At 32.5% G+C, this 55,840-nt stretch overlaps 3 protein-coding genes across 3 annotated transcripts; 2 read left to right on the plus strand and 1 right to left on the minus strand.

Annotated features, from left to right (window-relative positions):
• Nucleotides 1-296: 296 nt before the first annotated feature.
• On the plus strand, nucleotides 297-3,837 carry LOC133331393 (protein late bloomer). Its single transcript, XM_061539788.1, has 5 exons — nucleotides 297-369; nucleotides 538-711; nucleotides 881-1,036; nucleotides 1,098-1,292; nucleotides 3,750-3,837. Exons 1-5 carry the CDS (start codon nucleotides 310-312, stop codon nucleotides 3,825-3,827), a joined length of 663 nt encoding a protein of 220 aa, XP_061395772.1. The 5' UTR covers nucleotides 297-309; the 3' UTR covers nucleotides 3,828-3,837.
• A 3,444-nt stretch (nucleotides 3,838-7,281) lies between these two features.
• Nucleotides 7,282-22,445, plus strand: LOC133331399 (protein late bloomer). Its single transcript, XM_061539792.1, has 7 exons — nucleotides 7,282-7,341; nucleotides 18,661-18,834; nucleotides 18,906-19,061; nucleotides 19,143-19,340; nucleotides 21,394-21,543; nucleotides 21,606-21,698; nucleotides 22,269-22,445. Exons 1-7 carry the CDS (start codon nucleotides 7,282-7,284, stop codon nucleotides 22,443-22,445), a joined length of 1,008 nt encoding a protein of 335 aa, XP_061395776.1.
• A 3,468-nt stretch (nucleotides 22,446-25,913) lies between these two features.
• LOC133331386 (polypeptide N-acetylgalactosaminyltransferase 3) lies at nucleotides 25,914-48,094 on the minus strand. The gene is made up of 7 exons (XM_061539781.1): nucleotides 47,661-48,094; nucleotides 42,591-42,691; nucleotides 40,089-40,269; nucleotides 28,113-28,282; nucleotides 27,601-28,052; nucleotides 26,736-27,527; nucleotides 25,914-26,075 (listed from the first exon to the last, which is right to left on the minus strand). The coding sequence occupies exons 1-7, from the start codon at nucleotides 47,792-47,794 to the stop codon at nucleotides 25,914-25,916; spliced, it is 1,992 nt and encodes a 663-aa protein (XP_061395765.1). The 5' UTR covers nucleotides 47,795-48,094.
• Nucleotides 48,095-55,840: the final 7,746 nt, after the last annotated feature.

A 55,840-nucleotide genomic window follows, 5' to 3' on the forward strand; every position in this document is an offset into this window, starting at 1 on the left:
CAACAGCAAAGCATGGCAATAAAAGGACTCACAACGCACAAAAGTGAAAATCCAATTCAAGATGAGTACACAGGCAAAGCGGTTAGTAGTTCATTGTCGGCTGTGTAAGCAAGTGGTGGTCAGTGCAAAGTAATAAAAACAACGCGAAGCGAAATAAACCGAACACCGCCAAGTGGGGAGAAGTAAATTGGAAATATTCTGAGCACAAAAGTGCACTGGATGTTCGATTCAATATTGTTTTGTGTATTTCGTGTAAATACAATTTAAATAAATATTTCCAAATCATTTCGAATACAAGCACGGAGGAAGATGAGTTGTCAGTTGTCATTTTACAAAGTGCTCTTGAGCATGGTCAACACCGTGCTATCGGTACGTATGAGCAATTTCAGGAAGATGACTACACACACCTCGCGGCGTATACGTATTAAACAAATGACAAATAATCATAATAATAATACGCCAATTGGTCTCAAATTACTCATTTTGAATGAAAATCTATGTATTTAATATGAATACACAATTTTTTCTTCTTAACAGTTACTTGGCATTGGTCTGATAGCATTGTCTGTGTATGAATTAAATTCCTCCACACCGGGCACCTTTGAGCATGTGGCGGTGGTGGTGCAGATATTCATTGGATCCTTTATTATACTCACCTCATTTACGGGCTGTATTGGAACTTGTCGTCATTCTTTGAGTCTGGTGTGGAGTGTGAGTATTTTCCTTACCATGAAATGAAAGAAAGGATGAGTTCATTTTTTAACATTATCCTTTTGCTTTTTGTTTCTCCTGTTTGTTTACTTTTCTGTTTAATGTGTGGCGATGATGCGTTTTGTTGTCGTTGTCACTTCGCCCTCTGCTCCACCGCTCAACACTGTAGTATGTCATGTGTGTGGGATTTCTGTTGGCATTCCAACTCTACATTATTGTGGCAGCCCATTCTACAGACTACGTTTCAAATGCCCGTAATGATTTCAATAATTTGTGGTCAAATTACACGCTAAATGAAGACCGGATTTCGAGTATAGAAACAAGTGTAAATATTATTCAAGCTGTGATAATATATAAATTTGTGACTAACTGCAATGTCATTTCAGAACCACTGTTGCGGCCGGAATAGTTCTGCGGACTATGAACCCATTGCTGGAGCAATACCGAAAAAATGTTACCTGAACCAGGAGCGAACACTGGAGAATCTTTTCAAAGATGGCTGTTTGGAAGTTCTCGAAGAGAATGCTTCCAAAAATAGTCAAATTGGTTTGACAGTGAAATGGACTATCTTCTTATTGGAAGTATGTATAACTTACGTGATAGCATTTATATAGAAAGTTGTCCTTGACATCATTTATGTTAGCGTACATAGTTGTCTATGTTAGGTATGAAAATACAGTTATGACAGTTCATAGTTATAGTGGTGATATAAATTTGACGAGAATTCAGTTGAATATGAGGCGTGTAAATTAGCTATTAACATTTCTGAACAACTAAGTTTCTTATTTAAACATTTTTAGTACCAATTTAGATGTCAAAAACAGATAAAACTGCATATATGAGTGAGAGTAAAAACATGTTGTATATCCTACACTACCATCAATTATATCTTTGTATGCAAAATGCAACGTTCAGTTTGCATTTATCATCAAATTGAGTAGATTCGGTTCAGATTTAAGTATAACTTCCATATACATATACTTTCATCCGATTTCATGTATATGGCGCACCAAAGACCCTAAGTATGTCCGATTGACAGAAACTTTGCATAACTAACTGCGTTGTGTCTCCAATAATGTGTGTTATTTTTAGGTAAAGCTCTCAGATATTACATGTTAATGATGCACGAATGACATTACTTCTATCCAAATAATAGACAATTTTACATGGACTTGAGGCTTGAAGCTAGAATAGTATTTGTTGACGATTAATTTGGAAAAATCGTTTCATATTTAGATATATCCCCCACATACAAAAATGTTCGTTCGATTGGTTAAAGTAAAAGATGCACTAAAGACCCAACGTTTGTTCGATTGAGAAATTACGACTGATTTTGTATAGCGTAATGAATTAAATCTCAAATAACGTGTGTCACGTTTACTTTAAATCCTAAACAGCCATCTTCAAATATTGGCCCGAAATGTTGAATGATACCTACTTCAGACTAGAATACTGATTATTGCGTTTTATCCGATTGACCGTTTTATCCGATAGTCCGAATTTGGTTCTTTCGCTTCCAGTTATACCCAGCATGAGAGGTCGGGTATATCCTCGACATATTCGTCGGAGATGTCAAATTGTTGATCACTGTAAAATTACAAATTTGTCGAGGTTTATGATAGAGCTCGTCGTATTGAAGGTAGAGTTTTCATGGTATGAGATATGTTAGTCGCATTTTCATTTCGAAGTGACTAAATTTTGCCATTTTGGGTTCTTAAAGCCTAAAATGTACCTTCACGAAACAATTTCACCATTGATCTACGCTTTAGCAGTAAATATGTATTTTGTCTGCAGTTCGTAGATGGGCTATTGCTTCCACAGGCATTGGCGTTTAGGCATAGTTCACATATAAAGGGTTCCCCCCAATTTTCGGTATTTTGGTACCAAATTTCTCTACTAAAAAAATATAAATATACGTCCACTTTTTCTGGTAGCCTCCCCACATAACGGCATACTCCAATTTTTAGTATTTTGGGGGTTTTGAGCGTGTTTTTCAATCGAATTCGGCTTAATTGAGTTTTTATGGGGTAGCATCTCTCATCTAAATTTTATTTATATAGATCCATGTACCCATCCCATCCGGATAGCTCCCACATAAGGGTACCCTTCAATTTTCGATATTTTTCGGTTCTTGTGCACGTTTTCAGCCAAATTTACTGTATTTTGGAGTTTTGTAGTCGTATATGGTAACTAATATTACTCCCATAAATTATTAAAATAGTTGACTGATTTGTTCCGCGTTTTGGGTTTGTCCCCATATAGTTGCATACCACCCGTACTCTAAGACGATTTCGCCGATTTAGCCATCTGTTGTAATCATTCTACTCTCGGAGGATATCGAGATAAAAAACTAGAACATCAGGTTCGAGAATGAACTAACGATTTTCGGTATTGCAAAAATGCTAGTTTCAAAATTGGTCTATATCGGTCATAGAATTTCATATAATGATAACTCCAAATGTTCGGTAATTCATACACGATATAATCAATATACCCATACAAATTTTCATATTGAACCAGCAGCTTCCAATCTCACCGAAATAAAATCCTGAGTATGTTGGTGATGGTCTCATATAACTTTGCAGTATTTTGGGTATTTTATACACACATTTTGATGTTTGGCATTTTAGAAAAATCTCAATTCAAAATTGCTGAAATTTGTATTTGCTGTTCCATATGGTTTACAACAATCGCTTGGTTTGTATAGGTATACTGTTTGGTATGTTCCCTATATTTTCATTTGAATTGACTATCATTACACCTGTGGTGGAAGGTATACCACGTTCGGCCCAGCCTTTTTCACTTGTTAATTTTATCATCTTCCAAATATTCCTACCAGAAGTAATCCATATTCAGTAAAGCCCCCATAATGTATAATTTATGGTACCCAATGAATTCTATTGTTCTATTGTTCTATTATTTCTGCTTCAATATATTACCTAATTGCAATAGTAAAAATCCAGTCATTGGAAATAAAAAAATTATTAACATTTTCCGCTATACATTTTTAACATATATTCATAATTTATCTATTTCAGTTATGTGCCTTAGGATTAGCATCATTGCTGGGAATAAATCTGCGTAACAAACGCCGAAGGGAACAATTTGAAAATTAGTCGAATGCTATAATTTTAAGTTAAACTAAAAAACGCAAGAACGATACCAACAAACGTACATATATTTTCGACTCGTTGTTTTTGTTACAATTTACTACATATTTTTTTAATTGTATCGAATGTATAACGTAAACGTAAATTATTGATACATATATACAAATACATACAACAAAAAGGGACGACCGATCACTAAACAAGTACCTACAAATAAACCAAAACTTATATTTATATTTATTGATGCATATATGGAATTTTTATGTTTTTATATATATTGCCATATATATGTGAATGTTATAAACCTACATACATACAAACAAACATTAAAAATCATATATTATGTATAACATGTTATTTACATATACGAAGTATATAATTCACAAAACCTACATACATATGACGATATGACAAACAAACAAACAAAAAAAAAACAAAATAAAATATATCACAGACTTATTTTATATATGAATAAAAATGTTTATATATATATATATATATATATATAATACAAAAGTATTTACAACTGTGTTTGATTTACGTTACAGCCAAAGACGATGTGAACATTTAAGGGAACGCGACAGGATCATTGATTGGTATATATGATAATCTCAATATACAAACATGATCATTGATTGGTAAAAATGAAAGAGATTTCAAAATTTTGCGCGGCCTGTGGGGTCTCTAGATTCAATATTCAGTGTTAATCATAGAACTTTGAAACGATTAAGACGTGGATAGTTTAGATTAATTTTTATTCAAAATGTTCTGAAATATGGCGAAATATCAGTTTACACAATGCATCGTTGTGTGCCAGGAAATATTATACCAAGTCCGAGAGGACAAATAATCGTAATTTCAGTGGTTGCAATCATATGACTATTTTAGGAACCAAGAATGTTCATCGTCATTAAAATTGCAATATACAACCGATAGATCAAATCGGGGATGGCAACAGAAGAAATGCAGCTATCGCAATCGTTATCCATTTGAGCTTGAGCTTAAACATTGTGACCCTTAGTTGGGGACGAACTGAGGAGAGTAACATGTGTTGTTTGGCGTACAGAGCGCAATTTCTGTTCAACTTTGCCTCTCGTATGACCTTTTTCAGCAGGATGTTTAAAAGATCATACGATCGATATTAAAGGGCTCCGAGAGGTTCTTTCTTTATCCTGCATAGCCTATTAGTTTTGCAGGAATGCTGAACACAGACATGTCTTTAATCACCTCTGAACGGATAGGTCTGTTATAGTCAACGAATTGGTGAAATGTGTCGATGTGTTTTTCGTGGGAATTTTCCAGGATTTAGCGCAGAGTGAAAATCTCGTCAATGTTGCATTTGCCAGACCTGAAGCCGCATTGGTATGGTCCAATAATGACATTGATTCCTTCGTTCACACAGCACGCTGGATAGCACTTTATATGCGTTGGGAAGGAGACTAATCCCTCTAAAGTTGGCACATATCGTCTTGTCTCCTTTTTTTGCACGGGGCACAGGATGGTGAGTTTTCAATCATTGGGCAAAATTGTACTAATCAGCTGGTGCATGCACCTGACCAGCATCTGAACACCGGTCTTTAATAGTTCGGATGGTAATCCATTGGCATCTGCTGCTTTATTATTCTTCAGCCGATTAATTGCTATTCTGAGCTCTTCACCGCCACTATTTGATACCAGAAGCTTTGCCAAATGCTTCTTCGAGATCCTCAACGTATCTGTCACCAGTTTTCCATCTTCATCTCTACAGGAGGATGTGCCTTCAGCAAAGCCTTCGGTTTGGTGTTTTACTCGTTGATCAAATTACCGGACTTCATTCTGACACCTGTACATCTCGATTTGCTCACACTTACTTACGTTTTTCTTGTTCTTTCATCTTTTTTACGAAATTACCTTTCTCCCCCTCTCCTTTTCTCCCGATAATTCTTAGAACACTAGATGAATGCTGAACTACCATGATTATTGCTGGAGCGAAGTCAATAAACCTCATGCCGTTGTCGGATGTTTCGTCATGGAGGCAGAATTTTCCGATGGTGGATTCAAAAATATTTTCCCTCCTATCTCCTAGCAGAATTTTAATGTCATGGCCAGGTCAGAGGTCATATGTTGTTTCTATGTATTTGATCTGCTCATCTTTGTCTTCCGTCCGGGAATGGGCGTAAATAAGAGTGATGTAGAAGAACTTCGCTTTTATACGGATTATAGCAATTCGCTCATCTACTGGAGTGAATCTGGAGACGAGGTGTTTTATTCTTTTGTTAACCATAAACCCGTAGCCAAATTCATATCTCGTTTCATTTCCCTTTCCATCGCTTTTCCTGTAAGGCAATGATGTCGGCTTTGTACTCGTGAGTACATCCACCAAAGCAAAAACAGCACCCGTTCTGTACAACGTGCGTAAATTCCAAGTGCAAATTCGCAGATCGTCGTCCTTTATACGTTTGCAGGTGTCGCCAACATTAGGAGGTTTTGCTTTTCTTTTTTTTCTTTTCCGAGTGTGAGCAACTAAGCCGACGCCTCAACCCATTTTTTTATAGTTCTTATGGGTGATCTCGCCTCACATATCAGCTCAAGCACATCGCAGCGTGTGGAGGTCAGTGCCCACAATTGAAATGAAATAGGGACCAAGATAAGTTCGGGCTTTGTCAAGTTGAAGCCAATCAGAGCCGTTGCATGGTATCTATCATTCCCTACGTCACCCTATTCTATTATGAAAATTCATTTTGTTTAAGTTTTGTGAGTCACTGTACAAACGAAACATTCGCATATACCACATAAGGCAACCAATTTTCTATGTCCCAATGGTATTTCCTCTCTATCTCTGTTTATATGAACCATTCTAGTTCACAGACAACACCACGAATTGCGAATCATTCATGTGCATGTCTGAAGGAAAACAAAACAAAAAATACTACAGACAGTTGGTTCATTCGCCCGACGGCCAGTGTCGTCACTCATCATCGTTCACTTGACCAGTCACTTGCTTAGACGTTAATGTGTGGCTACAGAATACAAATTGAAACCAATACAAATGTAATTGGTGTGAGTGTAGTGTTAATTATGGTTAATGTGAGTGTAGTATTTTTGGAAAATCTTGGCATATTTCAGAAAAGCCAAAAACACGTTCCCCCTCCCCCACTCACACACACACACTGTGAAAGAGAGCAACGTAGCGAAAAACAGCGGAAAAGGCCAATTCACATTTTGGTGTTTTCGCATTTTCTCCGCCTGAGTTGTTTCATTTAAATATTCGCTCGTTTGCCGTTAAGACGTCCGTTGGTTGGCGCGTAGAACCGTTTGCTTTTTTCGTCTATTTAAGAAATATACAATCACTCGCATCCGTACATACATATATAACAAAAAAGAATTTTGTGAAACAAATTAAACACAATTCATTGAAACATCTCTGTGCGTCCTTCCCTTCCGCCCGTTTGCCGATCCGATAACAGATTAATTGATCAAAATGCATTTGAGTCGCACCTGTCTGCAGTGGACGGTAATCGTGTTCAATACGATGAGTGTTGTAAGTGTCACCCCTCCGCCGAAACGAAACACAAATCAAATGAACCAATTTTGAAAACGGCATTCAAATATCAAATAATAAAGGTTGAGAAATTAGAATGCAACTGACGTGATCGAGTGTGTGTGTGTGTGTGCATATTTGTGTGGAAAACTATTCTCTAATTTTAGACAAAATATAAATTAAAATTTATGTCACAATTATATGAAAATCTAAATAGATTTACGCCGATACATACATATGTGTGTATGAATGTAATGATGATTATGCCATACTTTTGAAAACAAACATTTTCACCGCCCATGTATTGGTGAGATAATGCGGGAAAGCATTGAGAGCAACAAAATAATAATATAAACAAATGACCTGTTGTTTATTGCCTTATTTCAAATATTATTTTTTCCAAACAACTACTTTTCCATCAAAAACAAATTTCGTTTTCATTGCTAATTGATGGAATTTTTGCAAATTCATGGGTGGGGAGAAGTGCTGATTGGTGTGTTTGTGATTTTTCTTTTATTTTTGTGTGGCAAAATGCGGCACGTGGTAAAATTCTGACCAAGAAATACCTTGAAAACCAAAACAATGTGAATATAGATCGGTTCCTATTTGTGGTAGCCATGTGTTTTATATTCTGCATGAACTACTGGAGCTCTAATTGTAAAATGATCATAAATATTTACACTTCATATGGATAACTTCCAGAAAAGATATAAATAATATTTTTCTGAATGTGTTAGTAAAATGTTTAAATGGAAAATAAACAATAATGTTCAATTTACATGAAACTTATTCCAACATAATAAATAATAATTTATAATAAATATAATTTAAATATTTTATGTTAGAGCACGTTTAGACTACTAAATCCACTCGATCTCAAACGTCAATTCCATAGCTTATACGTCACGCTAATCATTTTCTCAAATACAGTGCATTATATTTGACGTATACGCTATGTAATTGAAATTTGAGATCGAGTAGATTTCGTAAGTCTAAACGTACTCTTAGTTTCAGTACACGAAATCTCACAAAACTTTTGAAATTCGAAAAAGAACAAGTGAAAAAGCGTTAAGCTCGGCCGGGCCGAACTTTGGATACCCTCCACCATAGTTATACTGACAGATACATGTAATGAAAATATAGGGAACATACCAAAAAGTGGGTATATACCGATAATTCTAAATACAAATACAAACTTCAGCCATTTTAATGGGGATTTTTCCTAAAATCTGCAAGATCCAAAAAGTGGACTGATACTGATAACGCATGGTAGTGTATAAAATCCTCAAACTACTGTAATTTAGATTACAAAGTTATATGAGGCTATGCCTAAAGGGGTACTAATATTGATTACATAGTGTAGGGAAATGGTAAATATTTGGGGATATCATTATATGAGGGCTATGCCTAATTAATGACCGGTATATGCCAATATTGAACCCAATATTTTAATTGTTTATCTCAATTCTTTCCTTCAGGAGGTATCACTATATTGAGGAGATTCCTAAATGTCTGCCGATATATTTCATTATCGTCATGTTTGAGGTTTCTTTTATAAGAATACCTTTAGAAGGCGGAATGCTTGCAACAGATGGCTAAATAGTCTTTGTAGGGTAAAAATTGACTATTCTCCGTAACGACTACCCAACCGCAACACACGGAACAAATCATATAACTATTTTAATAAAAAAAACGGGGTTATATGGGGACTACCCCTAAAAAGGGGTGAATATTAATAATTTTTGGTGGGGAGATTTGTTACCATATATGGCTACAAAATACCAAATTTCAGCGAATTCGGTTAAAAAGCGCGCTCAAGAACCTCAAATTATCGAAAATTGCTGGTACCATTATATGGGGACTAATTTTCTGTGGATAGATTTGCTACCCAATAATAACTGAAATTACTAAATTACAGAAAATTCGGTGAAAAAATCCGGTCAAAACCCCACAAAAACTGGAAATTGGGAGGCACCCTTACATGGGGGCTACCTGAAAAAGTGGACCTATAATTATATTTTTTAGTGGGGAAATTTGGTACCCAATAAGAACCCAATGTACCAAATTTCAGCGAATTCGGTTGAAAACCGCGCACAAGAACTCCAAACATACCAAAAATTGGGGGGTACCCTTATATGGGGGCTACCCGAAAAATTGACATATATTTTTAATTTTTAGTATAGAGATTTGCTACCCAATAAGAACTCAAAGTACCGAATTTCAGCGAATTCGGATGAAAACCGCGCTCAAGAACCCTAAAATACCGCAAAATTGGGGGTACCCTTATATGGGGGCTATCCGAAAATATGCACCCATATTTATAATTTTTATTGGGGAAATTTGGTACCCAATGAGAACCCAATGTACCGAATTTCAGTGAATTCGGTTGAATAACGCGAGCTAAGCCTAAACGTGGACCAATAAAGGCCATCTTCGAACTTGACCTGCCTGCAGACAAAGGACGACTCTATGCAAAATTTTGGTGATCTATCTCAATTCGTTTAGAAAGACGAACATGGCTATATCGTCATAGAATTTTACGCTGATCAAGAATATATATACTTTATAGGGTCGGAAATGATTATTTCGATGTGTTACAAACGGAAAAACAAAATTAATATATCCTCCATACTATGGTGGAGGGTATAAAAATCCAAATCAAAAATTATATAAAATAAAATTATATTCTTGTCAAATTAAAAAGTAGATATGGAGTTTATGAAAATAAATGAAACAATTTGTTTTACAGCTATTTGTAGAGAAGGCGGAATTTGTAGAGAAGGAAGAAATTTAGAAAGTCATCATTGGATTTTATTATTCTAAACGTACAGTGAGTGTAAGAAGTATTTTGCCTCAATAAAAATTTGAAAAAATTCCAATATATACGCCTGAAGCCAGCAAACTAAAGATATAAAATGACTTATGTATGATGGAGTACATTTGTGGACATATTTAGATCGTATTTCTGCAAGGATCACAGCGAAAGACCTATTGGTCTCGAAGATATCGGCCAAAATATATAATAACACACAAATGTTTATCACAAAAAAGTATTTTGCTTTTTATTATTATTTTAGAAAAATTTGTTACATTGAACACGTTTGGTCTTTTTATAGTTACGATTGCGGTTAACCACTTACTATAAGCGATTTGACCACGATTCCATTACAGCACGACATTTTTTCGTGGGTATTTTCTCACATTTACATTCAATACATTCTCCATCAGTATTTCATTTAATATTTGGTATTTTCTCGTCCTAATCTTAAGATGAGAGTATTCATAGTCATTGCGGCTTCAAAACATCCCAAATATGTTTAGAATAATAAAGAAGAGGTTTTGCAAAATATAACGCGAGGACAGAATCTAAAAACTATAAAAACCAAAATCCGACAAACAAATTATTTAAAAAAAATTCGCGAAACCCAATTTTTCTGACTTCGAAATGTGTATGGTCCAGTAATATTGATCTAGGAACCAATATATGCCATGAAAATAGCAATAAGAAGGTCAGATTCTAAGATATGAACGGTTTTGTGGCAATAGTAATAAAAACCAATACTTGAAGTTGGGAGAAAACATCATTATTCGTTAAATCCTATTGTCTTTTGAAAAACTGTGGTTGCTGGTGGCGAATACGCATTCTATATTTTATCTCCGATTAACACCATCAGTTGCAAATAAAATGCAGTAGGGAATAAATGGGTCGATGTATTTATTTTCGAAATAAGATGTATTTCTATTGCCAGAAAACCGTCCATATATTTGAATCTGACCACCTTATTGCTATTTTCATCGTATATTTTGGTTCCTAGATCAGTAAAAATGAACCATAAAGTTTTCGAAGTTAGAAAAATGGGGTTTCGCGATATTTTTTTAAATAATTTGTTTGTCGGATTTTGGTTTTAATAGTTTTTAAGGTCCTGTCCTCGCGATATATTTTGTAAAACCTCCTTTTTATTATTCTTAACATATTTGGGATGTTTTGAAGCCGCGACGACTATATTTAATACTCTGATTTTGAGATTAGGACGAGAAATTACCAAATATTGAATGAAATATTGCTGGAGAATGTATTGAACGTAAATCTGAGAAAATACTCGCGAAAAGATGCCGTGGTTTATTGGAATCGTTGCCAAATCACTTATAGTATGTCGTTACCCGCAATGGTAACTATAAAAAGACCAAACGTGTTCTATGTAACAATTTTTTATAAATAAAAGCAAAATACTTTTTTGTGATAAACATTTTTGGATTGTTATATATTTCGGCCGATATATTCGAGACCAATAGGTCTTTCGCTGTGATTCTTGCAGAAATACGATCTAAATATGTCCACAAACGTAATCCATTATACATAATTCATTTTACATCTTTAGTTTGCTGGCTTTAGGCGTATAAATTGGAATTTTTTCAAATTTGTATTGAGGCAAAATACTTATTACACTCACTGTATAAGAATTCTGTTTTGTTAGTGAAGTCCTTCAGTTTTTTCTATTCACATTAGGTCTTTTATTTCCCGAAAGGTATTTATTTCCAAGGAATTGAGTTCGGAAGCTTGAAAAACTGGACTGTACCCAGTGGGAGAAAATGCAGATCTAGGGCGCAGAAAATAAAAGTATATGTTTTACTGTACGTTTATCGATATTTTGGATATGAATAGATTTAGATGGACAATTTTAATTATTTTATGAAAAAATTTGGCATGTTTTTTTATTAACCGACTAAGCGCCGATTTTTTTTTTTAGAAAAGACTTAAATTTTTTGGTGAAAATTACTATTTTGAAGCTTTTTAAACATTTTTTAATAAGCAACATTTTTCGTTATAACTAATATAAATACTAAAATGGGAGCTTATTTTAAAAATTCCGAAACATTTGGAGGGTAAAAGTGGGTTAAGGGCAAACACTATTGTTATTATATATATCTTTATTATTGTTAATAGTATATATCTAAAACATTAAACTATATATTTTATAAAATTTAGGCATTACTTATTAAATACAAATAACATTCACAATCCGTGTTTTGATCTGAATTAGTTGGTTGCATTGGATCCTCCAGTAGTTTAAGGACTTCTTCAGATAGTGGCTACTATATCGATGGTTAAGAGGTGTACTACGAGACAAACTTGATATTTTTAGATCAGAAGAAAATATCAACCTATTGAAAATATCCCTCATTGTTTCCTAACGACTCATTTTTCTGCTGTACAGAAAGTCCTCTAGTTCCGAAAGTCCTTATTTCTGGATTCCATGGCTTCTTCAGACAAATCGCGTACATAGCGTGGTAACTGTTCGACAAATCCCTTTAGCGTTTGCATAATCGGTAGCATTGACTTCAAGTCTATCTAATATATATTAATTTACATCAGAACATTTTTTAGATTTTAGCCAAACTTCAAAGAGCTCTCTGTACAAAATTGGTATTTTTCCACTTCACTTGTTTAAGAACTAAAATAACTCGTTATTCACTTTTTTATAACTTGTATAACCCCGTTTTTTGACACTTATTGAATGAGAAAAATCTATGAATGAACATTTGTTAAATGTGGATTTTCATAGGTAGAAAACATACCCTCATTTTCATACTCACACCTTAGGACGGACATTTTGAACTTGTTTTTTCTTATCTGCTATGCTGTGATCTATTCCTATTCTTAAAAAATCTTAAAAAGCTTCCTATACCAAATTGACATTTTTTCAAAAAAATGCCATAAATCCGAGAGTCGCAGGAAGTCGCAAGAAAAAATTTAGTATTTAGTATGATGTTCTAGACAGACAAACAAAAAAAATATATATAAAAAAATCAACGCTGAACTCGACTGCACTCCATACGAAACCCCTATTTTAATTAAAGGAATTTAAAAAACCGGACCTTACATATATTTAGCCCGAAACACTTAAATTAAAATAATTTATGGGTTATATAACTATTCCATTTAATTAAATACCAATACTTTATATCAAAAAAGGACAAAATTCTATTATAATATATTCACAGAATGCACACGACCATCGCAATTATACAGCTAAAAAAATACATTTTTTAACATTGGAAAATATGTATTTTAAATGTACCGATATTCCGTTCTAACTTATTAATTCGGATTATTTTATACGGACTTAAGTACACTCAACACTCTACTTTAAAACTGCATTAATGTTTTAAAGTTTCCTTCAATTTCATTTTCTTATTTTCTGCGCGCTAGATCGGTATTTTTTCCCACTGTGCAGTGGCACAGGAAATGTGAAAGTGAGCCGGCAGGCTGTTATGTCCTGTGAGAATACCGGTCAGTCAGCTGATTTTTCTTTTCGTTTAGTGTTAAGATTTGCTTTATATCCTCGTTAGGATCTCCCCATAACATTTTTGTATTCATCCCAGTCCCCTCGCTATTTTTATACCCTTCACCGCACTGTGGTTTATGGTATTATGTCTTTGTGCATATGTTTGTAACAGGCAAAAGGAAACGAGATAGATACATGGTTCCTTTTGAGAATATGCATAAAATCACTTTCTCAGTTTATGCTTGTTTATGATTTATGCATGTCCGTCCGTCTGTAGGTGTTAAATTATAAACAAAGTACAGGTCGCATTTCTAATCCGATTTGGATGAAATTTGGCACAAGTCACTTATTTCTCCCAGGTACGAACCCTATTGAAATTAGGAAAAATCGGTTCAGATTTAGATATAGCTCCCGTATATACTTTCGTCCGATTTAAGGTAAAAAGGACACCATAGTCCCTTTATATATTTCGATTTGCACTAAATTTGGCATAGAGCACTGAATTAGGTCCCGAATGCTGAGTGCCAAGTTTCGTGAAAACTGGTTCAGATTTAGATATAGCTCCCGTATATAGTTTCGTCCGGTTTAAGGTAAAAGGTGCACCAAAGTCCCTATATATCTTTCGATTTGCACGAAATGTTGCATAGTGCACTGAATTGAGTCTAGAATGATGTGTGCAATGTTTCATGAAAATCGGTTCATATTTAGATATAGCTTCTATATATATTTTCGTCCGATTTATTGTAAATTGGGCACCAAATTCCCTATACAACTTTCGATTTGCACGAAATTTGGCATAGGGTACTGAATTAGGTCCAGAATGATGTGTGCCAAGTTTCGAGAAAATCGGTTCAGATTTAGATGTAGTTACCATACATAGTTTTGTCCGATTAAAGGTAAAAGGGGCACCAAAGTCCCTATATATCTTTCGACGCGTAATTTTGCATATTGTTATGAATTAAGTCTAGAATGACATGTGTCAAGTTTCGAGAAAATCGGGTCATATTTGTATATAACTCCCATATAAATTTTCGTCCGATTTAAGGTAAATGGGACGCCAAAGTCCCTATATATCTTTCGATTGGCGCGGAATTTTGCATATTGTACTGAATTAGGTCCAGAATGATGTGTGCTAAGTTTCGTGAAAATCGGTTCAGATTTTGATATAGCTCCCATATATATTTTCGTCCGATTTAATGTAAATTGTGCACTAAAGACGCAACGTTTGGCCGACTGTACAATTTTGTAAAGTCCGACTTTACTACTTCCCTTACTGGAGAATTTCATTTGTAATTCCTAGAATACCTTTCGAAATTCATAGAATTCCATTTGAAATTCATAAACTTCCATTCGAAATTCCAAATATTTGCGTTTGAAATTCATGAAATTCCACTTGAAATTAATAAAATTCCATTTAAAATTTAAATAATTCCATTTGAAATTCTTAACACTTGATTTGAAATACATAACATTCCATTTGTTTTTCATAGCACTTAATTTTAAATTCGAAAAATATTATTGGTAACACAAAAGGAATATGTATGAATTGTTATAAATTATAACTGAAATTTTATGAATTACAAGTGAAATGTTATGAATTTCAAATTGGATTCTTTGAATTTCAAATGGATTTCTTTGAATTTCAAATGAAACTCTACGAAATTCAAATTGAAATATTCGAATTACGAATGAAATTTTTTAAATTTCAAATGTAATTTTTTGAATTTCATACGAAAAGTTTAAAATTACAAATGAAATGTTGTGAATTACAAATTACATACTCGAATTACAAATGAAATTTTATGAATTGCAAATTGAGTTTTCGAATTACAAATGAAATTCTCGAATTGCAATTGAAATGTTTTGAATAACATTTGAAAAATGTGTAGTGTTCCGCTATCCTATGAGTGCCTGTCTGATATTATAATTCCACATGTGACTACTCTTATTTCAGGTATTCGGTCCGAATCAAACTTACTAATTGTTGTCTGCAATATATTTTGATGCGGTATATTGTGTCCGGTATCGATCCATAGCTTTAAGTCTTAAAGCTGCGATGGCCGCTTCATATCTTATTTGGATGTCAATTGGATGTATATACAATATAGTCTCCAAAGCTCTTGTCGGTGTTGCTTCATTGCCCCGCATATACCTACGCAGCATTTTCTCTTGTAAAAAAATTACATTACATTTTCTGTCCATTGCTGTCCACCAGTCTACCGAGGCGTATGTTAGAATTGGAATTAATTAAGACCATGGCCTATAAATAAGTTTTATTAGGTTACGAATTCATGCCTTAGTCTTATCTTGCTGGAATTAATTAAGGCCATGGCCTATAAATAAGTTTTATTAGGTTACGAATTCATGCCTTAGTCTTATCTTGCTGTCAAAATATCTTTCAATATTTATACTGTCAGTATTATGGCTAATGAGGGTATATACACTTTCATGGTCAAATAGGTGCCTGATTGAAATCTTGGTTTTAGGCTCCATGTTTTTTAAATCAAACCTGTTTCAGAAAAGTTGGTGTCGGTTTACAAATGTCCATGCGTCTGTATGTATATTTCTTCCAAACTTTGTGGTCCACTCCTTCTGGTACCTACCCCCACGAAATGGTAAGAATTGTCCAAAAATTAATTTTATATTATCATGCGAACAGACTATCCTATTTGAACCAAACTTTGCATAACCTACTATCATTACAAAGTCTAGATCAAGCCTGAAGATCCATTGGTCCATCCATTAATTCAATATTAGGCGAAAGGAATGTCCGATTTTAACCAAACTTTGAACAACCTATTACCAAGGCTAGATCAAGTGCGAAAATGGGACGCATTGGTCTGCTCCTTCTGTTACCTCCCCCACAAATGGTCAATATTTTCAATATTAACAAATGCAATATTAGGGAAAGGAATGTCTGATTATTACCAAACTTTGTACAACCTATTATCTTTACCACGACCCACAAAGGGTCAACATTTTCAATATTTATAAATAGTATACAATATCAGGCGAAGGAAATGTCCGACTTGAACCAAACATTCCCCAATGTATTATCTTTATCAAGCCTAGATTAAGTGCGAAGGTGGGATTGTCGAATCGTTAATTGATTCTGTCTGAAATTTTGTACATCTTGGCACAATTGTCCGAACAACTCGACTTTTTGTACAGGCTACCATATTTAATTTAGTGTGTTTTGTTTCAAATTTGGGTTTAATGAGCTCATGAAATCCAAATCTTAATCCTGCTATACATATACATATACAATTTAATTAAGTAAGGAAGGGCGTAACTCGAATGTATATTTTCGCCCGATTTCACGAAAATAGTGTATGATTAAATTTACCATGGGCGGCATATTTTAGTCCAAAAAGATATGAGTCAAGTTTAGTTAGTAGTTGAAGTCCAGATTTTGATATAGCTCCAATAAATAATTTGATTTTAAGTAACTCGTGTATTAAAGACGCTTTGTCCGCCCGATCAATGTGAAATTTTCAACATACAATCAAAATAAGTGTAGAAGAACGTTTGTCTTGATTGAAGTCCGTTCAGATGTATATATATATATATAGTTTCGATTAATTTAGTGTACAAATCATGCTAAATTCGCATTTGTCATATAAATCTTAAAAGCACCTCTACCACCTGGCTGTTGTCGGTTTTTTTATTGGTATTGCTAATATGAACATTTTCAGCCGATTTTGCCTTAAATCCATGACAACGTATAATCCGTTCATATTATTCCTCACTAATATAGCAATGGAAATATCAAAAAAATATTTAAACTTGCATGCCATATGTATCAAAATACATCCCATCTTTTACATAATGCATCGTATTTAACGATGTAAATCAGCCCTCTTCTGAAAATTTGTCTTTATATTTTTTTTATTCTTCATAACTATACACATATAATACAACAAACAAATATTTGTTACGCAACCTTGATCCACATATATGACGTTTTCATATCTACGTTTTTAATTAGCAAAGAAATTACGTGTGTTTTTAAACCCCCAATATACAAGTACCGTAGGTGTTAACTGTAATGGCAAGTAAATACGTAAATTAATTAGCCAAAGGAACTTCGAGCTAACTTCATGTTCGTCCTGGGAAAAATATTTTGTCATTAAAACACAAATGCATGTTAATTTGTGACAAATACTTTTATAAGAACAAATGTACAATGTGTTTTTAGTTTGGAAAAAAAAATTACTAGTTTTTGAATATGAAACTCATAATTGAGCTTCGTTTATGCAATTAAATTTTATAATGACACCAATTAAAAAAGGTATTGTTTTGTTCGAGGATTAGCACAACACACAGAGTTTCTTTTAACAGAATTGCTATAAAAGCAAAGTTGTTGTGTTTTAGGAAATTAATTTAAATTAGGTATGTAAATATAAAAAATATTCGAAAACATGTATCATGAAAGATTTTGCCCAACAAGTTTTTCTAAGTTCCTATTCTATGATGAATCGCAATCTCTTCCTTCTAAATGAGAGTCATATGTTAACAGAGTGAATTAGTGCTAGTATTCCTTTAGCCCATGGGGCATTCCGTCTGTTTATTGAGGATCCTTTAGTAGTTTTTATACAATATATTTTCCAAAACCCTGGTTCTTCGTACTCTCTTACTTTTGTATTTATTATCATCAAGAGATATATCATATTGCAATCAATGAAATGCAATTGATTCAAAATAAGAAAACAATAAAATTATTTTTTACAAAGTCTAAAAAATTTTATTTCTAAATAACCAAATGGATTTTAAAATACTGAATCTGAGTTCCACATGCCACTTTATTTTACATATTGGGTTCTCATTGAGTAGAAACAATAAGATATCAATATCGGTGATATATTTTTTTTTTATATTTTTTTACTAAATTTTTTTGAAAGCAAATAAGCAACTTCATTTTTGTTTTTTAACATAACTCAGAACTTATCATATGAACAATTTCCTAATTAATTATGAAATATGATGAAATTTTAGAAACCTGAATAATGTAATCAAATATCTATCATTTCAGGTACTCGGTATACTGGCTGTCGTGGCAAGTGTCTTTGAATTGCAAAAATATTCCTATGGAACTCCAGATTTTACCGAGAAACTCGTTAACATTGGCATAAGTTCGGTTTTGGTGATATCGGCCTTTGTTGGATGTTGTGCGGCGGTTAACGGCTCCGTCAAGATGTTGGTGAGCGTAAGTATTCGCCATGAAATCCAAAGTATCTGCCGATTATAAGGATGTATTAACCAATGTGGACAACCCAGTTCATTGTTATTTTATTGGCTTTGGTAGCTTCTCATGTCTGGTGTCTGTGGCGTTACGACGAAGAACGGGTGCGTATTTCAACAACAAATATGGTCAACTACTATTGGATAGCGGAGACACACGAACAGGGTTACATGGATATTTTGCAGGAAACGGTAAGTTATACTAATTGAAAAATATATATATATTAATTGATCAAGTTAATTGCTCAAAAATGTCTATCTGTCCATCCATAGTACGAATGCTGTGGAAAAGTTGGTTATTTGGATTACCTACATAATAGTATGACAGTTCCCGACAGCTGCTACTTCTTCCACAACAATAAAAGGGAATTTTATCCCCACGGCAAGGGCTGTTTGCCAGCCGTATTGGATGCATATCTGAACATATATCGAACTGAGAAATGGACTCATGTCGGCCTAATGGGATTTGAAGTAAGTGCTTTGGGAGAACATAGTTTGAAAATAAAAAATTGAACGTTTTCATAACCGTTTCAGGGTTTTGGCATCATGCTGTCTATAGTTCTGATATTTAATTTGACAGCCGATACACGCCGTTACAATTACTAGAATTCCTATCCATTCGCAGCTCTAGTAGTAAACCATTATATTATAGTTAGACTAAAAGAAATATATACATTTATGAATGTTTGTGCCAACAAATGCACTTCAATTTGGTTATTATTCCACTTAAAATACAATCAACGTTCGGTATAACGAATGATATGTTGTTGATTTTAATGTTGATCTAATCGGTTATCCAATTTGCAAATTTATGACATTGACTCTTTGTAGGAGTTGTACCAGAAAAGAGAGCAGACGAGTCCAACCTTCCGACTTGATTTAGGCTCGGTATAGATAATAGGTTGTGCAAAGTTTGCTTCAAATCGAACATTCCACTCACCTGATATTGGATCTAATGTTGAAAATGTTGGCCCCTTGTGGAGGAGGTACCAGAAGGAGTCCCATCTTCAAACTTCATCTAGCCTTGGTAAAGATAATAGGTTGTGCAAAATTTTGCGGCGAACGACTAAAATACGCTCACGGCAAGTATTCGATTGTTTTCAATACGAACAATTCACGAACGATAAAACTTCGCAGCAAGCGTAGTCGATTCGATCTTTCGCGACCTTTTGTTGCTGAAGAGCATTCATTTGAAAAACAAAAAATGTTCGCGAATGCTCGTGAGCGCTCTTAAAAACCATAACAAACAAAAAGATCATAAAAAAATAAACTCACACAGCGAATGAATGTGTGTATAAAAAAAGTGTTGGGCTTGTATGGAATAACGAAACACATGCACAACAACAACTATTGAGTTCTTGAATGTTTGTTGTTATTATTGTTGCTGTTTTGAGCATTCGCGAATGTTTGATTTCATTCGTGAGCGAATGTCAGAAAGTATTTCAACCACCAAACGAAAAGAAAGATCGTTGTTGTGTGCACTCACTCGTTTGATAAAGAATTTATCGCGATAAATTCATTCGTAAAAAGAGCCCAAAACGAAAAAAGGTATTTTGAATCATTCGCGAGCGAATTTTGCGCACCCTGGCGAAAACAATCGTGGTTAAAGAGCGGTGAAGGACCTCAAATGGCAGTTAAACCAGGACTAACGGACAGGAAGGTTCTGCTTTGGTGGGACTGGAAGGAGATTATTTATTAGAGTTGCTACCAAATGGCCAAAATGTGAAGATAGCAATTTACCAGAAACTGCCAGAATATGCCAACAGGAGAGGTGTCGTGTTCCACCAGGACAACGCTAGGCCACACACATCTACCGTGACTCGCCAGAAACTTCGGGAACTTGGTTGGGAAGTTTTAATGCATATGCCATACAGACCAGACTTGGCACCAAGCGATTATATTTTTTTTCTTGGATTGAAACATTTTTTTAATGAAAAAACATTGGTATCTATGGTGGATTGTGAAAATCGACTACTAAAGTTTTTTGCAAATAGAGAGCAGGACTTCTATGAGAGAGCGCATTATGAAGTTACTTTTAAAATGACAACAAATCATACAAAAATTGTACATTTGAACTATAGGACTTTATTTAATATGCTTCGGACATTCCGATAGTTCATATAAAAATAATTGATTTCTTTTCCCCCAACCTAATATGTCGCTAAAATTGTTGGACGATTCTATCCGGCTCAAGTAAGCCTGAAGAATTTTAAAAGAATGAAGAATATAAAAAGATTTTAACTGTAGCTCTGTGTAATAACTCGTTCGTAGTCTGCGGTATCCTCAAAACCGCAATACTTTAGTAAAAATACTGAAATACATCACAGCAAAATCAAACAGTATTATTATTCATTCGTGAAGATAAGTTGTAGCAGCAATAGCTTTGAAGAAATACATGGCAAAATGATATTTTCAAATTCTACTATCAAATTTGTTTTGATTATAGTTAATTGTTTTAATATAGTAAGTATTCATTTATAAACTGTACAAAAATACATATTTCTAAAATAAATTCATTTCAAAGTTTGCTGCAATCATTCACATCGTGGTGACAATTCTCAATTACAAAAATGCCCCAGAAGTGGAAAGTATGGTCATGAATTATGTCTGCATGTTGATGTCGGGTGTCTGCAGTGCGGCCGCATTCATTGAATCTACTATTGTACTGGAAATAGTAAGAAGCAAATTTATTGCATCTAGAATTTTTTTTTAAATATTTGTGTTTCATTTTCACAGCTGGCCACTGCATTTCTGTGCGAAATAATGGCGACATCAATTCTATGGATTTACGCTGTCAAATTCTTCTGTATCTACACTTTAACACAAATGGTAAGTTTTGAGTTGTGATTTCAGTAAAACGGTTTGGACATAGTCTAAAAATGTTGATTATTATTTTGTCGAAAATCTATATTTAATATACAAATTGAGGCTCTATATATCCATCAACAAAAAACATACCCAATTGTAGTCATCTTGGAAGTAATGTTAATGATTATGTTAATTGATTCTTACGTTTCATAAATACATTAATTGTCACACATACATTTTTTTTTATTTATTTTATTTATTTATATTTTATTTTGTAAAAAAAGCCTAAAGGCCAATGAGATTTAGAATATGCATGAACTTATAGTACCTACTCCAGATTATGACAATAATAATTTAGATATATTTACCATATAATTACAATTAATAATATTTGATTTTTTGTAGATAACAAACAATTTTATAAAGCAGAAAAAATTTAGTTCTCAGTTTAATTGAAGATGCCGCAAAATGCGCTTCCGAAAGGTTGAAATAGATGTACAAAAAGTTTTTAAGTTATTGGGAAGGGCATTAAAGAGACGAGAAACCCTTTAACATTTAAACATTTAACTAATTTTTACATTTTTCCTACAGGTATTACATGGTATTATAGCGGTCCTAACTTATTTACTAATTCATCGATTACGTAAAGAGGATCTGGGAAAGATGATTAAATCTATGATGACACCGGCCATGATGCCATTGAATCCACAAGGAAGCCAATTGCTCAGAGTAAACGCTGCCGAGAACCAATATTGTTCTGTTGAATAATAACCTCTCGAACATCATCATTATTGCGGTTATTAATAGGCTGATGATGTCTTCGTCTATATATAAGGATACAAAAAACAATCGAATAGAGAAGTGTAAATGCCTAAAAGAAAATAGCAATAAAAATATAATTTATTAATTTTTTAATTGTGGCAATCATACTTCAGCCGCAAGCAAAGCCCAATAGAAAAACTGTTGACGACGTGTCGTATAGATGTGAGACTTCCAGTGAGCATCCAAACAACCCGTATGATGTCCTACCATGCTTCCGTCAGCATTTAAACAACTATCGGGTATTGGTAAATGTTTGAAGGCATAATCTTGTTCATTGAACAGGCCGCAGCAGTTTAGCTGAAACAAAATTAGAATACCAATTATTAATTTAATCAAATCCCAACCGACTGGAGTTACATACCCGTCTTTGTATTTTATCCATGGGTTCAGGATTAGTTCCAACCAAACGCCATGCAGTCTCCAAGCCTTGCAATGTATGAAAGTAAATTCCGTGTGGTTGAAAAGAACGTATTTGAAGATATTCTATAATTAGTAGAGATAGCATAAAAATAGAATACTGTAAATAAATATTAGTAGTTATTAATTAGATATTTATATTGGGCATTCATATGTGTTGGTACTTACAATGACATTTACGCCCAATATTTCACTACATACTCCGTAACAACCAATTAATGTGGTCATTATTAACAGACCGCATAGTAGAATGCCTAGAATGAAAAATGCGTGTTCATCGGTTCCAGGAGTTGAATACTTTACGCCCAATCCATTAATAATTAGGTTAGCAAATGCTATTAACTTAAAACATAAAAGAAATAATTAAAAAAAAATATTACCTCAACTCGGCCACCTTTATTAAAAACTCCACAGTCAACAGCATTTATAAAATTATAGTAATGACTGTAGGCAGTTATAAAAAAATTGGCCTTAATCAGTAGAATTTTTCTCTACAACAATTCCTAAATTAATTACAACCAATTATAACCTTCGAGAGATATATATACAAAAAAAAACATATTTCTAATTATTCGAATTGAATATTGCACACAATCTTTTAAAAAATACAGCATGGTATAATAAGGAAGGTAGTCTAGTGCACTCATATGTTCATTTTTTTACTGTACCTTCATTGTCAAAGATTATAATTTTTATTTCCTCCATAGTAAACTACTTACTGCTGAAGGCAAAATAATAAACCTCTCATAGAGTGAAAATTTATAAAAGATCGAAAACCGGAAAATTAATTGTATGGGGGTTTGGTATTTATAAGGCCCATCTTCGAGCCTGAGAGTAAACATAGACCCAGGTGGAACAACCGATCATGACTAAATTATAGTTGTGGATTATGCAAATATTAAATAAATTTTGGACATAAAGGCGAAAACGCGATAGGTAGAACCTTTAAAATGTGTATATTTGGGTTTTACCAAATGTTTCCTTAAAGTTGTACGGTTTACATTCGTTATTCTTTACACCTGTATTTCACCGGCTCTCTGTAAACCTTTATCGACAGGTGTGGAAATTGGATCGTACGTACGTAATGGAAGGTCTTGTGTAGCTATACAATCCAGAACATCTTCTACGAGGAAATTATGAAAATTGGAGTACATTTGTACTTGGGGAACATTGAAAAAAGTGTTGTCAATCGCCAGACCCATAACAGCCAGTACATTGAGCGACAATGTACTTGACTGGTGAGAAACACATAAAATCTTAATGCTGAGTTAAAGTGAGTACAATTTTCATCCTCAAAAAATGTACTTCGTAGTGAAAATGGGAACAAAGCCTATAAGCTGAAATGATTAAACCGTGTGATATTATTCACTTCCAATTCGCTCCGCCAACAAAGTCTACCATCCGGAACAATCACATTTTATTTTTTGGGCAGTTGGGTTCATATCGACGATTCCGGTTTTGAAAACAATTGTATCAGATGACTTCCTGTTAGGAATCAAATGTTCCAAAGCGAATTTAAACACTTGTTGGGGCTCAACTATGATAAGTAGTTGACAAAAATTGAAGAAATACTAGTACAGATAATTACAGGAATATTTGTTTTTAACTAGTTACACAATTACATTACAATAGAGTCAATGGGCAGGTGTCTTATTTATCCATGCCAATCACCATACATTTCATTTCGTTCGAATATAACCATTTACAAAGTATAATAATAATATCATCACTTAAAAAATCCAAACTCACCAAGCAGATTTTATTAAAAGCAAAAACAAACCCCTTTACAGTATTAAAACAAGCACCCATATTTAGATTCTGTGGGCTCTTTGGCTGATGTATAACAACAACTAAAGTCTTGCTTTCAACATCCGTAGCAGTGGATCGAAATAATTTCTTAATTATCGAACAGACAAGTCATTTGCAGCAGCGACAATACGAATTTCGAGATAATAATGCAAAAATTAAAAGACATGATAACGAAAAGAAGAGAAAGTACGTCTCGACCTTTATTATGATTACACAGTAAACATAAGATGATTCAAAATATAAAAACATCAATATTGAGTTCATTAGACTTTTTATTTTTATTTATTAAATTAAACTTTAACTTAGAATGTTATACCTAATGCTTTTTTATATAGTATATGTTTTCAATTGAGACAGTATAAAAATAACAAAATACATAAAATAACATGAATTTTCCTTAAAATTAAATAGTTTTATTTTCATTAGGAATTAAAAATGACAATTTCAAGTAGTTCCTTCAAATTTATAAACGTAATAAAAATCTGTAAAGTTATATATTAGATAAATTTTGAACTTATAAGTAGCAAATATTGAGGATAACTTTATTTTTTAAGAATTTCAAAAAATATTTGGGGATTTCATATTCTAAAGATTTCTGAACCTCTATATTAACTTAATTATCAAATGATTGCAATAAATAAGTGATGAAAACAAGATTGTAGTAGAGGAACTAGAATTGAGTGATTATTTTTCTTTTAATCATTGTTGAATGTAAATATCGGATATTTCATATGTATGTAAATATTGGGTAATTCATGTAAACTAATGTTTTATTAAAAAGGACAGTTTTAAAAAGTTAAAATTGTTTTCAAATTTTATATTATTTTTTACTTATAGCTTTCTTTTAAATATGACAACGGTGGAAATTATTTTTTTAATGTTATGAAATTGTCGTTTTTTTATAAAAAATTTATTTTATTTCTTATAAATCATTCACTCGGTTTAGTACATCCTATGTATGTAAAAAATTGAAATTAAAAAAATATCACATTTAGTATTCGTCGGTGTTTCAAAATTTGAATAAGTTTTGTGGGATAATGGTATTTCTTAAATATAAGATTATCTACTATTCACTAATTGCACATCAATTAATTGAATTTGTTTCTAAAATATTCGTATTCATCTATGCTTATTTACAATGTTTCACGTTGACAATGTTTTGTCATGTTTCACCAGTTCAGGGTGGTCTTACATTTTCCATGGCAGTGGTATAAGACCCCATTTTTGGGTTATGTCCTTAAAACTACATTCAATTGCCAATACAACCTTTTCCGATTTGTGATTTCTGGCTGATTGAGCTGATTTCAGTGTTAAACACAATTTGTTGTCTCTGTGAGTGATATGTTGGGTCTAGAAAAAAGTAGAAAACGTTTGTAAAAAGATTAATATTTATAATATAATAATTACTTTCAATTATTATATTATAAACGTAAAAGTAGTAGTTAGGTAAACGTAAAAGTAGTAGTATAATAATATCCTCCTTATTAAATCAATATTTTTTAAACTTGCGTACACCAATCATTAATGACAATGGTTTTTAAACGGGTATATTCCAGTTATTATCAAGTCTTGTCGAGTAAAGATACCAGATTCTATGATAGCTCTTGGTAGAGTCTCTGGACACTAATTTTTTGCGTGATTGTGATGGACCTATGACAATAATTCGCGTCATTATTTGTTCATCTTTTTTTTCTATACACATCAAGTCTTTTCGAGTAAAGATATCAGATTCTATGACTGCTCTTGGTAGAGTCTCTGGACACTAATTTTTTTGCGTGATTGTGATGGACCTATGACAATAATCCGCTTCATTATTTGTTCATCTTCATAAATTTTAACCTTAATCAATTCAGGGTTTTGTTTATATTAAATACGATTCCTAAATTTCATGGAAGTTTTCTACCGACCGTTAGAAACAAGACGTACCAGATTGAATGTTGCAAAATAAGGAATCAATGAAATCATAGGTGATACAATACAAACATTTCATCACAATGTCTTCCTACTTACATCCATATCGTAATCCCATAATTGACGAGAATCATTAGCGCATAATGCCAACTGGACATTCGATGTTGTAGCATTGCGATTTTTCAGCATTTTTATTGTGCTCTGCTTCGGTTCGCTATATGTCAAACAAACATTGTTGTTTGTCATAATCTTGCCCGTTGGTGTTATAACAAAAATATCCATCGTTTGTGAATGGGCATTGCAATCGCCGACTGTTACCGGCTGTGCCGATTGACGTGGTGCATCTTCTTTGGCTGGCCTCAAACACTTATCTCTATCCAAATCGATGAGTGACATAAATTCTTCAGCATTACTTTCTATCTCATTAAATACACGTGGCCATTCACGTGATATACGACGACCAGGAATATTTTTCATATAATTTGCAAATGCTTGTGCACATTCAGTTTCTCCATCTAACCAAATGATTTTACCAAAGAAACGATCCGGAGCTGGGAAGAAATGATCAGGCCAGACTGTATTCAAATACCATGAAAACGGTTTGCATTGCAGTTTTTCCCTCAAAGCTAATCGTTTGGTGACATCGACTTTTTCACGTGTTGCCATAGATAGGCCATCGGTATACAAAAGAGTAAAATACTGCCACTCATCCATCCAGACCATAGCAGCACGTGCTAAATTCTGTCCAAGAACTTCACTCATACCTCCGGGGAATGTGTAGGGCGTACTGCTGCGGAATACGTGGCCAACATGAGAACAAGGGCTTATTTCAATGCTGCCACCACATTGCCAAATGCGGAAGGACATTTCTACATTTTCACCACCCCAAATCTATAAAAAAAGAAAAGAAAACCAATCAAATTTGATTAATAGAAGACATACATTGCAAATGATTGAAATTAACCTTCATTTCCTCGTCATAGGCTCCAATCTCGTAAAAATATTTGCGATCAATGGCAAATAGACCACCGGCCATACCAGGTGTCATTATGGGTTTTGTGGGATGTTTTCTTAGCGACGGACGATCACTGGCAAACCAACGGAAACTCAATTGCCAATTGAAGGCACCCCAATGATTTTCAAATGTTTTCGTATAACTGAAATTGTCGTCGGATATAATATCGATAACGGGACATATAACCGTGGTACGCGATTCTCTAATGCGATGCAGTAAAGGTTCTATCCAACCTCTCGAACACTCACAATGGGCATCGAGGAATGTCAGAACATCACCACGAGCATGTTTGGCACCCATCAATCGAGCTGGCACAAGACCGCCTCGTTCAGCCATGCGATAAATGCGTGTAGGAACAGATAAGACCTTGACATAGCTTTCCAATTGTTTCTTCAAATAACCTGGAAAGTGTTAACAATTATTAGAGATAAAAATATTAAATATGTATCTAAATAACATACTTCTATCACTGGCATCATCAACCAAAATGATTTCCTTAAGTATCCTTCGGGGAGTACGATTTATTACACTGGTAATTGTTCTCAGCAGAACGGACCAGGCTTCATTGTGGAATACAATAATAACGGATGCTGTGGGCATATCATCAAGGTTATATTTTTCATCACGACATCTGGAAATCAAAAAAAAATAAAAATAATTAAATTAGTTATATCTGAATTTATTGTTTCAATGACAATATATTGAAATACAACAAAACAAACAGGGGGAAATGGTATTCAGCAAAACTTGTTGGTTTTAATGGAAGGAGTAATTTTCTATTCAACATGAGGAGAAATTAAAATACATTCTGAATCCCAGTTGAATCAATAACAGCCATATTAATAAAAAAATTAACCCAAACCGATATTCTCTGTATCTACCAATTTTACTGCCCATATTAAGCTCTTAATCCGTTTTTCGAAATTGTGAAAATTTGTGTAAAGGTACCTGGGATACCGCCGCTATTTGCACTTAATCTATAAAAAATTGGAACAAATTGTTATATCCTTCCCCACACTGTAGTACTCGGTATTATGTATTTATGCATATTATCAAATTTAGATGTATCTCCCATATATAGTTTCGTCCGATTTTATGTAAATGGTGCACCAAACTACCAAGGATTGGCCGACTGAGACAAAATTTTTCACAGTTAGGTCCAGATTTGGTCCATCTCCACTTTTGTTGAAATCGCTTCTGATTTATATAAAGCTCACAAGTATTTTTTTTTTTTGTAAATGGTGCACCAAAGAGGTTATGTTTCCTCCATTTTTACAAAATTTGGAAGAAGTGAGTTTAGAGTGATGTGTTTTTTGTTATTTCGATGTAGTAGAAATGTTTTATACCCTACGCTTCTACTACCTACTACCCAGAATACAACAATGCAAGTAAATTTATTTATGATTAGATCTCCACATCTGCAATTAATTTTGTTAATTTTATTAATATATTTATGACGTAAATGTCTAGAATAATCCACCTCTTCTAGCCGCACATATTTAATGACAATTAATTTAATATCTAAACTGTTTTGTGCACAATAAATTGTTCAAAATATCATCCGAAGCAGTAATGCTTATAAATCTCGCGACATTATCTTAAAATCACAAACATTTATTATTATGTTAATCTTCGTCATTTTTTTAATTTTTAAAATGCTTGTAATAAATAAATATTCCAAAACAAGTTGTTGTTGTGCACAACAAAAACAATTTTTATTAATTGACACAAAATTCAAAACAATTTAGACCCACTTCAATGTAGCTTTGGCTGCTTTATTTTTTTTAATGCATTTTGAACCAGTTTTCCGGCGGAATTGTGTAAGAAATGCTCAGTTTTGGTAACAAATCATGGCGGCCGCTTGCTCGTTTCCTAAAACAAAAGATTGATAACCAATTTGGCGCGAGATGTGATCTTGAAAGAATTTAAATAAAATCATAATTTGAATTCCCTTAAAAACATTTTATTGGCCACTTTATTTAATAGCTCTGTGGTCTCTTTCCAATTAGTTTTAGCCCCAAAAAGGAGAATAGTTTTTATTAAAATAAGCCAGTCAGCGGAAAAAACAAAACATCTTTATTCCATAGAGGTCACCGCGCATGCATCGAATGGGGACTGTAGACAATAGACGCCGATTGATGCTGTTGACAATAGCTAATTATTATTGTTGTTGCTGCTGCGATGACGTTTAACTTATAATAATCTATAACATGGCAATTGATTTGTAATGACTTTAAAGTTTCGTGACTAACATTTTTTGCCACTATTGTGAATAACTGAAATTAAATAAATATCCACCTGATGAGGAATCAATCAAAATCTATTGATTCGTGTTTTTAAGTTTTAACAAAATTTTATATATTTTAATTTATACAGTCGATTCCGTTTTATTGCATATTGTTCTTTTTTGATGTTTATTTTTAATATGACAACATAATAGATATGAGAATCGAAAGTGAATCGTCATCGTCACTTTTGATAAAATTATGTGAGAAAACATCAAGAATAACAGAATTGAATTAGGCACGATGATAAACAATAATAGAGTTTTCCAAAAATAAATATTCAATTTATAAGAAAATAAACAAATATATCACTATATAGAATGTTCGTCAGTAAAAAGTTGTTCTATAGAATTTTCTGGAATTTTTGATATTGAATAACTGGAAATATTTCGGAATTCAATGTTTTAATTATACGAAGTGGAAAGTAGAAAACAAATATTTCACAATACGCCATAAAAATGTGGGAAGCCTAGGGTCAATATTTTTCTATCTAACTATATAGGACCCAAGGTTCCACCCTTGTGGAAAAAAGTGCAAATCCGAAATTCATTTTATTCCTTTAGATATATGACTGATATATGACAAGAAACCCAGCAAGGAAAAAAGTAAGGTCGGACGGGGCCGACTATGTATCCTAACAGACGTCGCATTTTTGAAGGACGAACTAAAATATTCAATATTTATGTGAAAACATCTCAAACTGCAACATATACTAAATTTTTAATTTGGACAGATTTGAGTCGTTTATTTTTGAAAGTTGTTTAAGCCCATTTTTTTTCTTACATTGAAATAATTAAAGGTTTGGGTTTGGTTTGTTTCAAAAATATTGTTGGGTGGTATTAATTGTATTTGTTGGTTTGGTTCCCCAAACATGATAGAATATATAACGTAATATGTTTTGTAAACTTTTTTAGAAAAATAAGATTTCTATAAAAAATAAGCGACTCATATGGAGTCGTTTGTTTACAATGGGGCAAAATTGTGTAAATCGATTTAAAGCATATCTCAATCGTACATCCGTTGATTATTTGAAGCCCAATTAACATGAAGGCGGTCGAATATCTGCATTTCTACAAAACGGTATTATTCTATGCTCAATTTTGTACGCTGTGTAAAATTTCGTGTCAATCGGACAAAAAAGAGGAGTTTGGTGCACAATTTTAACGAAACTTGTCACAGGTTTGGTTATACTAACATCAGTGCGTTTTGTATATATCGGCCATATTTTGAGTCCTTGGTGGAATCTGAACCAATTCAACGAAACTTGTCACACGTTAAGCTATACTAACTTCAGTACGCTGTGCAAAGTTTTGTGGCAATCGACCTAGCTTTAGGTCTTTGGTACACTATTATCTAAATCTGAACCGAATGCAATAAATCTTGACACACATTAGTATATACTAATATCAGTACGTTTAGCAAAATTGTGTGCCAATTGGCCTATTAATGGGCTTTGGTGCACTCTTTACTTAAACTCGGACGAAAATGTATTTGGGAGCTATATCTGAATCTGAACTTATTTGAGGAAAACTCGATACACCATAGCCTATACTAATTTCTGTGCGCTGTACAAAAATTTGAGGCAATCGGCCTAAATTTGGGTTTTTGGTGCACCATTTATCTAAAATCGGACGGTAGCTGTATATACATCTGAACCGATTTTCCCAATTTCAAAAGGGTTTGTCCTGGGGCCAAATAAATGAGCTTTCATCCAATTCGGATCATAAATGCGGTCTGTACTTTGTTTACAATTTTACATGGGCAGACAGAGGGACGGACGAACATGCATAAATTGACTCAGAAAGTAATTCTATGCAAATTCTCAAAAGAAACCATGTGCCTATCTCGTTTCCTTTTGCCTGTTAAAAATATATGCACAAATACATAATACCCTGTAGCTCAGTGCGATGAAGGGTATAAGAATATAATGATGACTTTGTATTCACCAAAAATCTAAGGACATCAAAAGAACCAGGATAGTAGAAGTGTTTTTTAGATTATGGAAAGTAATGAAAAAAATTGGTTGGGGGAGACTTGGGTATCTTCGGCAAATGCGTTTCGATATTAAGCTCTCATTAGACATCATTAGCTTTGATCCATAGGTATCGAATAAATAAGTGTCGCAAAGTTTAAAAACTCTAGCTAATAAGCTTATTTAGATGCACGGGTTTTTGTATTTATACCCTTCACCACACTGTGGTACAGGGTATAATGTCTTTGTGCATATGTTTGTAATAGGCAAAAGGAAACGAGATAGACACGTTGTTCCTTTTGGGAATATGCATAGAATCACTATCTGACCAAATGTAGTATAGGTTGCATAATGACATGTTTAATTTCATGTTAATGGACCTTCAAAAATTTGAATTCTGTTAGGATTCCATGTGTTGAATATACCCAAAGTGGTGAATGGTATCATATAGTCGGCCAGTCCAACTTTACTACTTTCCTTACTGGTTTTAAGTTGCTTTTGTAATATTTCCATTCCATTTCGTGTATAGAAAATACATTTTGGGGTATATTCGGCATTTTTAAAGTGAGGTTAATTCGGCAATATACAAAAAGTTCTATATTATTTCCTTGAAATGTTTTTGAGTTTGTCTTTTAAATAATCCTTTTATGGTCCAAAATTGCATGTATAATACCAAACGTGCTTGTATTGATGAAAATGCGATAAAAAATATTTCTGATGGAGTGTTTTAAGATGTTAACGTCGGCTTCTAGAAAATATAGCATTAAACGTCAAACATTGAGTCGCATATTAAAACAAAATTGAACCTTTACAGGATCTGAAATCAAACCAGACTGATAGCAATGATAATTACCAGGCTATGCCTATGGGTACCGAATATGCCCCATCAAATGCAGAAGCTATACCTTCTGCAAATTTATTTTTTTACAAAACTGTAAAAATATTTCCATATAATATGGCTTAACTTATAAAATATTATCCATAAACCACCAAAAAACAAAACATTGTTGGGAAAACGAATGTCAAGGTTATTGCTAGTCTAAAATTCCAGTTTTCAAATAGTCCATTAACAACGCAGAATTATTATTTAAAATATTACCGGTAAGTGGCAAGTATTTTACTCAAATTACTACAAATTTCCTCAAACAGTGAATGACTTAATTATACTTTTGGAACAAAGTAATTATTTTCATACTTATATTTTTCATTTTAGACAAAACCGGTTACGTTAAAGATGTTATTTTTAAATGAAATTTGTGTTTTTATATTTTTTTTATAAAATTCTAATTTTAAATTTGTCCGTTAAAGTGGTATGTTCAAACCAAGAATTTACTTTAATCAACAATTTCCATAGACTTTAACTAAATGTGTGAGATGTTGGTTTTACAGTACTGAGTGAGTCCATGGTTTTGGTTTACTCTTTGCTTACAACCTACTCCTTCATAGCCAGATAATATCGGTATACACATGTTACAATTTTCATTTAACTATATGTGTATATGACAACATAACAAAATTTACACCCCATATAGATGTACTATTAATCATTAATTTATATCACAGTCGACAACTTTTCAAAAGCCTATAACATACGTCATAGCCGTAAATGATTACTACGTTATAAAATAAAACATTTTCTATTCACTCGGTGTGGATGACCGTTTGTGTTTGATATAATTCAAATTGGCACTTGTCCAAAGCGATACCAGTTTTGTGCGAGGTTTTCTTTTTCCATTTCAAAATGCATCTCAGGAAAGCGATCAGTAAACAGGTGTTGGTTGGTGTTTGCTTAGTCTGGAAACATCGTCGTTTTGTTTACAAAAATATGCCAATATTTCAAATGGAATTTTTATTAATTTTATTTTTTATAAAACCGCCCACTCGTTTTGAATGAATGAGTCTGTATTGTTATTATTTTTATGAACTTTACAGGTTTCAAATAAATTCTAATAAAATGTATTTCAACAAATAAAAACAAAACAAAAATCGAAATTAATTGTTTATATAGAAATAATTATAGGCATCTTCAAAAAAATTAAATAAATAATTTTTTTCTCGAACTTTTATTATTAAATTGTCTACGTATAATACTTTTTAAAAGTAATATAAGCTGAACAATTACTTTCATTGTGATCCAATCCTGATATGCAAAACATTGAATGAAAAACAACAGCATCTTTGTTGAATAGGCAACTTTGATTGATTTTTTATTTAGTCCGATTAATTTATTCTACCGAAAAGTAATTAAATTCTATTAAAATATTCTACGAGATAGCATTATGTAGTTTTTTTATTCTAATCATCGATTGATTGAGAATGTTCTATTCTAATCTATTATCAATTAGACCATCGTTTTAAATTAAACTTTAATTTGGTTAGTAAGAAAAAGAAAGTGAACAAAAAAGAAAGTGAAGCTCATGGATTTATTGTTTAATTAAAGAAATCAATGACTATTCAAATATTTTTACTGAAAAGATTGAGATCTATCGGTTTTTAAGAATCAAGCCCTGCAGGTCAATTTTATGCCAAAGTTGTACACCACAACATAAAATATATGTTATATTATTGTTTAAGCAAGTTTTTTAAGTTTTTCTGAAGAATCAGGCAATAATTTTCTTCGAAGTACTTCCATTACAATATATCTCACGGTGTGTCAGAATAAATGATCACACGAAAATACTCTCCAGAAAATTCCACTTTTTGGTAATTTGTTTTTAATCCAAACCAGTAAGGATACCCGTCATCACTTTGGGTATACCCAACAGATGCATCCTAAACAACGTCTCATTTTTTAAGGAACATGAACTTGGAATTTAAGGAAACCCCCCCATTCTAGATTTTCATTTTTCAAGATTTCAATGTAACTCTGCACATACATATTTGAAGATTTAAAAGAGAAGAAAAATAATTTACAAAAAATGTTTGTTATTGTTTTGTTGTTGTTTTTTGTAATTAAAGAAAAGTCCTTATTTTTGATGGCGGGCATGATAACTCCCAACTGGAACATCGGAATCCGAAAATTCCAACGGTGTTAGAAAGAGCACATGTCTGTCTCTCGTATGAACTAGGATTATTGACTTCGCTCTAAAATTAACAAAATGGCGGACATTTGAAAAAAAAAATTGGAAAATTGCATATTTTTTACCAAAAACCAAGTTAAAAAATAAGGAAGATCTTCACCGATTGGCTTTATGGTAGTTCATACGATAGCTATACACTCACAGAGAAACGTGTAAAAATTTGGAATCCATTGGGTCATTAGTTTTTGAGTTATCGTGCCCGCCATTCACAAAAGAGAAAAACGCGTTTAAATTTTGATAAGCCCTTTAGCCGTCACTTGATGCTGACACAATAAATCGGCTATATCTTCAAGAGTTATTGAGATTTTCTATTGAAACTTTGTAGGGACATTCTTGAAATAGTGTAGATTGGAATTAAATCAAAAAAAATTTGACCCCGAGGACGGGGGGTTCACTTAAAGCAAATCTCAATCGGACACTCGTTAATTACTCGTTAATTTGGAGCCCAATTAACATGAAGTCGGTCGAAAATATATATGGGCTATTCTACAAAATACATTTACGTCATTCTATTCTCAATTTGTACGTTGTATAAAATTTTGTGTTAATCTGACAAACATTACTAATTTGGTGCATAATTCACTTCAAATCGGACAAAAATATGTATGGAAGCTATATCCAAATCTATACTGATTTCAATGAAAGTTGTCACACATTAGACTACACAAACTTCAGTATGTTGTGCAAAATTTGGAAATATCCCGAATTAAATGTATTTTGAACTCGTTACCCAACCGAATTGACAGTAAATTGATATTTTGAAATTTTAGCAAAAAATTCCATCAAAAGTGAGAGGATATAAAATCTTTTTTGAAAAACTTGTCTGTATATGTTTACGTTTTTGGTATATCCTATCCTATTTATGATCCAATGGTCATGATCATTGTATTCCTGAACATTGTTCACTACACCTTGAGTTTAAACCACACTTTCCAATACCATTCGTTAGCGTTTCCACTTCATTAAAAATTCCATATTAGTGCATCGAAATGATTTTTTTACAAATATCCGAGATCCAAAGTATTGTCCTAAATACTTAACAAAATATTTAAACAACATTATATCCTAAATAAAAAAATTATTTAAAAACTTTTGGTCTGTTCCCGTACTGCAATAATCTACTCGATTTTACTATTTTCTTCGATATCATAAAGGAAAATTCGTTATCGTAGTAAAAACTAGTAGATTCTTGCAGTACGGGAACAGACCATTTGTCAACCAATTTATGGAGGCCATATTGGAAACTACTGCCACATGAATCCATTGCATGTTTGGCCATATAAGCGACAAAATATTTTGTTTTCATGGTTAACAAAAAAAATTTTCAATAAATAGAAATAAATAAAAAAATGCATTGTTAAGCCATGCTAATAAACCTGAATTTCAAAAACTCCTCCTTTAAAATATTTTTGCGTGGGTTACTACAACTTAACCTCTGTTGAAGATGTCAAGGTGCGATGACAATGTGTGGAGACAAAAAATAATAGCTAACATTATACAAAATGAAACTTTATTTCACCGTACAACATTAGGCAACACGATTGGCTACTTTTCAATGCAACTGATGTAAAAAATCCACTGCATTTGTAAATATTTTCGACATGCATAAAATAGTTAAACAAACGTCAAATTTTTAGATAAGCATAATAACAAATATATGGAAAATTTTAAACAAAACAAACAGCAGGTGAGATTGACATTGACTGGTCACATAGTTCAAATACTACTTAAGGGGACCCCCCCCCCCCATTCTCGGGGTCAAAAATTTTTTTTGACCCCGAGAATGGGGTGGGTTACAAAATTTCAAGTGAGAATCTCAAGAACTCTTGCCGATTTATTGTGTCAACATCAAGTGACGGCTAAAGGGCTTCTCAAACTTTAAACGCGTTTTTCTCTTTTGCGAATGGCGGGCACGATAACTCAAAAACTAATAACCCAATCGATTCCAAATTTTTACACGTTTCTCTGTGAGTGTATAGCTATCCTTATTTTTTTTTAACTTGGTTTTTGGTCAAAAATCGGCGATTTTCCAAAAATATCCGCCATTTTCTTAATTTTAGAGCGAAGTCAATAATCCTAGTTCATACGAGAGATAGACATGTACTCATTCTAACACCGTTGGAATTTTCGGATTCCGATGTTCAAGTGAGGAGTTATCATACCCGCCATAAAAAATAAAGATTTTTTTTAATTACAAAAAACAACAAGAAAGCAATAACAAAAATTTTTTGTAAATTATTTTTCTTCTCTTTTAAATCTTCAAATATACATGTGTAAAGTTACAAACCTTAACAAGCATTGGTATTGATTTACCAGCCCATTGAAAATATGGAAAAATTAAAATCTGGAATGGGTGGGGTTCCCTTAAAGCGGATTTACATGTGTGGAGATCTGGCAACACAGTTGTGGATTGAAGTAGTCGTTAAGCAACTGTCATAGATAGCAGATGTAATATTTATAAATTATTTTTATGTTGTCTCAGTAAATCTACAAATTGAATAAATGAATTGAATTGCAATCTACGGTGTTGTATTTCATGGTTTATCAGGGTATTACAACATGTAATATTTAATCATGATTAAAGGCTGAAGCAGGGTTTATTTTCTTAATCAGGCTGAATTTACCATGATTTATAATACAAATTTAAATCATCGTGCGGCTGGGTTTGTTTTTAATCACGATCGAAATCATGTTACTAACTAGATGTGACGCGGTTTTTGTACAAAAAAAAATGCTACTCTCTCATTATGTACACAAATTTGCAACTGTTTTGGCATGTTGTTTGTTTTCACATTTAACGGTTGTCAGAGGCAAACACTAACAATCAAAGCAATACAAAATTTATAGAATTTTTGTATTTAGGTGATTTTTACACAACTACACAACTATGTTGTCAGGGTTTTATAGCTTTGTGCAGTCCCAAGAGTTTGTAACGCCGCGATCCTAGACCCACCTTTAAGTATACCGATCGTAATATCTCGACTAGCTGAGTCGATCTAGAGATGTGTGTCCGTCCGTCTGTCCATTATAATTTGTAAACACGATGCAGGCCATAGTTATGGACCAATCTTCACGATTTCTGGGTTCTGCCCATTGAAGATCCCTATTGTTTTTGGTAAAGATCGATTAATATTTAGGGGATGAAATGGACCAAAAACTTAAATTTTGTCGGTTTTTCTGGTCGCTCCAGAGGCCGCAATTATGGCCCAAACATCGCGAAGAAGGGGATCGGACCAACGAATAAGCATCCCTTTTTGATAAAGATCGGTCGATATTTAGCGGGTCAAATGGACCCAGACTTTTGTGTGAAAAATTACAAAATTTGTATTCTATAGCGTATAGATTTACCCCCCGAAGGACATAGACCCAAGAAGTTGATAGTATGTCCAAGAGGAGTGGTTGTCCTTTAAATCGATTCCAATTTTATTGTCGTATGTACTCGGATGTGGGAGTTACACCTAAATATTTACAATGCATCGATTAATTGCTTGCTTTACTTACTCTTTTGTTCGGTAATCTTAAAGTGTCCGATTCAATGGTATTCGGTCACTGGCCAAAACATAAAAAACTTTTATTGTCATATGTACTCGGATGTGGGAGTTACACCTAAATATTTACAAGTGCTTAGGAATTCATTATCTATTCAGTAACCCATTACCACACTAGAGGGCTGAAATATTGCGCTGATCGCTTTGAAACTTTCCATGAGGATCCAGGTATGGTCAAGGACAACGCCTTTAGTTTTCGGTGATGAACAGATAATAATTTTGGGATGAAGTGGACCGAAAACTTAATTTTTTGTGTGTTTTTTCGAGTCGATCTATTGGCCACAATTATAAGCCGAACATCGCAACACAACCCACGGAGAAGGGAATATGGACAAGTAATTAAAAGGACTGTACTGAATATTAGTAACATCCGAAAAAATGTCTGTGTAGGAAGAGGTGCTGTTGACCTCTAATCGGGCAAAAGGAGGCAACTATCACGAAATATTGCCCAGGCTCGGAATAAAATTCCGCAGAAATTTAAAGTTCAGTGGTAGTTGTGTAGGGTATCGTATGTTCGGCCCCGTCCGACTATACTGCTCCGCTCACTGGTTTGTGTTACTTTCCACAAGATCACCGCATTGCAAAAACATTTCCATTGTTGTAACTTTTCTTTTCATTTTCAAATTGTGAACAAATATTTTTCAGCTGATCGACATTTAGATCATCATTAAAGGCATGTGTAAACAATTAGGGTGTATTTTTGGATTTCGTTAATCAAGTCGATTTAAAATCGTATATGTAAATGTACAGCTAATATAATATAACAAGATATACTAAATCTTATAAACATAAATTCTCAAGTAATTTACAATTTAAACACACGCTACAATGTAAACGTACTATAAATGACAGTAGTTAAATCCAGATTGCGGATATCACAGATTTATTGTAAAGTCAGTTCCATGTTCCATTTTGAATGATATTAAAGTCAAATAAATGTTACCTCATGTAGCGTATACAGTTATAATAATAAAAGTCAATATATATGTTAGTTTAATATATACTTATAAATCATTATACACATATACATGGTGTAGGCCATCAACAATTGAAAATACAACACACGAACTACCAATAATAATAACTTAACATAAAATATTTCAGCTATAATAAAATAATGAAACATTAACACCGCACAACAAACGACAAAAAAAAAAACAACTTCAACAAAATATACACATCTAACTGCTCATGTTTAAATTGGTTTTTGTGGTAAAGAAGCCAATGACTTGCATTGAATTCTTCGAACAATAGACAACGGATGGACAAATGGATGCTACATTTGCTAAAAAAAAACCTGTCTGTATACTCGCTGGCTCGTATAATGACAACAGCTATAAAACTAACAATAACAGCAACGGCACAGAAGTTCCAAACAAAACGACTATTAAGTAAACACTAATTAGTTAACAAATATCAACAATATTAACATTTGAATGGTCTTCATGCGATGATCCCAATACAATTGACACATTACCAGCTGTTAGTGTTTCAGAAAATAAAAAAAATATATTTGGTGTTCCTGCTTCGAAAAATTGCTTGCTTTACTTACTCTTTTGTTCGGTAATCTTTAAGTGTCCGATTCAATGGTATTCGGTCACTGGCCAAAACATTAAAACTGTTTAGCCTGAAGAAACGTTGCATGCGGAAACGATCCCTTGATGGTATAATTACGGGACGACCTTCGGCACCTTCACCGGATACCGGATTGAAGAGATTGATGTTGTAGTCATCTAAGAAAAAAACATAGAGAAAAATTAAATTATGTTTGCGCCAAAAAGTTGTAATATTTGGTAAAATGTAAAGAACTAATTAAAATAAATGTATGTAAGTATTAAAACAAAACCACATAAAGTCATGATTGTGTACGTAATTAGTGTAATTTTAATGGCTTCTGGAAATGTTTATAACAAGTAGACAATATAATAATTTTGTTTTGAGCTTATCTCTTTTGTATTTCCTAGCTGCGGATATTCTTTGTGTTAGTTTGCAATTAAAAAAAATATATATATATATAGCATGTCAAACAAACTACTCTAGTTTTATTGTTCCTATTTTCACCGTGACATGTCTCTTAGCCTGTAGAGTGTCCAAACCTCACATATCGTTATAATTAGAAAAACTTTTTGAAAGATAAAAAATCCATATAAAATTGATATACGCCGAATTTAAATAATTTGGAATACTCAGAGTTGTTCTGAAATCAGTTTTTGACGTTTTTAACATTTAACACATCTTTGCAACAATAAATGTCAAAAATGGACATATATTTTTTAATATTAGTCAAAGAACGTTTTTGAAAGAACATTAACATGAAATTTGGGATGCATTTTTAAAAGAACATTAACATGAAATTGGATGGACTAAAATATGTGATCATTATCTAAATGTGACCCGAGTTAGATTAATCCATAAACATATAATTCTGCAACCTATACTAAATGTTTCATTTGGACATATATAAAATTATGTAAATCGATTTAAAGCAAATCCCAATCGGACACCCGTTTATTTTTTAGTGGCCAATTAAAATAACTTCTACAAAATGAAATTACGTCACTCTATGCTCAATCGTTGTGCAAAATTCAGACAACACCAACTTTAGTACTTTGTGCATAATGTTGTGCCAATTGGCCTAACTTTGGGTCTTTGGTGTGCCATTTATATAAAATTGGACGAAAATATATATGGGAGCTATATATAAATCTGAACCAATTTTTCCCAATTTCAATTGGGTTCGTCCTTGTGCCAAATAAATGAGTTGTGCCAAATTTCATTTAATTCTGATCATAGATGCTACCTGTACTTTGTTTACAGTTTAACATGCACAAACGGACGGAAATGTATAAATCGACTCAAAAAATGATTCTATGCATATTCTCAAAATGAACCACGTGTCTATCTCGTTTCCTTTTGGTTTTTTACAAATATGTGCACAACGACCCTGTACCACAGTGTGGTGGAGCGAAATGAGGTGGAGCGAATATTGCCTGTCAACTATTCGTTGCAGTGTTTTATCGACAGCAAAATAGAGGTTTCGTATTACCGTGTAAAATGCCAAAACTGGTATTTAATTTCAAAAAAATAATAAAACATATTTCCATCGGTCAGTGAATATAATTTATGTTTTATTGTGTCTTAATATAAATCGCGAAATTTGTGTTCTTTGTTTATTTTAATCTTGTCTATTATAATTACACAAATTTAATATGTTTGAAGAATTTAGAATAATTACGCTAAAACAATTAAATGCAAAGTGGTCATTGTCAAAAATTCAATAGAAATTCACAAGATTTATTGCTTTATTTGCAAATCATGTTTTTTTTACTCTTTTTGTTTCAAAATAAATATTGTTTTATTGCAAATTCACAGCAATTAAGTCAATCCACATCTAAGACATCAAATAAATTAAATTGTTATGTAAAAAAATTAAAAAGATTTTAGACGACTTGGATAATTTACTTTTGTTTATAGGATAGGGACAATTACATTGTTTTGCAATGAAACTAAGCCCTAAAATTTATTAAAAACTTAAATCTTTAAAAATTGGCAAAAATAATTTAAAGAAATTCCGGTGTTCTATTTTTTTGCCAACAATTTGTAAATATTCCCTCTCAACAATCATTCATTATGTCCAAAAATTGTACGCATATCTGTCAAATGTGAATAATCCTAAAGGTATGAAATTCTCAATTTCATACATACATAAATACTTAGTTTTGTTTTGGTCAATTATGCAGTGATTAACTCTTAACTAACCAACTGTTGAACGACAATCCCCCCATGGAATGGTATGGCGTTAATTGTTTGTTTGTCATTGTTAATAGATGCGTCATGCGTCTCAATCATTCATTGGCTATTTAAAAAGAATACCAATTTCTTTGTCGTTTTTACTTTTACTTGTGTGTTTTGACAGTTAAAAGTGCAAATTATAGAAATCTACTGTGTTGTCCGTAGCTGATGTTGGTGTTGTTGTGGTTGCGATTATTTGTGTTGTCTACTGGATGATTTGCTATGGGTAAACAATAAACAATACCATATTCGGATTACATACCAGCGGTCATATTGCCAAATATATCACCTTTGCCTATATAATGGGCCACAACATTTTTTATGGGCCAAACAGAACGTCTTTTTGGCGGTGGCTTCGGCTGTCTGCAAAACAAAGAGAAGAAGAACAAAAAGAAAACAAAAAAACCAGTTGATTAAACAAAAATCAAAACAAAAGGCAATCGAAAAAGAAACTAGTAAAATATTTAAAACAAAACAAAATTGTAGGGGAGAAAACAGTTGTTCACAGATAGTAGTATCCATTATGTATGTATGACGGAAGATACTCGTATATACACAGATAGAAGAGAGATGATCATATATATTATTTTGCAAAATATTCGTGCAAATGTGAGGTCATGAGGCTAACAAAGAATTCTGTGAATGAAGAAATATTCATCAGAAACTCTCGTTAACCCTTAAATTTACACAGGTGTTACTTAATTCAAGCAGCACTATGATCATCTTAACGCGCAGTAAATCATCATCTGCTATGGTATAATTCTGTAGTATAAAAAATGTTGGACTTGGTTAAATTTTATACATAACACTGTGTTTTGTCCCTGCATTAACATTATATAGTGGTAGTTCGGGCTTTGCCAGTAAATATAATTACTACATCAGTTTTGAAAAAAAAAAACCTATAATCCTAAGATCGTCGAGGCCAGTTGGCGCACCTCAGATAATAAGAATTAAGATCAATTCCCACACAATTGCTACAGTGGCCTCCCAGACTCTGGGGTGTTAGGAGACTTCATACCCATCAATCAGGGCACCGACTGTATTCCTTGTAGATACTTGGGCGCCTCAGAAAGTTTTGGCTGAACACATACTAATAGTATCAATACAATATAGTGGTGTATCAATACAATAGACCAAAATAATGTTTTGGAATCCCTTGATCTTCTAAATAATAACTGATCATCTCACTACAGAAATCGTAATTTGCCGATATTCAACATTATGTAAAATATGTTTGAGTTTAAAGAGATATTTATTCTAAAGAAAATACTTCGATTTATTGAAAAATACTTCGATTTATTGAAAAAGTCTCATAACGATAAATTCTCAATGAAAGTAAAAAAAGGGCTGGCTAAACCTTTTTCACACGTTATTCAAAACATATCAAATGTAATTCGAGAATTCCATTCGCAATTTATAACATATCAGTTGTAATTCGAGAATTTCATTTGTAATTCATAGAATACCTTTCGAATTCATGGAATTCTATTTGAAATTCAAAGGATTGCACTTTAAATTTATAAAATTCCATTTGAAATTCATAACATTTGATTTGAAATACATAACATTTCATTTGTTATTCATAACATTAAATTTTAAATTCAATAAATATTATTAACATGCATGAATATCAATATTAAAGAATATGTATTTGTTTGAAATGAATTGTTACGAATTACAACTGAAATGTTATGAATTACAAGTGAAATGTTATGAATTTCAAATTGAATTCTCTAAATTGTAAATTAATTTTTTTCAAGTTCAAATGAAACTCTACGAATTTCAAATGGAAATATTCGAATTAAAAATGGAATTCTTTTAATTTATAATGCATCTTTTTTGAATTTCATATGAAAAAATTAAAATTACAAATGAAATGTTGCGAATTACCAATTACATTCTCAAATTACAACTGAAATCTTATAAATTGCAAATTGAGTTTTCGAATTACTATTGAAATTCTCGAATTGCAATTGAAATGTTTTGAACAACATTTGAAAGATGTGTAGTCACTATGGATTACTTAAGGGTTAATAAAAGTAATTGCTACACAAACTCCATACTGAAAAACGCAAAAGTCAATGACACCGTTGTGGTAGTTTATGTTAACATAAAACGAAAGCTTATTCACCTTCTGACCTTCACCTTCAATAAACTTATTGATTTGAACTCTTATGATACAATTTGGTCAGTTTTTTAGTTTTAGAGAAAAAATATTTTTCTTAGTTTATATCAGAATAAAGGACAATTACCCAAAATAAGTGCTTAAATGCTACTTTAATCTGTCACTTCATTTAGCGACTCGCCATTGTAACGAAACAACGTTAAACCATTTTGGACACATCAATTCTAAAGCATATTCGATTTAGGTCTACTTCATATATTTTTTGCATTCCTATCGCTGTCAATAAGATGGAACCGAATGGACCGGAAGGTCTCCTGGTGTTATACACCCGCGAACCAATTATATGTAATAGTTTACAACACAATTTTAGAAATATTTTGAAAATATATAAACTATGTTGCCATTCAAAACCACTGTTCAAACAGCTGGAACGAAATACCTCATCTCAAGTTAACTGTATTATAATAATAATAATAAAGTGCCAACAAATAGTGAAGAAGACCAGATTGAATGCAAAACACAGAAATACAACTGTATAAGTTAGTTGTTGTATGTATTTCTTAAGCGTTTCTCAATGAACGGACGGCTCTATGGATGGTTGAACGAGGAAACTTACATATATGCCTACATACATATGTATATACTTATATACAAACCTGCCTACAAAGTGGCAAAACAACATACATACATATGTACGAACTTATAGTAAATTGCAATTCAATTGCAATATTGAGTTGGAATTGACGATCGTTGTCGTTTTTGGTAAAACAGTAATGTCCAAACTTTGGCCTTATTGTTCTCGATTTCTCTTTATTGTGAGAATTTTTAAAGGTTTTTAACCTGTATTGCATATTTAAAACATATCAACAAATAAACAAAATATCCGAAGCTAGAAACTGATTCAAACAGGTTTTCGAAGAAGCGAATGTTAATTAATACAATTTCAAAAAAAAAAAAAAAAATAGTGGATAGGCTCGATCTAAAATTAAAATAAAAATTTGAAAAGAAGTGAAATTTGATATGTCTTCTTCTTGTCTATAACTACGTAGATGTGAACTGAATATTCAGTTTTTGAACCTGTAAATAATTATAGATTGTTTGTTGAATTCTTATTGTTGCAACAAACAGCAGTTCTTTTTGACTTCCATGATGATGCTATCTTAGCGTAACCATATTTCTTGGCATGACTTGTTTTACGTTAAACTCGGCAGTTTAGAATGACAAACGAATTTAATTTGTCATGCAAACCTAATGCAATAAGATGAAATACTCCATGGGAAAATAATGCACATTGGGATAGTGTTGCATTTATCATTTCCGCATTTTTTGCGGCCTTTATTTGTGTTAATTGAATTTTAAGTTTGTGGTAAATATTCGAGATTTAAGGTCACATGACTATAGATTTGTAGAATCTCACCCTGGTAATATCAACATTAACTGTGGGACTTCCAATATTTGAATTACAAATTTGATTTGTAATTCATTACCAATCGATCAAGTTTACAAAAACAAAAAAAAATATATTAAAAAAGCGTATTCCAATAGACTTTCTTAAAATCCCGCAATTAAACAACTTGAAAAATAACAATGAATTCATAAAACATTTGCATACATTTATTGCATACGCTCGCTCTATTTTAAACGACACTGCATCTGGTTTTAAACAAATGACACTCAAATTCGTGGTATTGTTTTATCAATCGATACATATTCGGAATGAATTCGTCACCAATTAACATCACAAAAGTAGATATTTATGGACGTCCCTGAAGATGGTTTATAGATGGATGCTAGCCGTAATAAATTATATACAGACAAAATGTAAACAACAGTGTTGTCCAAGCCACAAATGACCTTGAACGTAAAATAATAAAAACAGACAATTAAGGTAAAGTCGTATGGAAAACAAGATGCATTAGCAAAAATTTAAAATTTCGTATTGGTTTACGATACTTAAGTTTATGAGCAGGGAGTATATTGGTATGGTATCCTGTATACTTTGGTATGGCTTCATCAATATTAAAACATTCGGCACAGATATTTATGTGCAATATTTAAGGGCTTTGGGGATCATCCATTAATCAAGAAGAACCATTTGGTCTTAGGTCCAAAAAATGCTACAAAGACCTGTTTTGGCATCAGGAATCCTTTAATAATATGCATTTAATCATAGCGTTTTTCATCACAAAGTTAAATACAGAACTTGTTTTAATTGCTGAAATATTACTATTTAAATAAAATATTAAAACATTCGGCACAGATATTTATGTGCAATATTTAAGGGCAATATAGAGGAATGGAACATGCATTTAATCATAGCGTTTTTCAACTTCTTGTTTTTTGGAGTTAATCGATATATGCACTAAGCGGCTCACATAAAAATAGGTTAAAAAGACCTATTTAATTGATGCGTCCGTCTAGCACAATCTTTAACATATACCGATTTATTTTTAACAATCTCAATATTGCAGTATTTTTTTATGCATTTCACATCACATTTCGGAAATGCTAAGGCAATTTTTTAAAGTTCGATAGAGGTCATGATGATACCGCACATTTTACAACAAGTTTCCAATGACCAAACATCAATTAACCTTCGAATTGTATCCACAATTTAAAGATTTTCCAATAGAAGAGGTCAAAATACAATACGAAAACAAGATCCATTGTGATGACCTTTTAACAGTTCTGTTCCGACGTTAAAAATACAAATTCTTATTATTTAGCATTTTTCGATCATCAATTAACCAAAAATAATAATTTACATTTACATTTTTAAAAATTAAATTCATTAATTACAAAACCACAAATATATTGAAATAATAACAATAACAACAACATGTGCGTGTGCCAGTCGTTTGGCCATGGCTGGGTGCGAGCGAGATTGATCACTTTCAAAATTCATAAAGCTTTATATGAATCCATTGTTGTTACTTGGAATTATGTCTATGATTTACATTAGTATTTCCATTGTAAATGTGCATTAACACTCGCTGTTGATGTTGTTGTTGCTGTTGTCATAGCTTGGTGATGGCTTAATGCCGCTTTTGTTTACTCAAGCGTGAGGGCCACCATATATATTTTGGTAAATTCATTCGTTGGTTGTTGGTCAGTAAAACAATAACAACTCGCTGCCACATTTGGTGTTTGGTGGTGCATTACTTGCATTCTTGTTTTGTTTTGTATTTAGGCCATTATGAAACTTACAACTGTTCCTGGTTAACTGACTGCATACTAGTCACATACAAGTTGATGCTGAAGGCAAACATAAAGAATGCAAAAAACAACAGGAAGAGATACAGCAGCCATAACTTCTTGAGCTGTTGGAACCGTAGACCCATTATGTTACGTTTAAAAAGACTTCTTCGCGGCGATAATGGCGTAATTTTGAACGAATTATTTGTCGAAGACGACGACGGCGACAATGATGACCACTGGCAAGCAACAAACCCGTCCCGTTAATACACGGCATAAAACTTTAAAACTTAGCCACGAATAAATTAACCGGCAATCGACACTGTGTTGGGCGAGATGTGTTTTCAATGACCGTTAACTGTGGAATGGGAGACTTTGCGAACGTCGCGCTCACTTATACAAATGATATGGTTCGTTTGGTGTGTTTTGTTTCTTCACTTATAACTTCGATGCAAGCGTATATGGGCTCTCAACAACCGGCAGTAGCTATTGTATGTTTATTCCAGAGAAGTTGATCAAGAAAACTAAAAATGATTGGGAACATGAAGTAAATATTTTAAATTTTGATATCTCACAGAAAGAGAGACAAGAAACTTTATGTGAGAATGAGACTTAGCTGTAGGGCACTTTAAGAACGACTTATAATAGCAAATGAGAAGGTTTTCATAGACGTAAATATTTTAAACGTTTTGTAAACAGACATAAAGAGAAAACAGCAATTTTTCGATCCTTGAATACTAGATTAGGGATTTTTGTGGCATTAATTATTAAACATTGAATTATATAAAGTGTGATTGTTTGGTTATCTTTTTGGCAACACTGGTTTAAACAAATCAAGCACTGTCAAACATCTTCAGTTTGGTATATAACCATGAATCGTCTTACAAACGAACAACTCTTGCAAATAATTATAATTTTATTATCAAAATTAGTGCTCTGTTAAGTTAATGATAACCACCAAATTATCGATTCATCGCCGTTCGCAACAATTGGCCCGCTGTTACTTAACAACGTGGAAAAATTTGCAGAAGAATTTAAGTGTGAGGCCTTTTAAAATGCAGCTAGTGCAAGAATTGAAGCCGAACACAACGCAGAATTTGGGATCCTTTAGATCATGCACATCAGTACTTGTGTGAGACAATACTTACTATTTTGAGACAATAAATGAAAAAATATAAAATTGATTTTCAATATAGCTTGTGTCTGATGACCTTATTCTATAGAGGCTATAAAAGTTCAATTTGGATATAATCCTTTACAATGCAAAACATACGAGGCTCTATCAAGATTTCAAACACATACATAGAGGCCTGCACGATTATAAAAAATACGTTGGGGCTAAAAGTACGAAGTAAAATGAGTTTATTTTTAAAAATCGAACATCGAAAATGGAATTAATAGAAATAGGATCAAGTCTAGGTAATGGCCCCAACGCTAATTGTTTTTAAAATGTTTTCCACATATAGTCCTTGGGGTCCTGATTACAACGGTATAAATTTTTTCTGGGAATTGGTATTTCCGAAGGTATGGGCCTCCAAGGTTCCGTTGGGAACCTTTTATTTTCTCATGATTATTTTGTGGGTAGTGTTTGTGTAATCAGAACTTCAACCGCTTTAAATTGATATCCATATTGCCTTAGAAAATTTTAAAAATCATGAGAAAATACAAGGGTCCCAATGGAACTTTGGAGGCACACATCTCCGGAAATACAGATTATATATACAGCTGAGCTATATTATAGCGATCCGATTTGTTTGATATTCAGAAGGAAACCAAGTTATATGATTTTTGAACCTTTCTTTTTCATAAGGTCTGCTAAAATATAACAAAACATAAAAAAAATAATTCGCGGTGATTTTTTACTTATTCAGTAAACCGAACATTTAACGCATTCTTTCTTCCACTTGAAATTATTTTTTAACTGGTTTAAAATTTACCGCCACGTATTTCCGCTCTTTAGGCATATCTGGTCGATGTTACATTTATAACAAAGAGCTACCAATTTAAGTGGATTGCAATAGCTCAGGAAGAAGAAACCAGCGTGCAACTCTGTCTCAACACTGTGGCATTCACACGGGCAGTGTCCGTGTGTGTCAACAATGCAGTTCTCACGCATTCTCCATCCACCTCATTCGTAAATATTTCGTTAACCCACTTTGATTCTTCTTTATCGGTCATTTTGTCTTCTCCCCATTCGTTAGCAAGAACGTTTTTCAATTTTCCTTCACCCAACATCGCCGATGATTAATGACGTGAATATATATATAAACTTCCCACTCTCACATTGATTTCGTTATCTCTCACAAAAATAAGGGAATAAAACACGCCACACGCACATAATATTAATTATTAATTGTATTATTCTTTTTGTATTTTTCTTTTACTTTTGCAAAACAAACAAAATATTCACAACCAAAACAATCTGAAAACAGAAAAGCGAGGTAAAGCAGACTGACAATAACTCGCTAACAAAACAGTCCAAAGGGGAACATGCGAAAATTATGACAACACGGAATGCCGGAAAATGAAATTCACACCGCATTGATTGCAGCCTTGCATTTGAGTGACGTTTACAGTTGAGCTAATGAATTATTTAGAATTTTCTCTTTAAATAGTTGGTATTTAATTTTTTAGAAACATATTTGATTTATCGTTAAAGATGTATATAGTGCAGATGTATATAGTGCACTGTAAAAAATTAAGTTCCTGGCAAACCTTTTATCAACTTTCGTGTGAAAGAGCATCATATAAATAGCCTTAATACCATTCAAAAACTCCGTAAAGTTTTAAAACCCAAAAATAAGGCATCTGCGGCAGGACTTTATGGTAAGTCATATATCTGACTTGTCAAAAACTAGTTTATTAACGGATATGAACACCGCATGGAATAACTGTGAAATAAAAGATGAATGAAGGGAAACAAAAAATGTCGCAATTCCCAAAAGAGGAAAATACCTCGAACTGATAATCAATTTTAAATTGAACTGATATGTGTTTGCCTCGTACAGATATAATTAAATTTATGCGATAGAAATATAGCATTTCCACATTAAATGAAACCTTTTACAAATTAAATGAACCCTTTTCCAAATTAAATGAACCCTTTTCCAAATTAAATGAAACCTTTTCCAAATTAAATGAAACCTTTTCCAAATTAAATGAAACCTTTTCCAATTGAAATGAAACCTTTTACAAATAGAATGAAACCTTTTCCAATTGAAATGAAACCTTTTACAAATAGAATGAAACTTTTTCCAAATTAAATGAAACCTTTATTCTTATCTAAGGAAATATAATATTTGCAGTAATTTTAAACCAATATTTGAAAATTAAATCAAAGAATATGAACAAATATAGTTGTATGGCTATGTAATTAACATAAATATTCTTTAATTCGGTGTGATTTCATTTAATATCTTTACTACATAAAACTAAATAGTAATACAAACTGGGGTATTTCTTGACATTTTAAGAAATATAGCATTTCCACATTAAATGAAACCTTTTACAAATTAAATGAACCCTTTTCCAAATTAAATGAAACCTTTTCCAAATTAAATGAAACCTTTTCCAAATTAAATGAAACCTTTTCCAAATTAAATGAAACCTTTTCCAATTGAAATGAAACCTTTTACAAATAGAATGAACCCTTTTCCAATTGAAATGAAACCTTTTACAAATAGAATGAAACTTTTTCCAAATTAAATGAAACCTTTATTCTTATCTAAGGAAATATAATATTTGCAGTAATTTTAAACCAATATTTGAAAATTAAATCAAAGAATATTAACAAATATTATAGTATGGCTATGTAATTAACATAAATATTCTTTAATTCGGTGTGATTTCATTTAATATCTTTACTACATAAAACTAAATAAATAGTAATACAAACTGGGGTATTTCTTGACATTTAAATAAATAATTATTTAAGAACAAGAATTGAATACCCGGTCCTAAATGCGAAATACATATTTGACTTAATAAATTGTTGATTATAAGGTAACTGCTTATCTTAATGAAGGGGTTCCCGACTTGCAGCTTGTGGGATTTTCAAAACCATGTCCATAACGTAGTTAGAACAATCTTGCCGAGTAAGCTTTTGAATACTTCGCTCGATTACATCAACAATGTTATGTTCCATTGAAACGTCACACATCTCAGCTCTTGCATATAATTTTATTTTTTTTTGAAAATGCATTTTCAATTGGATTTAGCATTGGAGAATAAAGCGGTAAGTATTTAAGGTAGCATCTTTTGGATTCGATCAAATTTTTTATGTCATGTCGCTTGTGTATTTGAGCGTTATCCATTATCAAGAACGAATTTTCCAACTCTAAATTGATTTTCTCCAAAAGACTTTCTAAAAATAATTTAAATCCGTCTGCATTGACACTGGAATTAGAAATGATTGTGTGATTGGGGTATCCCCAATATTCATTGAACGTTGTTGGGGTATCCATTTTGTAAAGTCTTGAGTATATTTTTGTCTCAAGCCTAATTTTCTATAGTCATTCATTCGTTCTATTTCAGTAGAGGCAATCTTCAACGTAATTTTTAATTTCCGTAATCCATTTTCTATGCAGCTTGTGGAACTATTTATATCATTTTCTCTCAACAGTTTAGTTTTTATGGCTTTGAGGGTAATTCCAGGTTGACTTTCTATATAGAACTCGATCAGACTTAAAACTTGTGGTGTCAACAACTTAGTTCTACGCTTATTTTCCTTCAATGTTCCAAAATTTTGTTTGTTATTACTTCACATTGTCGAGAGTTTACTGTTTTGGATGTTCACATAATCGAGAGTTCACTGTATTTAAAAATAGCAACGTTTAAAATAAATGCGAACCTGATTTTAGCTCGGGAAGCTCTGATAATTGGGAACCTGAGGAAGAATCAATATCCTCGCCAAGTATTGCAAGTGGAAATGCTCCAGAACCTACCGAAGCTACATCTACAAGACCCCGAAACAAATTGGGTCAGTATAACAAAAGACATGAAATTGTTATTATTTAAATTCTATGAAGAGGGGAGAACCATTTCCGAGGCTGCAAATTTAACCTGCATAAAAATAAATTCCGAAAAAAACATTTATAAGAAGATACAAACAAAATTTTGGAACATTGAAGGAAAATAAGCGTGGAGGAAATAGAATTAAGTTGTTGACACCACAAGTTTTAAGTCTGATCGAGTTCTATGTAGAAAGTCAACCTGGAATTACCCTCAAAGCCATAAAAACTAAACTGTTGAGAGAAAATGATATAAATATTTCCACAAGCTGCATAGAATATGGATTACGGAAATTAAAAATTACGTTTAAGATGGCCTATTGAAATAGAACGAAAGAATGACTCCAGAACATTAGGCTTGAGACAAAAATATGCTCAAGACTTTACAAAATGGATACCCCAACAAGGAGAAAAATTAATATTCATTGATGAGTGTGGATTTAATCTTCACATACGAAGAACCCAAGGCCGTTCAAGACAAGGAACAAGAGCACACATTGTGTTGCCTACGGTCAGAGGTCGTAATGTCACTATAATTGCAGCAATAAACAACGCGGGAGTTGTACATCACACAATCGTTTCTAATTCCAGTGTCAATGCAGACAGATTTAAATTATTTATAGAATTTTTTTTTTTTTTTGAGAAAATCAATCCATAGTTGGAAAATAACGCTCAAATACACAAGCGACATGACATAAAAAATTTGATCGAATCCAAAAGATGCAACCTTAAATTCTTACCGCCTTATTCTCCAATGCTAAATCCAATCGAAAATGCATTTTCAAAAATAAAATTATGTCCAAGAGCTGAGCTGTGTGACGTTTCAATGGAACATAACATTGTTGATGTAATCGAGCGAAGTATTCAAAAGCTTACTCGGCAAGATTGTTCTAACTACGTTATGGACATGGTTTTGAAAATCCCACAAGCTGCAAGTCGGGAACCCCTTCATTAAGATAAGCAGTTACCTTATCATCAACAATTTATTAAGTCAAATATGTATTTCGCATTTAGGACCGGGTATTCAATTCTTGTTCTTAAATATTTATTTATTAAAATGTAAGAAATACCCCAGTTTGTATTACTATTTATTTAGTTTTATGTAGTAAAGATATTAAATGAAATCACACCAAATTAAAGAATATTTATGTTAATTACATAGCCATTACAACTATATTTGTTAATATTCTTTGATTTAATTTTCAAATATTGGTTTAAAATTAGTGCAAATATTATATTTCCGTAGATAAGAATAAAGGTTTCATTTAATTTGGAAAAAGTTTCATTCTATTTGTAAAAGGTTTCATTTTAATTGGAAAAGGTTTCATTCTATTTGTAAAAGGTTTCATTTCAAGTGGAAAAGGTTTAATTTAATTTGGAAAAGGTTTCATTTAATTTGGAAAAGGTTTCATTTAATTTGGAAAAGGGTTCATTTAATTTGGAAAAGGTTCATTTAATTTGTAAAAGGTTTCATTTAATGTGGAAATGCTATATATATATATATAGCTATGTATATATATATAACAACGATTGCAATACATAGCAGCGAAGGAACTAATAAAATTCAAAATATTGCATAAATCCATTTATGGAAGGTTCACTTCAACTCCCACTGCTAAAACCAAATCAATCAATGACTTAATCAAAACTGAAGAATTTTATTGCAAATCTTGGAATCGCCAAAAATAACCAGCCAGGCTCTTTAATCTAGGCAACAGATTCCTCAGTCGGCAATACCTCCACCGGCTATGCAGTATGCAACATCTCATGTGATCATAACTTCGTTTTCAAAATTGATTGAAAAATATTTCTTTTATTCCATAAATATAACAATAGATATCTTCGTGGAATATGGTATTGAGAAGACGATTATACTCACATCCCACAACTACTTTGCAAATGAAATTAATAAAAAAATAAATCATTAATCTATCGCATATTGGAATTTATGCGAACACAGATGCAGTATTCAGTCTCAGGTATATATCAAAGACGGGGACAGAAAAATATATCAAATCCTATGGGATGAATGGACTAACAATTGCAATGGTCGCGTTGTGTTATGTTGAATAAAAATATATAGACATGCGGACGGACATGTATAACGTAATATTTTCCTAAATTTGCCTTCCACAAATTAAAAAGATTGTATTTTTCAGCAGCTGATATATATGTTTGTTAAACGGCATTTACTCTATAACTATTTTATCCCGGGATAACCTACTCTATGAGGATTTATTTCATATTTATACTATGGAATTGATAATTTAGGCCTGTACTGTACTTATAAAATGACTGAATTTATTAAATCCAGTACAATATAAACATACTCTTAGGGAGTTAATTTAAATATTAATTGATTTTAAAGCTTACTTAAGGTCGAAAGAGTTGTCGGTTTAGCATAGGATTTTGATCAAATTGAGATATTAAGTGTATTTAACTTTGTATGGTAAATCGTGGCGAATTGAGTTCGATTTTGCAACTAAATGAAAATAATACACATTATTATGATAAAAGCTATTGTTTGAATAGAGTAATCCGCTTCTTATATTGGTGGTGAATATAATAACAATAATTGTAATTTTCCCCATTATTGTGAATGGCTTGCATAAATTCTATTTGTATAAAGCGCCATCTTGTGGCGAATAGTAAAGCATATCCATAGCTATTTTTCTATTGCATGCCTTTAGGCGCTCATATATAACTAACCAATGATAATAAATTACGAATAATTAAGAGCAGGGACCGTAACGGTTATAAGTAATATTAAATTAGTTAAAAAGTAACAGTTATTTTGTGCCATAAATAAAACAATCCATTTTAATTATTTATTTTTTACGGAATAAATAAACGTTGATTTTTAACTGTTAAAAATGATTGTTGACGGAAAAATGTCAAAAATAAAATTCTTTAACGGATTTTTATTAGCTTATTATTTAAATAAAACTCTTTTAGAGAATTTTATTGTTTCCGTCAAAAATAAAACTCTATTGAGAATTTTCCCCGTCAAAAATATAGAGTTTGGTACCAGTTATATTACCATTGACCTAATAGTCAGGGATTCTTTAATTAATATTCTTAATTTTATACATTAAACTATTTTTAAAATTTTATAACAAATATTTTTTACCTTTGATCTTGATCAATTAAATTGTAATTTTAAAACTGAGTACAAGTTGTATA

This window comes from Musca vetustissima, unplaced genomic scaffold, assembly GCF_032173495.1.
Source record: "Musca vetustissima isolate MV318-11 ecotype Yass unplaced genomic scaffold, APGP_CSIRO_Mvet_v1 utg2694, whole genome shotgun sequence".
Lineage (NCBI taxonomy): Eukaryota > Metazoa > Arthropoda > Insecta > Diptera > Muscidae > Musca > Musca vetustissima.

Excerpts from the sequence above, each read along its gene's own strand:
- LOC133331393 (XM_061539788.1), top strand. The coding sequence starts at position 310 with ATGAGTTGTCAGTTGTCATTTTACAAAGTGCTCTTGAGCATGGTCAAC. Across the intron at positions 712-880 it reads CTTTGAGTCTGGTGTGGAGT|TATGTCATGTGTGTGGGATT; the intron begins GTGAGTATTTTC and ends TCAACACTGTAG. Across the intron at positions 1,037-1,097 it reads TTTCGAGTATAGAAACAAGT|AACCACTGTTGCGGCCGGAA; the intron begins GTAAATATTATT and ends ATGTCATTTCAG.
- LOC133331399 (XM_061539792.1), top strand. The coding sequence starts at position 7,282 with ATGCATTTGAGTCGCACCTGTCTGCAGTGGACGGTAATCGTGTTCAAT. Across the intron at positions 18,835-18,905 it reads CCGTCAAGATGTTGGTGAGC|TTCATTGTTATTTTATTGGC; the intron begins GTAAGTATTCGC and ends TGGACAACCCAG. Across the intron at positions 21,544-21,605 it reads CTACTATTGTACTGGAAATA|CTGGCCACTGCATTTCTGTG; the intron begins GTAAGAAGCAAA and ends TCATTTTCACAG.
- LOC133331386 (XM_061539781.1), bottom strand. The coding sequence starts at position 47,794 with ATGGGTCTACGGTTCCAACAGCTCAAGAAGTTATGGCTGCTGTATCTC. Across the intron at positions 40,270-42,590 it reads ATTTGGCAATATGACCGCTG|ATGACTACAACATCAATCTC; the intron begins GTATGTAATCCG and ends TTTTTTTCTTAG. Across the intron at positions 27,528-27,600 it reads CCTATGACGAGGAAATGAAG|ATTTGGGGTGGTGAAAATGT; the intron begins GTTAATTTCAAT and ends CTTTTTTTATAG.